At 34.2% G+C, this 60,948-nt stretch overlaps 8 protein-coding genes and 1 pseudogene across 9 annotated transcripts; 3 read left to right on the top strand and 6 right to left on the bottom strand.

Moving 5' to 3' along the window:
- The window catches only part of LOC130719887 (GDSL esterase/lipase ENOD8-like), a 6,595-nt pseudogene extending 3,683 nt beyond the window's left edge, over window positions 1–2,912 (bottom strand).
- A 1,080-nt stretch (window positions 2,913–3,992) lies between these two features.
- LOC130719888 (GDSL esterase/lipase ENOD8-like) lies at window positions 3,993–5,875 on the bottom strand. The gene is made up of 4 exons (XM_057570485.1): window positions 5,617–5,875; window positions 5,155–5,364; window positions 4,873–5,045; window positions 3,993–4,079 (listed from the first exon to the last, which is right to left on the bottom strand). The coding sequence occupies exons 1-4, from the start codon at window positions 5,873–5,875 to the stop codon at window positions 3,993–3,995; spliced, it is 729 nt and encodes a 242-aa protein (XP_057426468.1).
- Window positions 5,876–13,679: 7,804 nt separating this feature from the next.
- LOC130721284 (GDSL esterase/lipase ENOD8-like) lies at window positions 13,680–15,852 on the bottom strand. The gene is made up of 5 exons (XM_057572050.1): window positions 15,541–15,852; window positions 15,032–15,241; window positions 14,766–14,938; window positions 14,039–14,303; window positions 13,680–13,942 (listed from the first exon to the last, which is right to left on the bottom strand). Exons 1-5 carry the CDS (start codon window positions 15,806–15,808, stop codon window positions 13,680–13,682), a joined length of 1,179 nt encoding a protein of 392 aa, XP_057428033.1. The 5' UTR covers window positions 15,809–15,852.
- A 4,195-nt stretch (window positions 15,853–20,047) lies between these two features.
- LOC130720526 (uncharacterized) lies at window positions 20,048–22,497 on the bottom strand. The gene is made up of 4 exons (XM_057571175.1): window positions 22,118–22,497; window positions 21,746–21,884; window positions 20,469–20,554; window positions 20,048–20,378 (listed from the first exon to the last, which is right to left on the bottom strand). The coding sequence occupies exons 1-4, from the start codon at window positions 22,415–22,417 to the stop codon at window positions 20,220–20,222; spliced, it is 684 nt and encodes a 227-aa protein (XP_057427158.1). The 5' UTR covers window positions 22,418–22,497; the 3' UTR covers window positions 20,048–20,219.
- A 1,559-nt stretch (window positions 22,498–24,056) lies between these two features.
- LOC130718844 (uncharacterized) lies at window positions 24,057–34,827 on the bottom strand. 2 transcript variants are annotated; one of them, XM_057569470.1, is made up of 13 exons: window positions 34,641–34,827; window positions 33,645–33,860; window positions 33,420–33,593; window positions 32,343–32,428; window positions 31,145–31,250; window positions 30,604–30,671; window positions 29,322–29,399; window positions 28,165–28,229; window positions 26,813–26,879; window positions 26,529–26,711; window positions 25,513–25,569; window positions 25,304–25,399; window positions 24,057–24,553 (listed from the first exon to the last, which is right to left on the bottom strand). In XM_057569470.1, exons 2-13 carry the CDS (start codon window positions 33,853–33,855, stop codon window positions 24,419–24,421), a joined length of 1,326 nt encoding a protein of 441 aa, XP_057425453.1. In that variant the 5' UTR covers window positions 33,856–33,860; window positions 34,641–34,827; the 3' UTR covers window positions 24,057–24,418. The 2 variants fall into 2 exon arrangements, with proteins under 2 accessions (XP_057425453.1, XP_057425454.1); XM_057569471.1 differs by having other exon boundaries at window positions 24,111–24,553; window positions 33,420–33,572; window positions 34,641–34,826.
- A 2,490-nt stretch (window positions 34,828–37,317) lies between these two features.
- LOC130717683 (elongation factor 1-alpha) lies at window positions 37,318–39,891 on the bottom strand. The gene is made up of 3 exons (XM_057568021.1): window positions 39,739–39,891; window positions 38,660–39,144; window positions 37,318–38,528 (listed from the first exon to the last, which is right to left on the bottom strand). The coding sequence occupies exons 2-3, from the start codon at window positions 39,119–39,121 to the stop codon at window positions 37,647–37,649; spliced, it is 1,344 nt and encodes a 447-aa protein (XP_057424004.1). The 5' UTR covers window positions 39,122–39,144; window positions 39,739–39,891; the 3' UTR covers window positions 37,318–37,646.
- A 4,248-nt stretch (window positions 39,892–44,139) lies between these two features.
- LOC130719889 (uncharacterized) lies at window positions 44,140–44,934 on the top strand. The gene has a single exon (XM_057570486.1). The coding sequence runs from the start codon at window positions 44,140–44,142 to the stop codon at window positions 44,932–44,934; it is 795 nt and encodes a 264-aa protein (XP_057426469.1).
- A 1,937-nt stretch (window positions 44,935–46,871) lies between these two features.
- Window positions 46,872–51,093, top strand: LOC130721405 (protein IQ-DOMAIN 3-like). The gene is made up of 6 exons (XM_057572205.1): window positions 46,872–47,027; window positions 47,492–47,575; window positions 47,676–47,999; window positions 48,749–48,976; window positions 49,145–49,267; window positions 49,922–51,093. Exons 2-6 carry the CDS (start codon window positions 47,507–47,509, stop codon window positions 50,639–50,641), a joined length of 1,464 nt encoding a protein of 487 aa, XP_057428188.1. The 5' UTR covers window positions 46,872–47,027; window positions 47,492–47,506; the 3' UTR covers window positions 50,642–51,093.
- A 2,941-nt stretch (window positions 51,094–54,034) lies between these two features.
- Window positions 54,035–60,360, top strand: LOC130717464 (uncharacterized). The gene is made up of 7 exons (XM_057567694.1): window positions 54,035–55,504; window positions 57,124–57,541; window positions 58,316–58,460; window positions 58,577–58,692; window positions 58,865–58,943; window positions 59,399–59,632; window positions 59,761–60,360. The coding sequence occupies exons 1-7, from the start codon at window positions 54,448–54,450 to the stop codon at window positions 60,082–60,084; spliced, it is 2,373 nt and encodes a 790-aa protein (XP_057423677.1). The 5' UTR covers window positions 54,035–54,447; the 3' UTR covers window positions 60,085–60,360.
- The last annotated feature ends 588 nt before the right edge of the window (window positions 60,361–60,948 follow it).

Genomic DNA, 60,948 nt, shown 5'->3' on the forward strand with positions numbered 1-60,948 from the left:
TTATATTTATATTTTAGAAATATTTTAATATTTGTTATTTATAATTCTATATAATTACTCAATAGTAATTTTCATATAATATTAAAAAATATTGTAAATAAACTCGTGCAACGCACGGGTATAATATCTAGTGACATGTAAGAAAAAGTAAAGTGTGGATGAGTCAATACTCCATTTTAAAATGACTAATTTGCTTTTGATTCATAAATATATTAAAAGAGTATTGAACTACGTTGATATTCTCTACGAAAGTCTTGATTATATCCGGTACAGAATGATGGACATCTAGAATAGTTATGTTGCCGTAAAAAAAACCAATAGTAATATCATTTTGACCAATATCAAATGTGTATAAAGCTCTAGAAAAATATTCTTCTTTGGGCATCAATGTTGCAAACAAGCCACCTAAGGACGAAAATTAAAATAAAATTAAAACATGCAAACTCTTGTTATTAATGAAGCTTAAAATTACCGGCTTTAATAGAGATCAATGAATATAAATTCTTAAGTACTAACCTTGTTCTCTTATGAATTGTGATCTGGATTTGAACTGTTGGAATTGAACGTACTGAAGTCCAAGGAAGAAAGGACTAGATCTACCATTAGGTATAACACTTGCGGGGAGTCTAATTGTTGATGATAATGTTGCAAAGCTCTCACCGTGAGAGTAGTTGGCACCCAAAGAGTTAAGATACGCACTGAGATATGGAACATCAAAATTTTATGCTGTAATTATGAATAGATTTAGTAAATTGCAAGTTTTAACAAAGAAGAAGCTAGAGGATTAGAAATCAAAAGAAAACAGGCATTTCATGTACATAAAAAATTTCACAACATCCTTCTAACATATCATTTAACGACGGTTTCAAATCAGGACTAAAATTAGTGGATGTTAACAACTGCCTCTAATTGATATGTCAGAACAATGTGTCTTCTTGTCATTACTCTAAATTTTTTAATAGACTACAAAATTCATTCATTGCCAGAACCCGGATACAAAATATCGGATAAAGAGGGAGAGTGAAATAAAATTAGAAATAGAACAAAAGAATACTTGCAAATAGGAAGAAAGCAAGCATCAGAGAAAAGAAAAAAACGTACAAAAATATCTTTTCCAAAGCCTATTCATCCGTCCTTTAAAGGAAGCATTGCTCCTTTCATTACTCATCAGATTGAAATTCATCATAGGCACCTTCCAAAGCACTACATTCCATCAAGTACTAAGCTGGCCCGATAATAGAACACAATAGAATCAGATTTGTGCAATGCACACGGGTTTGACAGCCATTCATACATTGAGCTTTTAAATCTCCTTGTCTTTGCCGAAATCCAAATCCAAGCCCTCCATTGGGATAGTTCCGGCAAGTTTACAGCCTCCAAAGGAAATTGCCCACAACTCTTTCTTCTGATTTTTTAAATCATAAAGGAAATAGCTTGAAAAGCAACGTACAAAATGCATGCATGTTACCTATGAAATCAAGGATGATTCGGCCATCAGAGAACCTTCCGGCAGGTCTTCCAAAATATGTATCTCCATGTGGTGGTCCTGGCGGTAGAAAAGCTGCAGCGAAGCCTCCGGTATTCGAGTTTGAGGCACCGAAGTTAAAGATGGCAGGAAAATCACAAGCTTTGGTAGCACTGGAAAATACTACAACAGGGTTTAGAAGTGCTGTAAAAAAAGTACAAAAAGAAAGATCTGACTACTTAGAAACTCCATTAGCATTAGGGACATGCAATGAATGAATATAATATTCTGCTAATTAATCACAAAGGATTGGAATTGTTCCTTTATATATAAAAGCATGACACATAAGCTGGCTTATTTGGACATTAATTAAATTAGACCATGGGAGGTTATGACAGCGTGGGAAGAAGGGAAACAACAAAGATTGGATTGGGCGGTTTTAATTCTGTTTCTGTTTTAGATTTATTTAGAGGGGGGTCTATTATTTTACTAACTTGAGAGAGTTATGATCTCAAGCTGGCTATTTGGTATGTATCCAGGATATTTTTTTGAGGGCCGAAATATATAAAAAAAAAGTTGTCAATGAATGGATATTATATAAACTTCAAATAATACAAAATTCATTTAAATACAACTTTTCGCTCTTTCATAGTATTAAATTTATTTATCATTGTATCAACTATGATTTTTTCAACAATTTCTCTCAATATATAATTAATAAATGTTAGAAGTCCCACATTGGTTAGAGATAGAGCATAGATAGCCTCTATAAGGGTAGTGCAAACCTCAACTCTTGAGCTAGCTTTTGTGGTTGAGTATATGCCTCCCAATTTCTAATATGGTATCAGAGCCTATCTTAGATCCATTTGTTGTTTGTTGTGGAGACTTCCCATATTTGGGGCACCCGTTGTTGTTGTTCCCACGTTCCAGGTTGTTCAGTCCTGGACGTGAGGGGGTGTGTTAGAAGTCCCACATTGGCTAGAGATAGAGCATAGATAACCTTTATAAGGGTAGTGCAAACCTCAACTCTTGAGCTAGCTTTTGTGGTTGAGTATAGGCCTCCCAATTTCTAATAATAAATTTCTGAGAATGTCATCTTTAATCTGTTACGAAGCCGAGTCTTAACAACTTTTATTGTAGAAAAATATCGCTCTGTTTCTGACATAGGGGATCTTGGTATCACTAGCATTGATTCAAATTGTACTCGTCTCTTAGAACAAGATGGCAGTACCTTGGCAGATGGTGTTACCAAATTATGTGAAGGGAGGATCTTACATGATTCTGACTTCTGTATTCCAAGAAAGAGAGGTTATACTAGGAAATTTGCTAGTAGAGGAAGGAAAAAGAAAGAATTTGTTGTTTTGATTGCAGGGGAATCAAGCTCGTCGGAGTTGTTGGAGATTACTCTTGATAATCCATTGATTTTGCCGGAGGCTCGTGGCTCCATTAGCGTCATAACAAGAGCGGGACAAGCTTATTTGATGGGGAAACATTTGGGTATTGCTTGTTTAGAGGTGGAGGTTTTTTAAATGATTCGTGTGGTTCAAAGGCAAAGGTTATTAAATGATTCGTTAAACAAAGCTGATCTTACGGATCCAGTTTATTTGGTCTCAATGTCTTGGGTTCGGCTTTGATTGTGGAATTTGTTATCTCTTGTTGGAAGGCGTTGTTTGTCCTTGGGTTTTTCCTCTAGTTAGGATTGTGATTTTGGTGATTTTGGGAGCATTTTTACCCGTTCTTTTGGTTTTTGTCTTCGGGTGAGTTGGATTTTGTGTTTGGTTTTGTTGTTGTTGGTGGTTTTGGTTGAGTTTCTTTTGGGTTTGCTTGTTATCTGGGTGTTTTTACAATCTCTTGGTAGATTGTGTAATCTTCTTTTATCATCAATATACTACTTTTTGCTTTCAAAAAAAAGGAAAATATCGCTCTGTAGATGTTATTGGAACCGGAAGTGTCAAATATCAACAAGTGATCTCCGATTTCAACTAAAGTTTGGTAAAAATTGGATAAACTAGTCAATTATCCTAGATTTAGATCTCGGGAGAAATCTGAATGATAAGTTTTGGCTAAAATGAGAAATTCTTTTTTTCCATCTCATAAAAATAATCTAAGGGGCATTAAATCTTCTATTTAATTAAGATAGTTGCAAATCAATTGCAAAATAAAATATATTTATTCTATAATGATGCTCCATATCTCCATCTTATTTCTTATGATGACTATTACCCACAAACTAAGAGGCTTTTATGTCAGAAACTTCAACTTGATGAATATCACATAATATTATAACACTCTCCAATAGTTGATTACTTGCTTCTAATTATTATCTCTCGATTCTTGAAGAAAATTTTTAGTTGTTGAAATAAGATTTGAAATATTAAATATATTTTAAGAACGTCGTTGTAAGGGCTGATAAAGAGTATAACTGATTTTTGATATTTCTATCATCACATCACATATAAAATAAAAACAAATTCAAAACTCATCAATTTACGGGAACAAAACTTAGCGGGAGCCCAAGTCTAGGACTTCAAAAAAATGTCAATATAACAGGGAGACATCCAATTGGTCCTGTATTGTGTATCCAAAATGATCTAGCCCCCAAATCATATATGAGCTTGATCACCAGGTTTCATTCATTTAGAACAAGAAGTTAATACGTCAGCTAACAAGAAATTTTAGATTGAGTATATAAATAGCTAACTCCAAAAAATGATTGCGTTAATTGTGTTAATTACTCCTTTAATAACTAAAATTATATATGTGAAAATTGTAAATATATTTTTCAATTAGTTTTTAAATATTTTGAAAATTATGTTCTGTTCACCTCTTAAATACACTTACCTTAAGAGAAATACAAAAAAGAGAAGAATAAATGAGAAATATGGAGAATAATGTGATAGAAAAAGAAAAGAAAGAAAGAAAGTGAAAGTAAGAGCATTTACATCAGGAGTTGCTTATAGAAAAGAAACTATATGAGCAACACACCTTCCCATTTTAGAGCAACTCTACTTTGCCATGTCAGGTTACCAGTTGTTTACTGCAGCAACTTTGGTTGAGAGTTGCTAATGTGAGTCCCTATTTTTTGTGTTTTTAATATAATAATAAAGTAGAGAAATATATAAAAAGTAAGGTAGATTGTGAGGTCCATTTGAGAACTGTTTTAGAGTTGTTGGGTTTAAGTAAAAAATCAGTAAAATTGTTTAAAGGTATGTAAATGATGTGTCGTTACGGAAAATTGTGAATAATAATATAATTTAAATTAACAACTCTAATGAGTTTTATGGATGATGATGCTCTAATGGGTACTAGAAATGTTTAAAGTGTGAATGAGTCTATCCTCTATTTTGAAAGGACTAACTTGCATATTGATTTATAAATATATATATATCAAAAGAGTGTTGAACTACCTTGAGATCCACTAAGAAAGTCTTAATTATGTCCGGTATAAAATGATAAACTTCTTGTATAGTTATGTCGTCGTCCAATAAGCGAGCATTGATATCATTTTGACCAATATCAAATGTGTATAAAGCTCTAGAAAAATATTCTTCTTTGGGCATCAATGTTGCAAACAAGCCACCTAAGGACAAAAATTAGAATAAAAGTAATACATGCAAAACCTTGTAATTAATGAAGCTTAAAATTACCGACTAGCATAAATCAATGAATATAGATTCTTAAGTACTAACCTTGTTCTCTTATGAATTGTGTCCTGGCTATGAACTGTTGGAATTGAAGGTATTGAAGGCCAAGGAAGAAAGGGCTAAATGTACATTGAGGTACAACACTGTCTGGGAGTTTAATTGTTGCTGATGCTGTTGCAAAGCTCGCACCGTGAGAGTAGTTGGCACCCAAAGAGTCAAGATATGCACTAAGATATGGAAGTTCAAAATTTTGTGTTGTAATTATGAATCAAAGTTATATTTAAATGAAAAATCTAGAGGATTCGACATGTAAATTAAATGAAAAAGTTTCATGTTCATACAATATTTCTCAACTTCCTTCCAACATATCATTTAGCGGCGGTAACGGTTAACAACCGCCTCTAAATGATATATCGTAAGATTAATATTACGCCGGCCTATCAGTACTATAAATAATCAAATCATAAAGGAAAATAGTAGAAAAAGAATGGAATGCATGCATGTTACCTATAAAATCAAGGATGATTCGGCCATCCGAAAACCTTCCGGCAGGTCTTCCAAAATAAGTGTCTCCATTTGGTCGTCTTTGTTGTTGAAAGGCAGCAGAGTAGCCTCCAGGATCCGAGTTTGAGGCACCAAAGTTAAAAATGGCAGGAAAGTCGCAAGCTTTGGTAGTACTGGCCAATACTTCAGCAGGGTTGATCAGAAGTGTTGTAAAAAGAAGCACAGAAAGTGAGATGTGATGACTTACAAACTCAATTAGCATTCGGGACATGAAATGAATGAATATAATGTTCTGTTAAGCACAAAGGACTATATTCATAAAAGTAATACCCACAAGGTATGCGTAGAGTATATTTTCTACAACCTTTAATATACTTATAAATCATAACATTTTGACGTATGTCATGTAGAATATTGTTAATTCTTGGATACACAAATGGTGCTAACTGCTAAGGACAATGCTAGCTGGTGTGCATGGACAGCCTGGTCTTGGTGCATATATAAGGCTCCATATATAATTCATTTGAATAATATTGCATGCTAATGGCAGGTATTTTTAAAGACAGAGTACACCGCGAAAAGGGTACTAAACTAGCTATTTACCAATCAAATCATGATGATTATGTTTGAAATGTTATTTCTGTTAGTTTAAAATTTATTTGAGTAGCTTAAAAATTATTTAAAAATGTTTGATAAATGAGTTTATTTTAGCAGTTTAAAACCTTTTTAATAAAGTAAAGCTTATAGCTTAAAACTTAAAATTTATTGAATTTATTCTCATTTTATCTTATCATTTTGATAAAATTCTATCATCACCTTTTTTATATTTATAATCATAAAACACTAAACCCCAATTGTTTTATTTTGAAATAATTACTATTCAATTGTTAATATAAAATTTTAGAAAATACTTTATTAATCTAGAGAAATATAATTTTTTTAGAAAGCAGAAATCTTTATTAAAAAAACGGTGGATAATACAAACAGTACTAATAAAGTGAGCAAAATCCACCCAATACACCATAGGAAAACCTATAAGCAATTCAAGACAAGCTAATTCTACAAGGTGAATTTTCAGGGGGGGAGTATTGATAGGTACTCGCATATTAGGTAGTTAGTTAGAGGGTATTCATAAGGCATGTTGCCTATAAATAAGCTAGGTTAATGAACATTAGGGGTATCTTGTTGTTCAGTTTAGGAATTGGGTTAGAGAGAGAAGCGGTTCTCTCTTAGGCTTTGAAGGGTGTTTGGTATCCCTTTCTCTTGTATCTCTCCCTAGTTTCTAATTAGGGGAATTAGGATTTTCTATCAATAAAAATCAGGTTTCTATACCCGATGGTCCATAGGGAAAAAGCCTTGGAAACAAATTGTTTAAGTGCATCCAAAGATAAAACTCTAGAACTGCAGCATATAAGAACTACCTCCCATGCACATATTGCATATTCTTGGCTTATGAAAGTATTTTGAGAAATTCACTGGCTATGGATTTGTTGTATATATGATTTTTCCTCATTTGGTAATTTTAAGCCTTCACCTATATTAATTCTTAGCACCCCTCCCCGGAAGCTAATGAACGGTGCAAAATACAACTACTAGCTAGCTGCTACTTTGCTATCGACATGTATTAAGTCAACAAAATGTACTAATTTCTTTTTTTACCCTTCTAAAAAAAACAAGAACTCAAACTCGGATCAAGCAATAAAAGACCAATAAGAAAGGGCATATACCGAGGATTGAAAAGTGAAAAGTGGCGAATAAACAGCCACAACCCCGACAAAAAACAGAGCCCAACTTAACACTGGGGCATGCTAATCAGCGTCGAATATCAACCACAAAGCGAAAACAGAAAACCTGCCCAAAAAATTGGACATGAGAGGTCCTCCCGCGCGTTCTGACTCGGCCTGACCAGCGTATCGGACAACGTGCAAAGCGAAGGCTCAGCCACCCAAACCCAAAAAAGCAGATCTGCCAGCGACGACCCCAATATGCACACTACCAGTCCATATCCGCCAGCTATCGTTGACCCGAGCAACAATCCATAAGCGCCGGCTGCACTGAACTTTCAGCCAAAGCTCCACCCAACAACAAAGTTGCAAGAGGGTGAAGGAGAATAATCATCAATAAACACCCTAAAGACGCCAAAGCCAAATCTGAGCAGAGCAGATCTGGAGCACCGAGAGGAAGGGGAGACACAATCAATAGTCAAAACCCAAGGTTGAGACCAAGAAACGATCCCAACGCCAAAACCCTCCAAGAAATGATGACGATGGTCATGCTTATTGACGCCACTCACTTATGACATAGGCCGAAAAGCATCCTTTAGATCATTCTATTCAGCTTTTAGTCAATTTTTGTCCTAGTTTTCTGACAGAGGATACCATAGGGTCTGTTGTGAGGTATGAAGAGCAAGAAGAAACTACTCTGGAGATCCAGATCATTGTTGTGTTTGGTTTATCTCTTCCCTTTACTTCATGATGTTAGCCATAGTTTTGATGAGGACCTTGTACAATCTTCACGTTCATGATGTGTGGCTAAACATCTTTCTTGAGGTTAGATGTAATTGATGTTGTGAATCCCAATTTTAATTTGATAAATTGTTTTCTCATTTGATTACATTATCTCCATGTTTTATTTCAATATTTCGAATTGGCAAGTATTCTTTTTGTTGATTAGCACTACATAACCATTGTGAGTTAATTAACGAATTTGAGTGATATATAGTTGATTACTAGAAAACATATACATACAATTAAGCTTTCTATAGTTCCAATTAGATAAGTTTATTAATCAGTTTCTCCAGATTTCTTGCTTTCTCAGTTCTAACACTTTGATATGACCAACAAGATGATGAGTTTTGCGAAAGATTGTTAATTTGCATGACTAAGTACTAGTCATGCAAATTAAGAGAATTGGAAAAAAAAGTACTAGTTAACAACTTAAGAAGTAGAATTGGAAATCAAGAGAGATTCATTAGCTCAATTGGAATTGGGGAAACCAGGTCAGTTAGCGTTGTAAACTTAAGTTTTCTTTCTCTAAACTCTATCTTAATCGCTTTCTCTCTTTTATTTAGAAATACTTTCCGTCTGAAAACCATCTTTTACAAATTTTATTTTCTCGATAGTATGGACTTATGGAGCGTACTCGTAGGTAATTGCAATATTAAGATTCTTGTCATAGAAAGCGTCTCTACTCTCTTGTGGTGCAATCTCATAGGCCTTCTAGCTACTTCACACTGTGTTGCCATTTCTATGGAACAAAATCTGGTCTATGAAGGCTATATATGCCCAAGTGTAGTAATTTTATTTGGAGATATTCTCACGGTGTATTGCCTTTCAAAGTTAATCTGGTTCAAAGTGGTATGTTCAAGAACTATTTGGTTTGCCTCCCATGTTTCTCTTAGAATTCAGCAAGAACTTCAAATCAATATCAATATATATATTAGAAAAGAAGAACTTCTATCAGGCTGATTTAGTGACGTGTCATTCTCACGTTAATTCTTAGTGACGTGTCATTCTCACGTTAATTCTCATAAAAAAAATTCCACGTATCATTCTCAGGTTAATTCTCATAAAAAAAATACATTTTTTAATTTTAGATTTGATTAGGATTTAGGTTGTTTATTTCTTGATTTTATCTTAATTTATTTTTGATTTATTTTTAGAGTATTAATTAATTTTTATGGTATTTTTATTGAATTTTTTAAATAGAGATAATATCTATTTAAATAGAGATAGGTTTAGATAGATTTAGTTTCTTTTTATCTCTTTGTTAGATTAATAATAAACTAAATCTTAACAGATATTCAACAGAGTCCTTATATATTTTTGGCTTCTATACATTTTCATGACTTTTGGGTTAAATAACATTTGTGATTTTTTTCTCCTTGATTTGTAGGTTGAAGAAAGTATTCGTAATGACGGGGTTAATCCCATGGCAGAGCGGTGTGATTACCTTTGAGACTCACGATATTGCTCAGGTTGGTGCTACGATCTATGATGGAAAAGTTGATGTATGAATTCTTATCATTTATTACTTTTTCCCTTTTTTTTTTTAGATTTATGGTTCTGGAAAGTGATATCATTTTCTCTTCCTATTTTCAAATTTTTTTGATGGCTCAAAGGTCAAGGTTGATGGGGATATCTAGAAGAAGGAGCATGGGATGCTATCATTGAAAGGTTTGGAGTTTACATGACATTTACTATTTAGTTTTTAGATTCATGTCATGCCTTAAAAGTAGTAATCTCCTTCGCACATGTGAGAGAGAATTTGATTTGGGTTTCTGGGTTTTGAGAAGATAATTTCAGATCGAGAGAGAAAGGTTATGCTTATATGTTTCCCTTTTTTCATTCCCCTATCTGTTTGACTGTAGTATCTAAAAAGAAAAACTTATCACTCCTTATATGCTTCTCAAAGAATAACATGATTATCAAGTAGAAAAAGTCTATATTGTTAGCTTCCAATGAAATTAATTTGAAAGTTTGATGCATAAGAAGATGAATATATAGTTGATAGCTTAATTTCGTTGTTTGTCTCATGTTTTCATGTGTCCAATTGTCTAACATTTGTGTAGCAAAGATCTGATCTTTCAGTTCCTATTGGAATTGTTATTATTGATTCTTATGTTGGGGGATGAAGGATACTTATCATTCATCTGAAAGTTTTGAGATCCATTTATGGGCATTTTTTTTCTATGTTTCTGGCCATTTTTATTGATTGATTGTCTTTTCCTTTATATGCATCTTCTATAAACAGTCTACAAAGTGTTTAGTTAGTAATTATGGGTGCTAAGGTAACATATGTCCCTACTATATGATGGGTGTCTGATTCAGATTGTAGGCTTAGACTTAATGTAGAACACCGATGTTGTTATTTGGTAGAACATAGATGAAGTAACAACCATATTGCTATGTTTTTGGATAATTTTATGATATTTTTCTTGCATTCTTACAACGTTTTCTTCAACACATCGAATGCATTATTTCCCTATGAACAATAATTTTAAATTCAAAAAAAAAATTTATGGTATTTTTATTGAATTTTCATATTTTTAATTAATTCAGGATTTTATGAGTTTTTATTGTGATTTGCTAGATTTTTGTACTTTTTATCTATCTTTATTTATTACATTTTTAAATTTTAGATTTGATTAGGATTTAGGTTGTTTATTTCTTGATTTTATCTTGGGTCTTTTATTTTATTTTGAGAGTATTAATTTTTTATGTTGTCTTTATTGAGTTTTCAGATTTTTATTTAATTTATGATTTTATAAGTTTTTATTGTGATTTGCTAGATTTTGATAGTTTTTATTTATCTTTAATTAGTATCTTTTTAAATTTGATTAGCATTGAGGTTGTTTATTTCTTGATTTTTTCTTAATTTGTCTTATTTTTATTTAATGTTAATTCTAGGAAAAATGGAGCTGATCTGGTGCTGAGGGTTCATAGAGCTATCATGGACACACAAAGATTTGATGGTTGCTAGGTGAATTTGGCAGATTTTCTCATTAGCTGCGGACTGCGGTTATTTCTACATTGTTTCCATTTATCACCTAAGAGAAGTGTGTTTACTTAAATTTTCAAACTCATGTAAGGATGTAACAGAAGGAGAAATTAATCAGGGACTGCTAGGTTAGTTAGATGTTATTATAGTAGTTACTTAGTACTAGGACGAGATGAGCTATAAATAGAGGGAAATCAAATTTGTATGGTATTTTTATTGAATTTTCAGATTTTTATTTAATTCAGGATTTTATGAGTTTTTATTGTGATTTGCTAGATTTTGGTAGTTTTTATTTATCTTTAATTAGTACTTTATTAAATTTTTTATTTGATTAAGATTTAGATTTTTTATTTCTTGATTTTATCTTAATTAAAAAAATATTTTCTAAAATTCGACCTGGAAATACTGGGATACACACTCCTTTAATTCATATTTTAATTTCATTCGATAAATATATCATGCACTCATGAATTAAAAATAAACACTTTAAAAAAAAGAATTAAAAATAAACATGTAATATCAACGTTTTTTGACTAGAAATTACGTAAAATCAAAGTAAAACTAGCAAAAATCACTAAAAAAAAAATCAGCCACTATGTAACATTATATTTAATGTAAATTGAAATTTTAAATTCCTCATCTCTTGATTGTAGAACCGTGCTATTTTAGGTGATAAACCATGTAATGTATTATTTTTTGTTTATAAAAAAATTTCATGTGTTATTCCATTAGATAGTTTCTCTTTAGTTGACTCGTGTCATTCCAAATTTCAAAAGATTTTATCTAATTATCTAATATTTACCTAGATTACTCCTTACTAAATTTATTTCCAAAACAAATCTTGAAACCGTTTTCATTATCTCTTCAAATTAAGAAAAGTTTCAAGCCTAATTTACTGCATATTTACCGGAATCCCCTGATTTCTCCTTTTATTCTTTCTCATGATCTACAATATAAAAATAAAATATGTAGTGCTGGGATTATAAAACATTAAAATTTTAAAAGATTTTCCCTAATTAACTAAGATACTGCATCAGTCATCTCCTCTCTTATATGTACCCGCAACTCGACTTAAAATTCAAAAAGCAAACAAATAACTATCATATCTTATTTCTAACAAACTCAATCTCCTAATATCATAAATTAATTAATTCCATTATAATTTTAATAACCAATATAAGAAAGCAATAACCGACTCAAAATATATTAAAATACACACTCAACCAAGAAACATGGATAATTGAACATGAGTGTTACCGGAATATGAGTCCTACATGAGTGTTTTTAGTAATCTGAATTCAAAGTTTGATATATTGAGCATTTGTTTGTTCAATTTAGAAGCCAGTGTGTTGGTTTATGTTATCATTCTTTTTACCCGCGCGTTGGATCAATCTTTTTATTAGTTATTCAATCGTACGAATTTCAATCTATGCAACACGGATTTCAATTTAAGACTTTTTGACCACTTTGTTTAGCATTTTAGACTATTCTTTTTCATATGTTGGTAATTCCTTATATCTATGATTTGTTCTATTGTCTTCATGTTTATGACGAATGTCAAACGAATTTCTGTTGATCTGGATCAGGCTTAAAAGAGAAGTCTTTTTGTTCACTTTGCTTCGCATTTCATACTCTTCTATTTCATCTGTTTAATATATTTTTTTAAACAGCGTATTCATTGACGTATCAAATACGATAGACATATTCCCCGTGCAACGCACGAGTAAAAAAACACTAGAATATATTTGAACCGTTCAGATTAGGTTAAGAAAAATTAAGAGTAATTATATTTATATATGTATATAACTATAATAATTTGATAGTAAGAATAGTATGAGGAATAAAAAATATTAATACATATGTACTATAAATTTATGACCTAAATTTATTAGTGCTAACATATTTGAGTTACAAGATCTCGCGGGAAGGAACATTTTACATGAAAAATGAAATTTTGTACGAGTTAAAAAAATAATTTTTATATAACTTAAGTGTATTTTTAATAATGTAAACAATAATTATATATTTATGTATTGTTACATATCTAAAACACAAAAGCAATACCTTTTATGCAACACGTGTATACATCTTTGCAAACAAAATTCAGTTATACCTCATATATGCAAAACTTTACAGAACACTAGAATTGAGTGTCTGAATTTATGTTATTTAAAGATCTACATCTTTATTATGATTGTTCTTACCTTCTTAGTATTTTAAATTTTTTATAATTTAAAATATTGATCGATTTATTAAATACAATAGACAAATTCCATATGCAACGCGCGGGTAAAAAACACTAGTTCCTAAATACAATAATCTAGCGCTGATGTTCATTTACTTCAACAACTACATATCATCAAAAACATAAGGGATTCTTCAGCCATTTTATAGGAAAAGATAGTGCGAAACTACATTTTATGTACCCAGCAAACAAGATGTACATTACTAACCAAACGAGAAATGTATTATTGTTTAAATTAGAATATTAGGAAATCTCATCAAGGGATACACTTTATTTTCATTACGATCGACTATAAGGACAAGTACCACATTAAAATCTTAGTTTATATGAAATTTTTGCTACATGACATATTTAAAGGAATGGGTGGATCTGAGAAAGCCCCGGTTGATATAAGATCAAATACGATCTTATTAGCTGCTTCTGTATAATGGGTCCCATCCCATATCACTTTAGTAGATGGGCTTTCACATGAGCCCACAAAAATTTCTTCACCATCTACCTTTATGTTTTGCCCACATGCAACTCCATCAGTATAATTATATTTCCCTCCATAGCCACAACAATTGATTAGTGGAATCTCAAATCCTGCATATTAATGAAGCTTTAAATTAGTAACATTCATTTTAGGTATAAGGTTGAGAATCCTAATGTGAGTATTGGGGTCATTTTAATTTGTCTCACCGTATTTCTCATGATTGCGAAAAAGATCTAACTTAGGAGAATATATGTCTACATATGCAATTGCAGCTAGAGGAAGCTCCTGACGGAGTTGAGCTAATGCTTCCTTCAATTTTTTATTGAAATATTCTGCTACTTCATTATATTGTGTTGCACAACCATAGCAATCTCTTTCAGCTTTTGGAAAATTTGTCAATATAGCAGGGAGACATCCAATTGGTCCTGTGTTGTGTATCCAAAATGATCTAGCCCCCAAATCATATATGAGCTTGATCACCATGTTTCATTCATTTAGAACGATAAGTTAATAAATCAGCTAACAACAAATTTTAGGCTGAGCATTTAAATAGTTAATTTCAAAAAATAATAGCATTAATTGTGTTAATTACTCATTAAATATCTAAAATTAAATTTTGGAAAATTATATAAATATGTTTTTTGAAGTCTTTAAATATTTTGAAGAATAATGTTTTGTTCATCCTTTAAATATACTTTTTTTTTGAAAGTATCCTTTAAATATACTTACACTTGGAAAAATACAAAAAGAAAGGAATAATTGAGAAATATGAAGAATAATTTGATATAAAAAGGAGAGAGAAAGAAGGAGAAAGTGATGAGTACTAGAAATGACATGTAAGAAAAATTAAAGTGTGAATGAGTCAATACTCCATTTTAAAAGGAATAATTTGCTTTTGATTCATAAATATATCAAAAGAGAGTGTTGAACTACCTTGATATTCACTATGAAAGTCTTGATTATATCTGGTACAGAATGATGAACTTCTTGTATAGTTATGTCGTCGTCATAAAAACCAACGGTAATATCATTTTGACCAATATCAAATGTGTATAAAGCTCTAGAAAAATATTCTTCTTTGGGCATCAATGTTGCAAACAAGCCGCCTAAGGATAAAAATTTGAATAAAATTAAAACATGATGAAGCTTAAAATTACCGGCTAGTAGAAATCAATGAATATAAATTCTTAAGTACTAACCTTGTTCTCTTATGAATTGTGATCTGGATATGAATTGTTGAAATTGAAGGTACTGAAGTCCAAGGAAGAAAGGACTAGATCTACCATTCGGTACAACACTTTCAGGGAGTCTAATTGTTGATGATAATGTTGCAAAGCTCGCACCGTGAGAGTAGTTGGCACCCAAAGAGTTAAGATACGCACTGAGATATGGAAGTTCAAAATTTTGTGCTGTAATTACGAATCAAAGTTAAATTTAATAAATTGCAAGCTTTAACAAAGAAGAAGCTAGAGGATTAAAAATCAAACGAAAATAGGTGTTCCATGTACATAAGAATTTTCGCAACATCCTTCTAACATATCATTTAACGGCAGTTTGAAACCACGGCTAGCAATAGTGGCTGTTAACAACCGCCTCTAAATGATATATATGTCAGAAGATCAATGTGTGTATGCTTGTCATTACTCTAAATAATTAAATCATAAAGGATATAGCTAGAAAAGCAATGTACAAAATACATGCATGTTACCTATGAAATCAAGGATGATTCGGCCATCAGAGAACCTTCCGGCAGGTCTTCCAAAATATGTATCTCCTTGTGGTGGTCCTGGCTGTAGAAAAGCCGCAGCAAAGCCTCCTGTATCCGAGTTTGAGGCCCCAAAGTTAAAGATGGCAGGAAAATCGCAAGTTTTGGTAGTAGTGGCAAATACTACATCAGGGTTCAGAAGTACTGTTGTAAAAAGAAGCGCAAAAAGAGAGATGTGACGACTTAGAAACTCCATTAACATTAGAAACATGAACTAATGAATGAGTATAATGTTATGCTAAGCACAAAGGAACGTACCTTTATATATAGATGCATGACACACACAGAAGCTGGCCTATTTGGACATTAGATTAGACCATGTAATATGAAAATAAGAAGAGCTAGCTAAGCCATGTTTATAAGTAATACCCACAAGGTATGCGTGTATATAGTATACTTAATCTTCTACAACCTTTAATATAAATAAAGATAACAGTTTTACATGTGTCATGTAGAATATTGTTAATTCTTGGACTCAAATGGAGGTTACGACAATGCTGGTGTGCGCATAATTGATTTGAATAATAATCCATGCTAATGGCAAAATCTAAACTATATATTCTCCAGAAACCACCACCACACATGCATGTGAACCTGCAGAAATATATTTATTCAATTTACTCTATACAATAATTACAGTAATCTATGCAATAATTAACGAAGTAACAATTATACAAAAAAAAAAATTCTCATTTTAATATTTTCCTACGTAACCAAAAAAATGATCTCATTTTAAAATTTTGTAATCCAGTAAATATCATATATCATAAACGAAGACTCTGAAAGATTGCTCAAAAGTGGTAAGCTGATTAATATATGAGTTTGGGGGATGTCCAAGGATCAAACTGGAGGGCTGTAGTTTATTTTTAGAGGCAATCTTATTCGAGTCGGGAACATATATATCATGGTGTGGTTAACTCTATCAGCGGTGGTTTTTTCCATCCACAAAACTCGAACTCAAAACTTTGCTTAAGAGGAATCAAACATGTACTACTTGAATTAAATTATCGATCATTTTTAAATCTGAATTTTTCCCTAAACATATATAACGCGTAATTCCAAAAATAAGTGGTTTTTTAGCAATGTAAATAAAAAATAAAACTACTCCCTACGAGTCTATCCCCTAATAATTTATCCTTACAAACTTGAAGGAGGTAAATCTTGAACAATAAATTCAACAAAAGATGTAGCCCCAAAATTAGCTAAAGAAAATAGCAACAACACCCGGCCCCCTTCATGCATGCAAGATGTGCTTAAAGTGAATCGCTCATGATCAATCTCTAGCAACAAGCTTCCTTATACTCTGAACAATCGAAGAATATTGATGAAACATATACACCTCTTTACCCAGGGGCGGAGTCAGAAGTTTAAGTTTGGGATGACCAAAATCATACATGCAACAAAAAATAAGCTTGTAAGAAAAATTATATGCATCAGATTAGTGACCGTGGGTGACTTCGATTTCTTATCAAAACATCTCAGTTAAGTTTCTTTACAGTTTACATAAAAACTAATATGATAAAACGAAAAAAAGTGCAACTATTAGTCAAATTGAAAAACAATGACAATGAGAAGTTGCTAAATACATAAATCACAAATTGAAACAAATGATAGACAAGGGTTATAACATAATTCACATTATAATTTTAAAACAAATGATAGAAGATGAAGTAATTATGACATATATGCTAGTCTCCCGCTCCACCCATGTCTTTACCCGCAAGAGAGCATGTGAAGCTTTAAGAATCTTAGAATGAAACACCAATTTTTCCTCTAATCCCCGTCACCCAACTACACTACGGCGTCAAAATACAACGACGCAAAAACAAAAGAAGGGGGGGTTCAGCCTTCCAGGCATGGGTTGAGCCACACTCAATAGCCAAAATCTCAGCTAGGAATGGATTGCCATGCTCAAACTAACCGAGACTGCAAAAATCCAGGCACTCTGAGAATCCGTCAGCACTGCAACACACCCCATACGATTATGTGACGGATTCCAGCTCCCATCAGTTATAATATAGACATACGATGATGAAGTGGGCATTGGCAACATCATCTTCAAACCCGCGACCCTCCCCATCACCAAGCATCAAAGAGGCAAGATACTTCCTCCAAGATAAAACATCAAGCAGTACATTGTGAAGAACATGATTCAGCTGCCACTGATTGCTCCCTAACACTCGATCATTCCGCCAATGCCAAGACCACCACAAAACAGAAACAGCCAAAAGATGATGTTGCTGACGCAAAAGCTCGATTCTTATTAGATTTAATCGGTTATAAACACTCATACTCAAACATGTAAATAATTCACAGCGTAATCTAATCTTTAATAATAAAAATGTATGTCAGTAGTTGCACGATATAACTATATCTTTATGTTTTAAACGCTAAGATATAATACATTCAAAACATAATCATATTCATATATCAATTTGAATACTTGCCGTTCAAAAAGGATTGGGTAAGTACCTTGGGGCCCTTTTGATTTCATTTTGAACAAATCTCAGCAGAGGTAGTCTTCTTGGAAAGCTTCCTCTGAATCAAGTTGGAAGGTTACCATTATCCAATCTGTTGTTGCTGCTTTTCCCTCTTACTACATGCAAAAGATGCTCCTCCCAAAGACCCAAAGTACATTTTGTTAAGTTGAAGTCCGACCAGAGAAGTTTTATTTGGGGCACGACGGATGGTAGTAGGAGCTATAGCCATGTACCTGAGACATAATTTGCTCTCCTGAGAACCTAGGTCTTGGCCTCAGACGTATGCATGAGTTTGATCAAGCATTATTTATGAAAATCATTGGGGTTTGATCACAGATATTGATGCTCTTTGGGTGAAGGTGATAAAAAACAAGTAATGGTGTGGGAGAGGTCCTCTTCCTTTGGTCGCGGCTAGAGCGTCTGAATCCTCTATTTGGCATTGCATGAGGAAAATGTGGGCTCTATTTTTGCAAGGAATAAGGTAGTTAATTGGTGATGGTTGATCAGATAGATTTTGGAGGGACCGATGGTTGGGATCAACGTGATTCTTGAGCATTTAGTTGTTCAGCCTCTCCCAAAGCGTTTAGCGGGGTGTGTTATTGTTGAGTTTCAAAACAACAATAGTAGTGGATTGGTGCATCTCTTTAATGACTACCTTCCAGATTGAGTTGTCCAGGAAATGCTTTGTTCTACTCCTCTCACTTCGCGCGCAGACTTGGATAAACCAATTTGGGCGCCCACATCCTATGGCGAGTATTCCACAAGCTCCGCCTATGCACCGTTGATAGGTAACATTGAGCACCTTCCCCCTAACCCTGTCTGGCAGTTATTGTGGTTGTGGAAGGAGGCCCAGCGTGTTCAGCTATTCTAGTGGAAGTTTTTGAACGGGGCTTGATGACAAATGAGAAGCGTTTATATTTCCATTCCTCGGAGTCTGATATTTGTCGCCTTTATGGAGCTGAGGTCGCTTGTTGATGTAGGTACAATACTAAGTTTCTTCTCCATGGAGCTTCCTGATTGGGTGGCTTTCAACTTGCGCTCAGGTTTGCAAATTAACTATGGAGTGTTAAGAGAATAGGGAACAACATTGTGTTAATGTGTGTTTATCCTCACACGCACATATGGTAGAAGTAACATATTGGTGAGTTGGCTGAAACATACATCATGCATCGCAGTTCAAATCATACACTTAAAAATTCTCACATATTAGAATGAGAAATACTTGGATCCATATTGTGCCTCCAAATCATAGTTCAAGTGACAGGAGCTAAGAGACATGTTATTGCACGTACATGTATCAATCTCTCTAAAGGATAACAACCCTCCTCCCAAAAACAATAAAAATTTAGTTGGCTGATAAACACACACACACAAAACTTGGATCCATAGTGTTTGATAGGTATCTATCTCTTCCTGGTGAGAAGGGAACCTTTATGGGGTTTAGTGTATTGTGAACCATAACTCATGTGGTCTATATATATATTGCTCATGTAGGGTTACCATAACCCCATGATTTGATCAAAGTGGGTATCCACTCTTAAGACTATATCAATACGGGTCATTAAACCAATTTAATCGCCACAAACTTTTCCAACGGTCATTTAGACAAACCCTTCTTTTAAGTGGCCAATATAATTGCATAGTAATATTTATCTTTTATGGTACGAATATTTCATACTAAAACTAAAAAAAATCATCTCAGTAATGGTCAGTTGCATTATTTCTTAATCAATATGTTTCCCATTATTATAGAAAGTATCCCTCACATGAAATTAGAAATACCGAGGTCAGTTAAGAAAGAACTGGTATTTCTTCCTTCAATGGTGCAGGAAGGGGGTAGCAAGGTGCCCATGTGAGTCATGCCAGGTTGAGGCCAAAGCATAACCCCTACTGTTCTAATGAAGATACAGATAGACCAGAATAACTTATTGGAATTCATGGTAGACTATATTCTGCAGAAGAAATACTACTAAGTAACGGGCACTTTTAAGTGATTTATAACTGAGAACCGTGTTTACAATTTCAAGCTTCATTGTTGATGTGTTGGGATGCGTATTTTCCCGTACAAGAGACCAAATAGGCACTAGATAATTTTGTATTGGTACCAAATACAAAACTGAAAAGCAACCAACCTGATCTTGTCTACTGGGTTTTCTTGAGACTGGATGTGGAAAAGGGTGATCTTGGTTTTTTATTGGACTTTCTTGTTTTACTATCATCTAGATTGGAACTTCTAATAATGAAAAGGAAAGTCTCAACAAGCATGGCACCCACCAACCCAAGAATTCCTCCAGCAGCATTCTGAAAATATAAAAGAGATGAGAATTGATAGCTAAAACTACTTAGTTGAGGATAAATGGATAATAGTGGAAAAGAGATTATAGACAGTACCATGGCAGGACCGTGATTAAACAAAGCTCTAAACGCTGCATATCCAACAAGATAGCCAGTAAACATGGTAACCAAAACATGCAAACCTGAAAAAGTTAATGGACAAAAAAATCAAATATAGCTACTTCACATATATGCAGGCAGAGAATATCTACCATGAGAGAAACTAAATTTTGCAAATCACACCCCTAGAGAATAGAGGGGAAAACTTAACAGATTTCTGGCATCTAAATTCAATTGCCTTGTTTCATTGTGACAGAGAATATTAAAGGGGACATTGTTTTTTCTTCTAGTTATATCAATATTTCCAATGTTATCATTAAGGTCTTAAAAACATATTAAGTTATCCTAGGAAGCCTACAAATATCAAAAGTAAAATAAATTGAGCAAATTTGAATTCGTGAACTTAAATGATATTCAAATGTTTGAATGTCCTGTTCCTGTATATAACAAGTACTGTAAATCTGTTATTGGACAAAGATAACAAACATAATCCACAAGTACCACCAATATCCTAGTGAAAACAGACAGCAGTATGTTTATGAAAAACAGGGACATAGAGATCTCATTACAAGTGTCAGATTTTTATTTTATTTTTTATTTATTTGCATATAGTTGACACTTGACGAGCATCAAATAAGATTATAGCCAGAATCAGCAGCAATGCAAGAAGTTACATATATTCAATGCACAATCATGAAGGATGAAAGACAATAAAATGCAATATCTCCTTTTAACCTCTAATAATGTGTTTTTTCTTTTCCATCATTACAAATGCCATGCTTTTATGTTGTTAAGTTGAATTGATTACTCTTAGAGGGGGGAAAACTACTTATCATGAATGCGCACAAAACATTGAAGGAAGCACAACAATTGACAACACTCAAATTATGATTTTGCAGTAGTACTAAACTTTTGAAAATTAAACAAAGCTTCCACTTGATTGAAATTTATGGAATACTTGGTTCACCCGTGCTAAAAAATGAGATTAAGAATAAAAAGCAAAAGCAAAACAAGCTCTCAATCCAGCAGAGGATGTTCAAGCTCAATTAGCAAAGTAACTAACCAGAGCTTCAACAGTTTCTCGAAAAGGAACTACTCGAATTCATCAATTTATTTATTCTCATTAAAGAACAAGCTATGGATGAAACTCCTCCTTTCTCAATTCACCAATAACTAAATTAATGAACAAAGAAATATCAACCAGCCACTAACACAAACACAACTTGAATGAAGTGTTAATCCTACATATTAGATTGAAGTGAACAAGAACTTACCAAATCCTAATTGATCCTTGTAAGAAGAGAATGGTTCCACAACATCCTGCTTGGGTGCAATATCCTTCACAAGCTCTTGATATGCTTTCCTTTCTGCTAAATCTTCCAACTTTCTAAGCCTTTCCTTCAATTCTTCACTCTTCAAACCAAAGGGTCAGCATAAAAGTTACTTCATATACCATTTTTTTCCAAATCAAAATCAATCTATATCTCAACAACAATAATATTGAAACCAGAAGAAAAAAAATATATAATAAAATAAAATAAAAACTGAAAATGATTTTCATGTATGAAAAAACATGATCAAGATCAAATTTTGAAGGCAGAGAAATTGGGAAAACGAAAAAGGGTAATGGAAACAAGGGGTTTAACCTTCTCTCTGGGTTTTGGGCTGGAGAAGACGAAGCGGGTACCCGAGAAGAGTCGGGTCAATTCGGGTCTTGTGGATGGATCAGAGGCGATCCAGACAGCACGAAGGGGTGCGTAAGGAACATCGGATTGGCGGAGCAGATCGGAGGATGACTGCCGGAGTTCGAGAGAGAGAGTCGGGTTGTTGGAGGCTCCGGTAAGGAAGGTCCGAATGGAGTCGGTGATGGATATGATCAACCCGACCCGGGTTGAGTTCTCAGTGGTGGTAGGCATTCTTCCTTTCCCTGCAACTGCCACACTCATACCATTCTTCTTCAAATGTCACTGAAAAAGATTAAAACAGTTGCTCACTTGCTTGGTAGTTTATTCATGGGTGTGAGTTGCTAACTAGTCAACTAAACATTTATTTTACATTAACATCTGATTAATCTTCAACACTGGATTTTCAATTTCAAGAAATTTTATTTTATTTTAAGTAAAATTAAAAAGTAATATACATGTTTCATGTTATAAGATTGAGTCTATGTGTAAAATTGTTTAACATTGATCTTGAAGTGTTTTCTCATGGTTCTACTATATTTTTATTTAAAAAATTTATCTAAAAAGAAAAAGAGAAGTGCTAATAGAGAGTTATCTAATTGTTGGTAATATTAGCAAGAATAATGTTGAGTTAACCATCAATTTTCACCTCCACCTTATTTAAATGTGAAGAAAAATGAGATAAGAAGAAAAATGAGTGGAATGAGATGAAAGAGAGTGAGGTGTGAATGTATCATTACACTATTAGCAAATAAAAATTGCTTGTTAAGAGATGAAAGAAATGAAATATTTCTAAACTAGATTTGTTTGGCCAACCTTTCCCCTCTCTATAGATGGATTGTGTCAAAATAACTAACTTATAAATTAGACACATTATAAATACTTATCTTTCGTTAAAGTACATTAAGTTCATTTCGTATTATATAGCATTGCTCGTTGTAAATTGAAATAGGCTAAGATAAGGAGGAAAGTGGAAGTTCATTTTGTATGAATTATTGTCTATTATTTTGTATATTTCATAGAATTCAAGTATGTTTAATCCAGAAACATCTAGAGAACCAAACATAAGACATTACTTACGAAAAATCAAGCGTGTAACACTTAAACAAATCCCATTGGTTTTTTTTTTTTAAACAACAAACTCATTGGTAATTGAGGTAAATGAGAACAACTATGAAAGGTTTCATAATTATAGTCCATTGATAGTGATAGAAAGTTGATATAAAGTATGTATAGTGTACTATTTTAACATTAAAGATGTAACAAGAAATTAGTTAGTTGGAACAAATTTTAATCGAAATTGATAAGATTGGTGTATCACTGAACAATGTGTTGGGTTTTTCACATCCTTTTATAAGCTGCAAATAGGTCTCTCTTTACTCAACATGATATTCACTCACTCACTCCCCCACCTCTATCACTACTTGTGCGATCATCACCACCACCCCCACCTTCTGCCACCCTCATCCAAGTATCCAACTCACTCTTTCTAATAGATTACAATTTTTCAGGCTAGTCTCAAAATCTGATTATCAAACAAAATCTCGCTACTCTTTATTTTGGTAGAAGAGTCTAATTGTTCTAAGCTTTTAAAACGTAACTTCTATTTTGTTACAACTTTACAACTTACATAATACAATCTTCAGGCTTTCATTAGTATAAATCACTCTGACTTCGTAATTTGCAAGTGTAGTGACTTTTCTCAAAACTAAATAAAAGCCATGTAATGCAATGTTGAATCGTTTTCAAGCTAGAACTATAACAACCTCCATGCAATAACCACTATTTTTGTCTTGATAATACAAGGATCTTATTTTACACTAAATCAACATTTTCTTTGAAATGTAATTTCTAGAGAACATCCATCACTACACAATAAGGGAAAGCAGGTAAAATAATACCATAGTCCACAAGTGCTTAGTATCCTTATCATATGGAAGAAAAAACAAACTTGATGTGTCAGAAGATCCAAAAAGAAAATTAGAAAACAACATAAGATATTCTAGAGTTCATGAAAAGCAATAAAAGGAAAGGGGTAAAATGTGTTTCCTAGAGTCTACTAGCACCACAAAAACAATAGCATAAGATGAACAAAATAGATGCTCTGCCCTGTTTTAAGACCTTTAAGTAGATGAGATATTAATATAGCAAAGGAATACACTTATGTAAATTGCATGCAGGTTCTGTGACAAAACAAACCATTGCTACTAGGCCACATATAAACAAGGTATTAGAAAGATACATTTCGTTGGAACCAGATGTTCCTCATACTGGAACTGAGTTATTGTTCTTGTTCTCAGAGGAATTTTGCTTCCTCTCTGCCTGAAGTGACCGGCATAAAGATTCCAGTTTTTCTTTCTGATTTTTTGTTTTCTCCAGCTGTTTCTTCAAGCGCTCGCGCTGTTTAGATCATGAAAAATTAAATTTCACATATTTGGACAACAAACTAACACTTGACATTGGATGATACAAAGAAGGAATTAACAATATAAGGAATGAAAATATCAAGTTTTTACCTTAGATGACTACTATTGAATGAAGTAAAAAAAATATTTGGAATTATATATCATGTTATGGGGCTTTCTTGTTCAAGCTTTATTCTTCTTTTTTACCTCAAACAATTTCGATACATATATTTATAAGTTGAAGCATGCCATGGAAGTTATCATCCTGATAAAATATGGTGTGACAGCCAAACTGCATATTGCTAATAATCCCAAATTCCAATGTTTCACGAATAAACAGAGCACATCGAAGTGGACTATCATTTTGTTCAGGAAAGGCTTTAACGGGAGCTAACTTTTTTTAAACATGTTCGGACAGAAGACTAGTTAGTCTGTTTATAGATGCACTTGAGCCTTAGTAGGAAGCTACATAGATGTTATATTTAACAAGCTGAGCATGATTGACGTCTACGCATCAGTTTGAGGAGGTATGTTAAAAATAATAGCTTGGGATAAATGTGTAAAAAACATGTAAGGGTACTTCAGTATATTTGGTATCCTATAATTGCTCCCAGTAACTGTACGTACATTATAGTGCCGAACACATTATGTTATGGCCAACTAATCTATCTATGTTATCTCTCTCTCTTATAACATGCTAGAATGGTAAACGATGAAGAACATACAAGAAACCCAAGCCATGTACCTCATCAGCCAACTCTATAAGCGTAACATCAGACTTCTCTGATTTACTCTTCAAGAATTGATTCTCCTTCTTGAGTTCCTTCATTGATTTCGCCATCTGGTTTTAACCACAATGAAGGAAAAGGCACAGGAGTTCAGATTTATACTCGTCCAAGTAGATATGACTCAGCAAGGATGAATCTTAAATGAACTATCTAAGAGAAATTTTACCTTCTCAATTTCATGTTTGAATGTTTCAAAAACCTCATTGCTCTTTGACAATGCTTCCTGAAATCCAATGCATGTTAAAAAACATGGCAACATGCCAGGTCATAGTAATGTATAAACATCTTAAGAAATTTTACATCCCATACTATGTTTCAAATAACAAGCAGAAAAGCATGAATGGACATCGGCAAGAGACTATTCTAAAGGAGGCCTTGAACAAGAAGCTAAAGTTAAGGCCTAAGACCCACCAAAAAATAAGTCCAATTGTAGGCACGAGATGTACTCACAAATTAACTTCACAAGCCTAAATACAATCAATTGAATGAGGGTCAAGTGAGTCAACAATAAAAAGGGTTACCCGATGCACAAAGCTCCCATATACGGGGTCCATGAAGGGGTCTGACAATTTAATCTATTGTACGCGGCCTTACTTTGTTTTTACACAAGAGACTGTTTCTGGGACTTGAACATGTGACCTCAGTCTCATGGCAAGAACTTTTTGCCGCTGCGCCAAGGGTCCTCTTAAGATCACAGCAGATGGAGCAGGGAAATAACCAAAATTGAGCCAGTCTGGATATGGGAAAGAAGTGGTGAAGGTGATAGCTAGTTTAACTGGTAAGTTTTTTAGTACAAGAAAGCTAAGTCCCACCTTAAGGGAAAGAAAGTTTTAGGGAACACTAAAGGGTTATTCTTCAACTGTTGACTGAAAGAAAAGATCAAGAACTCGTGAAAGATGTTAATATCTTGAAAGCAAAAGCACAAGTAACTATATATAAATGAATCCAAAAATTTATATTTATTCAATTACAAAAGAAAAAAGACATAGAGGATGTGAAATCAAAGCCACCTAATGTAACCCTTACGAATCCACCTAAAAATTGTTTGCCCCCACATCAAAGTATTAAAAATTATAAATCACAAATATTTAAAAACAAGATGTTTATGCAAACAATAAGCATAGTAAAATATATTTTAAATTCAAATTGTGACAGATGCAAAAAAGAGAACCAAAATAAAACCTGGAATTGTTGAAATTTCTCTCCATCAGTTGTTAGCTGTATACGTAAATTCTTCTCAGTTGCTAATAACTGAGATACTTGTTCTGCATACAACTTCATCTGGGATTGTTCCTGAACCAATTTTTCCTCATGTTGCTTAATTTTTAAATCAGCAATCTGTAGTTCCAATGACTTTTGCTTCAACTGTTGATTCAAATATGAAATCGCTAAGTAAATCAGTACCAAAAATTATAAATATGAGTATATCTCAAATGTCAACCACAAGAAAACAAAATAAAAGCAACCTTCTGGGCATGTTGCTGCTCAGATAATTCGTATTGATCAGCTAGCTGCTTTAGTTTGTTTCTTAACCTGTGTTGAAATCAAGGAAAATTATTTTGCTCGTCATGAAATCATCATAGAATCTTTAAAAAAATAAACATTGTTGCCTTTATATAATACTTTTGAAAAGAGCAACTGTATGGACTAGCAAAAAGATACAGAATATATGATGAATCAAGAATAAAGCTCAATAGGGGGAGGGGTAGAACAAGTGCAAACAAAAGCAACATTATAGTTACAACTAAGTGTTATCTGATAATAAAATATCTAATGCAAAAATGTTTGACTCTTTGACATCATAAGGGTGAGCTAAGCTAAACACACATTATCATTAACTTCTTAGCATATGTTGTAAAACTTATCTACTGTATGCAAGCCTTCAGAGCATTCCTTCACAAAGAGTGTGGATGGAAACATTTCTTTGGTTCCAAAAAATTAGCAGGTTGCTTTTTCTTCTTCCTGGCCTTTATCATATCAAAGATAGACTACAATATGGGTTGGACCAAACTCTACCTCAAAATCTAACTCGTGAGGTGAGAATTACCCAAGCCTATGTAAGCTCTATGCTGACCAAATACCTAGTTAATGTGTGTGAAATCTCAACAAATGCAATGGAAGATTTTACATGGTAAGGACAAGCCAGCAAATAAATTTTATTTTAGACTACCTTATCCAAGTGCAAAGCAATAGATGAAACAACAATGCAGATGTGAAAAAAATGCAACCACAAACAAATTAACTACCCAAATAATAGGATTTCTGGATTAGTGTTCAACAATCAAGCAGTGTAATGGCTAGAACATAAGGCCCAGATAAAATACAGCTTGGCAAAATAAAATATTCAAATCCACACATAAATATTTAAACACTTGTATCATATATAGTCATAAACACATTTTCTGAGAAGTATTATGGAAAACTGACGAAAAAGTTATGGCCTGTTTGGTCTGCCCATTTCCTATTTTTGTTTTCAAAGAAAACAGATAATAAAGCTGAAAAGATGTTTGGTTGATATTAAGAAACTGTTTTCTTTAAAAATATTTTCTAAATACAATCAAAACAGAAAACAAAAAAGACATTGTCATGAGATAAAAAAGCGATGGTGGTGGAGGTTGGTGCTGGTTGGTGGCAGCGGAGGTTAGTTGTGGTGGTGGTCATCGCGGGGTGGTGGCAGAGGTGAAAATGAAAACAGTACGTCAAAATAAACATATTTTCTAAATTCTATAAATTTGAAAATGAAAACTATTTTCAGAATATGAAAATGGAAAATGAAAACAGAAAATGTTTTTCCAAACCAAACATTTGAGTGCCTTACATTTCATTCTCCTTTATCTGAGAAAGACAGTCGTCCTTTCGTTCTTCAAGCTTACTGCTCACATCCTTCACAGAGAGAAATTAGCATTAATTGAAAGATAAAATCAATGCACGAAAAATAAACGAATTGGTGAGAAAAGTTAGAGCATATAATATAATCACCAAAATGTCAATTGGCTCACAAGAAAATAAACTAAAGTTTCACTCCAGGTATAGTAAACTGAAACATAATCTCTGAACCTGAAGAATTATTGTTGTGTCTGTGTCAACTGATTGTTGGGGAAAGGACCATTAACAGATACAGTAACGCAGTGTTATCAAATAGCGGCTACGTCGCTATAGCATAGCGGGTTTTTGGCTAATCGCGACGCCACTATTGCCCACTATAGCGCGCTATTCCCGCTATTCGCCACTAAATAGCGGCTGATATAGCGGATTTTTGGCTCACCGCGATGGTCCGCGATCGCGATTTGACAACACTGCAGTAACGCTGTGGTAGTCTCTTAAGCACACTTTACAAAGATAATAGATAATTGCTGCTATATACAGGGGCTAGCTAGAAAACAGGTCCTTTTAAATCCGAGGTAAAAACATCAATGTTCCAACCTTCATGAAGACATTTAGATTTTGGAATAAGTGTCCAAGGTGTTGCTTTTTTGACAATCTTTTATAGATTTAACATCCCAATTATACCTGTTTGCATCTCCTAAGAACCACTTAGTATGCAAGTTTTTCTGTAGATAAGGTATCCTCAGAAAAAAGAGGAGGATGATGGGGGGGAAAAGGAGAAGGATAAGGTGTCCTCCAAAATAAAAATACAAGGAATAGACATAACCAAAACAAACAAGTTAATCAAATCCACACTACTGTGCAACTCCTCTGCATATATGTCAAAGATTAAATTTTTATAGTGATTCAGTTTCATTTTTACTTTTTATCTGTGCCTTCAGGTAGTATTGACTATTGACTATATCCTTTGTCCATATACTACTCATGTGCCAAAGTTTCAGCCCATTTTGGTTTGTATTAATCCATTACAATTAATCATAAATAAATAAACAAGATAATAGTTTCCATAATCACTTATAACTGCATTTTACACCAGATGTTAAATAGCTCAAGTTTATTCAATATATACTATGTTCAGAATGTTCAAACCTTGATAGCATCTTGAAATTTGGCTGACAAGTCCATCCTTAAGTTTTGCCCCTCAGTTGATACACGTTTGCATTCTTCCTGAAAATAATCAAGTCTGAATCTTAGTCTTTCCATAACAAAGTCATGAGCTAGACCTTAAAGTAAGATGCAGTGTTATCAAATATTCGCCATGGCGGAATCTCATGGCGGGTTTTTGGTTCTCCGCCATTTCTGATATCCCGCAATACTCCTCCATACACCGCCATTATTAATGGTCAAATATGGCGGGTTTTTGGCTCTCGGCCATCCGCCATTAACAACATTGGTAAGATGAAAAGAACCCAACAACACTATTCCATGAAAATTTTGAAACAGGCCCAAAGAAAGAATATAATAAAATGGGGAAAAATTATCACGTGCAGCCCTATTCTAATGAGATGACATTTTTTTCTGGTAAGAAAATGAAACAGTGAGGGAGAAAGAGGGGAAGTGCAGCAAAGGAAGGAATTATATCCTCCAAAACATAAGCCAGGTCAAAATAATTGACCTTGGCGAGGGTATTGAACTTCCAAATAGGTTTTTGGAGAAGGACCTTCAGAATGGTTAGGAAAGTGAGTTAGAAACTGAAAGTTTGTGCAAATTTAATGCCTGGGAGATTTGGAAATACTTTAGGAGTGGAAATTAAACTCAAATACTTCGGCAGGAGGGTACCGCTGAAATCCCCTTAACTGATGTATTTTCCGACTTCTAATTTTCAGGGATTGTAATTTAGCATGATCTTTAATTTATTCACTTGTGCGAGAGGACAGTTACTGTATTAGTGGTGGGCTGGTGGCTGGTTATAAACCCAGCATGAGAAAGGCATTGGGAGACTACCCGCTACCCCCCTTTAGAAACCAGCAACGCTGCACAAAAATGCCTCATCAAGGTTTTAAACTGAAGGATGACACCCAGCCCCATCACCAGCTAATCGTTCTCAAGTAGCAAAGCATGGCAACTAAGTCATCTTTCCATGTGGCTTAATTGAAGCTAAAACCAATGATCAGGTGTTCCACCACAAGGGAATACATTGAGTGGGTGACAATAAGGCATGGGCTCAAATTTGGTTTGTTTCTGTGTTCAAGGCCAATGTCTCCTGCCAATTTTTTTTATCACAGCTCTCACCAAAAGTAAAAATGAAAAAACTTCATATGAAAAAGAATTAGGTCAGCTAGAGGATTTAACTTCTCAAAGATTTGCAGAATCATCAACAGATCTCAACTGCATACACGAAAGACAATATTTTGTGGTATCAGCAACATACCATAAGCATTTTATTTTGACGCTGCAACTCCCTACACAATGACTCGAGCTTATTTCTGACAGCAAGAGCTGCAAAAAGAAGGCAGCAGTCAATAAAAAATATAAGTTACAGCTGCCATTTATTTAAGATTCCAAAAAAGTGTCTCTTAGACATACAATTTTCCCAAACAGTGTTTCTCAAAACAAAACAAGCTCACGCCCAACACTCCAATCAAGCCAACTTAACAAAAGAATTAAAAAAAAAGTTGTTTGCAAGTTTAACTAGTCATTTTAGAGAAAGAACTTGCTGATATCACTTTTTTAGAATTAGAGAAATAACACATATAGGAGGAAAACCAAAAGAGCGTAATACAATCCAATTAGAAGATACTACTCAAGTGCTCAATTACAAATGTAATTGATTAATAAAGTAAAAATCTCTTTAAACTAGTAAACTGGTATAAAGTATGAACAATAAATTTATCAGAAACTTCACAAAACCTTTCCAGGGAATATTTCCAAACATTCATTAGCCAATGTCAGATATATTCACTGCAAAGTACCTGAATCTCTTTCAGCCAACACTTGTTGATACTTCAGTGAAAATTCTAAAAGCTCCTTCTCAGATTTAAGATTACGCTTTGTACTCTTACGCTTTTCACCAGTTTCCTGGAAAATTAAGAAGTTCAACTGTTGAGTCTTTCATAAATGCAGTCTCATATATATGTGACAGAAATAACAATAAAATAAGTCTGTTCTTATTGACCAAAATGAGAAAAATATACTGCATAGTGTCCAGTTATAGAATCTTCAATCCAAATATAAATACTGCAAGAATAATTCATTTACTTATTGAGACAGTGAGGAATGAGGTGAATCAATCATGTTAATATGAATAAAGGAGGTTTGCTACAAAAGTTGCTGGATATTAACCAAGCAGAAAATTGGTGTGTGGCAAGTATGTTAGGCCACTCCGCTCAGCCCATGATTAGGCAAAACTAGCACAGGAGCTTTCGTTTGATGTTCATTCTGAGTACAACACGACCTAAACCTGAATAGCAACTGTCTGGAAATTAGTATATGGTGTTTCGCAGAACAGTTAGCGCCTTATGAATGAATTCTCTACTCAATAGAACCTAATCTAGCCCTAGTTACATTTATATTCCGAGTTCCGACTACCGAGTCATTGATTTGCATTTAACTTCCGTTTATAAGGAGATGCTATCAACAAACCAAATAGCTAAAGACTTATAGAACTGCCCTATCATTCAACAGTCCTAATGGATATTCTTAGTTATTATACATTGACATAAAACTGCCCTGTCATTGCCAGTTTGCCACAAATATAACCTAACAACTCTAGAATCTATCATGCAACCTCAACGCTATTCTTGAAGGAAAAGAAGTACACTACACCTACAAAGTCAGCCTAGCAATCTAAAAAAGTACAAATTATTTAAAACTTCGTTAAAGGATTACTCTGCTATTTATTTCCCATTACTTTATCCAATCCAAGTTAGTCCTACCAAACTTAAAGCCCAAGAAAAAACATAAACTAGTTGCTAGTCAAATAAAATTTGACAGCTGATTTGTTAAGCTATCAAGGACATGTTTACTTAACTGCTTGAAATAAATAGCAGAAATACAAAAGAGAGGCAGAGGGAACTCAGAGAAAGAGAGAAATAACAAAGTATGCAGCAGGGAAGATACATTAATATATACCAAAGCATGTGTGTGAATTAACATAAATAATTTACTAACTGGTTTTTTGTTATTTGAAGAACCAACCGCCCCAGTTGCACATGCATCCTTTGTAGGCAATGCTTTTGTCTCCAAAGGTTGTTTTGCTGCAGCAGCAATTAGCAATATTAACAAAACCATGTCAGATGCTAAGAGAAAGAAGAACTAGAAGACATCTAGTGCAACATGGAGATCTGATAGCATGTGTTTTAATAGGTTAGCACTTAGAAGGTTTATGCAGTCAAATTTATACACTTAATTCCAGCACATAAAACACATTCTTCTATGCTCAAACATACAAGGCAATCCATTGATTATGACAGTTAACAGAATCATTCTAGTAATTCAGAAGCAGTTCAGTATGGGTAAAAATATACCCAGTGCTGCAAGAGAATACAAGACATGTTAGTTTAAAAGGACAAGTTTTTAAAATCATGCAAACTCAATTTGCTTTAAGATGGATAATACTTTTAGCTATAAGAAACTGGTTGCTTTGTTTGTGAGTAGATTTAAATAATATGAATAATTCAAAGACCATTAGATCAATATTTAGAGAAACTTTGGGGCTCATAACAAAAGGAATACCTTAATCCACATAATATTGAGACAGTCTGAAATAAATACTAAGGACAGAGAAGAATTGCTAGATTTTTAAGTCACAGCCAGCAAATACACAAATAATCATCAGTAAGGAGCCTCCAATTTGAAAGTTATGCATGTATCGAACATGATGAGAAACGCCTCACCAGAAACCAGAGGCGTTAAAAAAATGAGGCTCAGAAAAAACTTCATTAGTAGGGGAATAAATAAGAAGAGAAGAAAAAATTGCATGGTCATAAGTCATAACACCAAGGTCTTGTAGGAAAAAATACATAATCTACTTAATGAATATCAGAAGCCACAGTGAAAAATCTATAAATAGCCTCCATAAGTAAATAATCTAGGACAACACCCACTCTCAGAGACACCAAAAAAGAGTCTTTAAACAAGATTAACATGTTACTCATGTTATTTTCCATGGTATTAAAAAAATAAAAAAGCATGTGGTTACTAGTGATGAAGTCTACAAATAGGAGGATTGAGGCTTAGGATAATTACATATATCTGAAGTTTCACATTCTCCTTGTTGCACTTTTTCCTCACAGCATCCGGATAGTGGAGACTCAGAAACAGAAGCAGCTAGAGGAGATGCATTCTGTGCACCTTCTGTCTGTTGCATACTGCTATTACAGGGAACCCCTACTGAGAACTCTGCGGCATCGAAAGTACATGCTTCAGATAACAAACATGAGAATTTCATAGTTGTTTACTAATCTTGCTTACCATTATTGTCTTGAAACTCATTTGTTCCCAAATCATTTGATAATTCATTAGAATGACTTCGGTCTGAGGAACCATCCTCCTTGTAACCACTCGGGAGTTTCTCTTGTTCCAAAGTCGGAGTTGCAGGAGCAACAGGTTCACTAGCGCTCTCAACAAACCCATCAGGCAATGCATCCACTTCAGGAAGCTGATTTGCATCCAGATTCTGCATTTTGCCTACATCTCAAAATCCCATTCTTAGAATCATTTAACTACAATATAAGAGTTCAATTGTTTACAAAAATCTTGGGAAGGCAAGTAAACCACATTCATGACTGCTTTTAAAACTCTACCGAGCACCTACATTGCACACTTGCTTTTACATTCTTCTAATTGCAATCTTAGACGAATCAAAACCAACTAAAAAAAAATTAAACCTCATCAAGGGTTAACAACATGATTCCTACCAAAATCAGGTATATAGAAAGCCATATCAAATCAAATAAATCCTCAACAAAGTAATAACAACAACAACAGCAAGTATAACAATAGTGCAACAAAGTTACAAGTACAACTATGGTCATAGCATTCATTCTGCAATGGGAGTTCCATAAATGCACAACTAAGACATCAGTACAAGATTGAGTAAAAAATAAATTGGAAACAATTATGAGTGGACCTAGAATGGTAACAATTCAACAAATGGTCACACATCCAGTCCTTTCACATATCAAACAACAGCAAAAAACCACCACACCATTGAGAAAACCATGGACTAAACCCTCTAAAACCTCCATGTGCCATATCAATTGACAGCACCCCTCATTCCAGTGCAATAACAGGATGAAAATCACAGAAAAAAATTCAAAGGAGTTATATAAAATCTAAAGGCGTGCACGGTATATAGCTTATTGCGAAAATCAATGATCTGGGTCATTACGAAATGGGAAAAATTTGATAACTTTGAACAAATGGAAAGGAAAAAAGGGAAATTTGTAAGAAAGATGAAAAACCCACCTGGAAGAAGGAAATGGAACAGAGAACAATGGATTCAGGAACAGTAGGGTTGGAGAAACTGATGAAGGAAATGGAGCAGAAGATCCAACAGTGAGTGTGATGGTGGAACTAACCTTTTGCTTCTCTCACACTATGACACTAACCTTCTTTACCTTGTTTCTTCTACTTGTGAATTGTCTAGGGATGACTATTAGCACTCAGCAAGCTTTTATTTTGAATTTTTGACAAAAGCAAGGGTACTATAATTTCTTTTTAATTTAATTGTTTTCGCAATTTCGATTCACAAAGTATTTCTATCAATGATTTAACGCAATGATATCTATATTTACTCGAATCAGAAACTTTGCTTAAGCTATAACAAACACACATTAGTTGATCTACGCGCTTGGTGGTAGGGTCCCTTTATTTTTTAGATCAATTTTTTTAATAAATTTAAATCAGCTATAATTGAGTTTGAGGAAAAAAAAAATGGATAGATAGATTTAGTTACTTTACTTGAATTCAGATATATTTTGTATTTCTTAATTTTCACACTTAGAATGAATTGTTATCCACTAAAAAAAGCAGCTAATCAAACATGTTGTTCTAAAAAATTAGTAAACACATATTTAAGCTCAACGAGAAAGGGGAATGTTGGGGTGGGAATATGTCAGACCGTTTGTAAGGATCTATGACCTAACCTACCAGAGGTCAGGCCATGCCAAATTGGTAAATAGACAAGACTTAGGCGTTTTGAAAAGTCTATTTAGTTAAAAAGGTTAGGCTCATGTCATTCAAAAAGTCTTTTAAGCCTTATAGGCTAGCCTATTTAAGTAAAAATGATTAGTATTTTTCCGGTATAGTGTAAAAATGATCCGTATAAATATATTTTACCGTTGATAATGTCTATATATTAGAAATTTATCATAATATCTTGATATTATATACTTATTGACATTTTTATATATTTAAGCAAATTGACTTATATAATGACTCAAAGTTATTTAGAAATAGATATATAACGTATTTAAATACCTTAATATGAAGTGTGATTTTAAATTGGTTCTCCGACTCTAAGAAACCAACATAACCTCGTTTAGTTTCATCTCTAGTTCTCTACCTAGTAGCTTATAATATTATGAGTCAGATTGTTGAAAAAATTATTTTAGTATAATTTAATCAGTTAGCTTATAAGTTTGATAGCTTCTGTACAGATAAGTTTGTTAGCAAACGTAAAACTCAACGTGTCTTTAAATAGGCTACCAGGTCAAGGCAGACTTTCGAGAAGGCCATGTCAGACTCGAGAAAAAACTTTTGACAGGCCACAGGCCTTAAGATTTTTAAACAGGTTATGTCTATTCACGCAAAGCCTACCTAGACTCAGCTTATTCTCACCCCCAGTGGAGTGGTACGTTGAACACGTTCATTTAGTACAAAACGGGGGAGGTGTCTCATGTCTACAAAAAGCATAATAAAGCTCAAGTCCTCATAATGAAAAACTCATTCTTAAAAGAGCAATAAATGACCAAATAAGTTATCAGCTCACAAAGTGATCAAAATATATTTATAATAAGGTATATCTAATGTTTGAGGTTTATTACCGTTTGGGATTAATTGACCATTCATGCTGAGCAAAATAAGACTTAATATTGACATTAGAAAATTTTAAATCCAACACCTTGTGTACATCTATTTTTAACTCCACCTTCAAAACAGTCCGTTTCTAATTCCTTTCATTTTTTACTTTTCATATAGGTTTTGGTCTAATAAAACCTAGTGTTTACTCATATAAAGTTGTTGCAATGCCCTTTGAACTAGTTTATTTGAGTATTTTTTAGGTGCAAATGTTCAAGAAAACTTTTATAAATTGCTTATAACTTACTTATAAATTGTTTTGAACTCATTTTTATAAGCTAAGTTGACTTAGCTTATAGTAAGAGTTTATATTTAGGCATCGTTTGGAAGAGCTTATTTGATAGCATAAGCTCTTATGTCAGTGTTTGAGAGAACTTATGCAAACAGTTCATGGTCGATCGTTTAGTTTTTTCTGATGGTGAAACACAAGAATAACAAAGTACTAAAAACGTGTACCTTTATTGTACATATGATGTTGTTACTACTTACTAGCAAATCGTTTAGTTATTTTCTGAAGGTAAAGTGGGAAAGAAAAAGAATAACAAACTACTTAAAACATGTATTGGTGGGAGGATGTATCTTATGAGAAAGATGATCTTACATGAGAAAATGAGAATAAATCACGACCGTTAGATCTAATCATGAATGGTCTGGATTAAAACATGACCATTACTACATGGGGACATATCTGAAGAAGGTAATAGAAGAGGGGATAAAAGTGTTTCTTCAAAACAAAGGCTTTGAGGAAGTCTACATGCCTTGGGGTTGAAAATCGAAAAGAAGTGAGCGAGGCAAAAGTTCCTAGAATGTTGTTAAGAGAATATATCAAGGGTTCTCAATTATTTTAAAAACAAACAAAATAAAAAGTCAAATTATTTACAGTTAGATCCAGATTCAACGCGTAAGGTGCGGCATAAATACAGCTATGATTTAGTAAACCTAGCCACGTAACCATCCAAGTTCATAACCGATTACCACATAACCAGCCAAGAGGTGGCTAGAAACAATCAAACATTACCAGCCAGCAATTAGAAAACCACAAATCAGAATAACAACACAAATATAGGGACGCAAATATAATTGTTCATAACCAAAATTCAAAATAGCAGTGTAGGACAAGTCCTAAAATTCACTGCTCCTTACAAAATTTAAACGGGTGTTCTCAAAAGACACGACAGCACAAGTTCATCATAATGAAAATAAAGCAACACAAAAACTTAAATAGTCTTGCCACCGTCGATCCAGAACCCAGTTCTGGGAACAGAAGTTGCGGGATGATGGTGAAGACTTGACACAAAGACCTGCAGACAAGTTAACTAAACGACAACTAGAAATGATACTGCGAACCAGACACCATTTATTGTAGTCCTTCCATGACAAATCCTGCACGATTCACTTCTTCTTGGCAGCAGCCTTGGTGACCTTGGCTCCAGTTGGGTCCTTCTTCTCCACGCTCTTGATGACACCAACAGCAACAGTCTGTCTCATGTCCCTCACAGCAAAACGACCAAGGGGAGGATACTCAGAGAAAGTTTCAACAACCATAGGCTTGGTGGGAAGCATCTTAACCATACCAGCATCACCATTCTTCAAAAACTTGGGCTCCTTCTCAATCTCCTTACCAGATCGCCTGTCAATCTTGGTCAGGATTTCACCGAACTTCACAGCAATGTGGGAAGTATGGCAATCAAGGACTGGGGCATAGCCATTGCCGATCTGGCCAGGGTGGTTCATGATGATGACCTGGGAGGTGAAGTTGGCAGCTTCCTTAGCAGGGTCATCCTTGGAGTTTGAGGCAACAAACCCACGCTTGAGATCCTTCACAGCAACATTCTTAACATTAAATCCCACATTGTCACCGGGAAGAGCCTCCTGAAGGGCTTCATGGTGCATCTCAACAGACTTAACTTCAGTGGTCAGACCAGTTGGGCCAAAAGTCACAACCATACCAGGCTTGATGAGACCAGTCTCAACACGTCCCACAGGCACAGTTCCAATGCCTCCAATCTTGTACACGTCCTGAAGGGGCAACCTGAGTGGCTTGTCTGAGGGCCTCTTGGGCTCGTTGATCTGGTCAAGAGCCTCAAGAAGGGTTGGTCCCTTGTACCAGTCAAGGTTGGTTGACCTCTCAATCATGTTGTCTCCCTCGAACCCAGAGATGGGAACAAAGGGGATTTTGTCAGGGTTGTACCCAACCTTCTTCAAGTAGGAAGAGACTTCCTTCACGATTTCTTCATACCTAGCCTTTGAGTACTTGGGGGTGGTAGCATCCATCTGTACAAGACAATTAAAACCAGCACATAATTAACAAATCAATTGAAGTAAATGTAAGATAAAAAATTCAGACCAAGATTGAATATACAAATGAATCAAATAGAATATACAAAAGAATCAAATTAAGATACCTTGTTACAACAACAGATCATCTGCTTCACACCAAGAGTGAAAGCGAGGAGAGCATGCTCACGGGTCTGTCCATCCTTAGAGATACCAGCTTCAAAACCACCAGTGGTGGAGTCAATGATGAGCACAGCACAGTCAGCCTGTGAAGTTCCAGTAATCATGTTCTTGATGAAATCCCTGTGGCCGGGAGCATCAATAACTGTGCAGTAGTACTTGGTGGTCTCAAACTTCCACAGAGCGATATCAATGGTGATACCTCTTTCACGCTCAGCCTTCAATTTGTCAAGAACCCACGCATACTTGAACGACCTCTTGTTCATCTCAGCGGCCTCCTTCTCAAACCTCTCGATCACACGCTTGTCAATACCTCCAAGCTTGTAGATCAAGTGGCCAGTGGTGGTGGACTTGCCGGAGTCGACATGTCCAATGACCACAATGTTGATATGAACCTTCTCTTTTCCCATAATGAACGGCTTAACACAACAATCTGAAACCGAAAGTAAAACCCATCTCAGTCCACAAAAAACGTAAAATCAAAGATTATACAAGCAACAACAACAATCAATAACAGATCTATACAATCGATAAATCACAAATCAAGATCTATCATGTCAGATGCTTTTACATATCGATTTCAATCAAATCAAGTATAAACCCTAGAAATTAACACATAAACTGTATCAACATGCATACATGCTTCATTTTGACAATTACCAGATCGATTTCAATCAAAAAGTATAAACCCTAAAAATTAACACAAAAATTATATCAACATGCATACATGCTTCATTTTGATAAAGTAAGATCTGAATCAGACAATGAAAACATAGATATACATAGATCGATAAATCAAATTCAAAAAACAGATATCAGATTTCAAAATCAAACGATTTTCACAACATCGGTTAAGATTTTCAATAATCAGCAACAGAAATCAGAATCTGAATCAAATAAAATCAAACCGAATAAGAAAATGAAAACAGAAATCGAGAAATCAAGAACATATAATCGAAATCGGTGAAGAAAACTGCATGAATCGAAACAAGAAGATCGAAATCGGAGAGGAATCGAGAGGCGATACCTGGATGAAGAAGCTGCGCTAAAACCCTAGCCGCGAGAGAGAAGAAGAGTAGTATGAGTGATTGACTCGTAGGGTTGGAGGGTTTATATAACGCAACTGATTTTTTCGTATTGCCGAGATTGCCCTTTCTTTTTACGTTTTATTTCCAGTTTTGTCCTTGATTTACGTGGTGCCCACTTATCTCCTGCGGCGGCACAAGTGATGGATGATGAGATGAGCTTTGGGGAATTAGGGTTTCTAGTGAACAAGGGCAATTGAATAATATCATAATATTTCTTTTTGCTGAATATTTTCTAAACTTGCTGGTTAAGAAATTAGGAAGTATAAAGAAATAAATTATTTGTAAAAAATATGGTATTTGAATTGAATATATAAATATTTTAAAACTATTTTTTATTTTTTTGCTATATTGTGAAATGTAGAAATACTAAGCATTTATTTTTTAATAAGGATTATTTTAAAATTGAATTTTCAATTGGCATGAAAATGAAATTTTTCAATTTAAAATTAAAATAAAAAATAAATATTATATTATAAATTTTTGTTAGTTTAACTATACGTATCGTCTATTAAAGCAAACTTATTCAAAGAGTCGAGCTTTCAGTCTCAGGATCTAAATAACCATTTTTAAATACTGCGACCAACACCTATGAAATATTATATCAGTACTTAAATATTCTTGTATAGATTTTTGAAATTATTTAATATATTATAAGTTTGGGAATCATCATATATCTTTGTCACCATCACCATGTAAGTATGTAACACTCACCTCCGTCACCACTACTACCACTGTGTAACACTCACCTCCACCACCACCGCCACTATTATTTGACCATTCTAACATCGTGTTGTCGTTATCACCCACAACCAAGAACTTGTAACGTTGGCAAATTTGGTGGTTATTGTGAATAAAATCATATAAACTAAAATTGGATATGTAAAACTGAAAATTATTTTTATTTTTGAAATTTTTAAAACTTAAAAACTAAATAGCACTTCAAACGGGGTTAAGTAAATATATTTTTGGTAGTAGAACTGGCTGGGCTCATAGAGACACTTTTATGTCTATCGAATAGGGGGTTAATGATATATTGAGAATTTTCAGTCGAGGAGTATTTTTCTTCATTACCATTGTAGAGGCCAATACAAACCCACTCCAATGACATACTGGAGTGTTAGAGGAGAAATAGACAAAGTAGTAAACACACAACGTGTCATTAGTATCACGTGGATTTTGGGAAGGAGATCATGAGGCGACTTTATGATGTTAAATGAAGATGATTCAAACCAACTTGCATAGATGTCGGTTTTAACTTTCATTTTCCCATATGTTGATAATTATAATTTTCCAATGTTCAGTAAAATTTTAGTTTTTGTGTAATTTTCCTCAAAGTGATCCTGACCGTGACGCTTCTACCTAGGAATGCGTCTGTCGGTATCTCCATACGGTAATTTTTTTTTGTTACACTCCAGGTGGTAATTTTAAAATGCTTTCTTTTCCTTGGTACCATATTTTGTAAAAAAAAAAAGTAAAGATGATTCAAATATACTTATGTAGATGATGATGATGAAACAAAAGATAAGATGATATTTTTTTAGCATTAATATTTTTTTAGCATTAATATTAAATGAAAAAAGAAAAAAAATGCAAACTAAGCTCATTAAATAATTTTAGTTTTTTAAATTAATATGTTTTTTTAAAATTTAAAAGAAAAAAAATCCACCTAAGCTCATTAAATGATGTGGCAGTGCCACATAAGCTTCCCGGAGCTCCGGCGTTTACCCAAACGGCCGGAGGCGCTAAAGCCAATCATTTTGGCAAAAGATAGGGACCAATACCACGTCTTTTGCTCCGGCGAGGGACGAAAACCATATTTATGGAAAAGGTTAGGGACGAAAAACTTAATTTAGCCTTTATAAAACAAGGAGGAGGAATAAGAAGAAGTAGCAGAAGAAGGAGAATTTGAAGAACAAGAACAAGAATGAGAAGAAAGCCGATTAATGGAATTATTTGTTAAAAAACTTTGAGAGATGCACCAAAAATACATTTTTTATAAAACAAAGAATAATAACATATTTAAAAGGAACGAATGATTTATAGAAAGTTCCGTTGAAGATTAATTTCTCGGTAGATATATATGAACTTAAAGTCACATGAAAATGGGTATATACACGATTTTTTTTCATTAATTAATCCTTGAAAACTCTAAAATTATATTAAGTGAGTAAAGGTTGAACTCTTAAAACATTTAGTTCAGAGTGTGATTGTGTGTATGAAAAATAATTTACTGGGAGAAATTTACCCACTAAATGTAATCTCTAAACCTTGAGAGTATAATTCTCATGACAGAAGATTGTGCAGATATTAGGAAAGGAAAGTCACGTGAAAATGCTACAACCATATAGAAATTCAACACACATACTAACTAGTTCTTACAATTTAACTTACTAATCCTATGAAAAAAGAGGACTATTCAAATCATTTGACTGATGAACATTCTCGAAAAGTCATTTGCCAAAGGTTGCACTAATACGCTTATATAAAAGTCTGGAAAATTATAAACCAGTCAGCAAAAAATACTTACAACAGGGCAAGCATTTCCAAACTTTGCATGAAGCAGTTAGATCCGATTCATTTGTTTCACTTTGCTTTTTTTGAAGCCATAGTCAGCCAAATTAACTAATGCGCAGTATTGAAAAAGCAAATAGCACTCTCAAAGTTGTTTATGAAATTTCACATTGCAAATCATGTTTTGCTTAAGTTTTAACTTGTAAATTTAAGGCCATAAACAAGTATGAATTATCTTAGTTATGCACAGCGCAAGTCATAGACGACCAATCAAGTCTTGTTTTCTCACACATGTTATCACAAAATAACAAAAAACAAGTCAATGTCAAAGCACAATACTACTATTTGGCAATAAAATAAGAAGAGTATATGCAGATTTGCTGAACATGCCGGCTCCACAAATTGTCAATTGTACCAAACGGTATGATATGGTGGGACCTTGGTATTGGGTAGGACACTTAAGCCAAACACAAACTTAGCTCAGACATGTGTAAACACCCAAAAGCAGCCTCCATTAAACAAAATAAAAGATGAGAGTGAGAGCGGTTGGATTCAAATCTTGTTTACCCTGTCTCATTATCTGTCTTTTAATACTAACATTTCAAAATCAATTGGATTAGGAAAAAAATCACTGTTAAAGTAAAGAGGAAAAGGGCTTTGAAGGGTTATTTCAAAAGTTAGACAATAAGATGGAATCAAAGACCAAGCTCAAGATGTGTTTTTTTTTACTTTCAATTCAATGCGCTTTATTTTTTCATCTGAAGTTTCTCATAAATCATTTATTTTATTGCCATTTCATAAACATAACTCTAGTTGGTGTGATGAAATTCTTTCAAATTGTCACACATTGATCATTGTTCATTGCTCACCAGAGCATTGTTCGTCTATCACCAATGAATTACTTTTACTTTAACACATTTTCGATCTCAAAGTATAGTCATATTACTTGTAAATCACTAAAGTCAAAATAATCCAAAGAGGACTTAACCAAACCTCCAAGTTGCTCTTTGGATACATCTATTTATCTGTTAAATTCACGTGTCAACAATGTCATATTGATGAAATTTAAATAAAATTAAAAGTTACTATGTAGGTCTATAACTGATCCACTTATAGACATAATAAAGTTTTATTAATGATCGAGACAGAAATTTGAGACATCAAAATCAAAACATGATTTTAAGACAAATTTTTTTATGAATTACAATCCGTAGATACCTAAAGAGTAAAGAGTATAAACACCCACATACATCCAAATTGTCTCTCAACTCTCTTATCATCACATAATTTCCAATATTATATATCAATTATGTATATATTTTTGGACACACAGTGAAAAAAATACATCGAGACCTAGATCATGTGGTCAAACACAAAAGATAGAAAAATTTACTTCTGTTAAGTGTTAACCATAATTTTGATTTTACTGTAGTTTTGCATTATGCATGTAAACATGATTAAATTTATCTTGTATTCCTTTGTCTTTTTGCGTATTTATTATATTTTCCAATCTTGATACAAGAGCGTATACATTTCCATCTAGAACTAGAAGTACTTTTGACATGACATCATTTTTTGCCTTCGGTGCCTGCTCTTCTAGATGTGTATAAACTGTTAAATCTGGCTACCTTGTTTCCCTAACTATTTTATTCCAACTCATCTAGAAGACATCGACATCAATAGCTCCAACTTTAATTTTTTTTTATGAAATCTCTCCCATATATATTGGGAATAGATCAAGACACTCCATATGAAAACTATTCTTCTGTTCACACATCAAATACACACTCATTCCATTTTGTTCTCATCTAACTTCATTGCTAGTGAAAATGGTGGCTAAAGAGTTTTATTACTCAGACCAAGAAGCAGGACATGATCATTCAAATGAAGAAAGCACTCTGCTGCATGATCCATATGATGAATATGAAGAAGAAGAAACTCTATCCCTTTGTGACCTTCCAATTTACAGCAGTGACAATTCATCAATTTCAGCTCAATGGGGTGCTGAACTCTCCAAAGAAGATGGCAAAAACTCAGACTCCAATAACAAAGATGATGATTTTGATGACTTCTTCGAGTTCTTCAGTGAAGAATTCACCACCACTACCCCATCAACTCTTTCAACTGCAGATGAATTAATCTTTTGTGGCAAACTCATTCCCTTCAAGGATCATCATCATCAACAACATGTTCCCCAGAGAACTTTGAAGAACAGCAACTCGGGTAGACGCAGCAATAGCCAGAAGGGTTCAGTAGGTCCTCTGTTTCTTCCAAACTCTGTTTCATCAAAACCAACTTCAAAGGCTGTGATGAGTGATGGTAACAACTCAATGGGGAAGGTGAAGTTGGTGAGGTCCACCACAAAAGCTAGGTGGTTTTTGTTCATGTTTGGGATGTCAAAATTGTCCACCACTGAGATGCAGCTGCGAGACATGAGGAACAGGCAGAGTAGGCGGGCGCCGGCGTCCATGTTTCCGGCTCCGGAGGAAGGGAAAGAGGTGAAGAACAAAGGGAGGAGGAGCTTCAAAGGGATGTGGAAGATGTTAACATCAATTTCATTGGTTTTGGGATGCCACAGTAGTAGGAAGCTTGCAAATGATGTAGTAAAGGCTGCTTTTGTGTGAATTTTTGCATTAGTTTGTCTAACTTACTTGATGGATAAATAACTTTATCGTGTGTGGATCAATGATGTTTAAGATAAGTGCGACGAGAATTACATCTATTTGTTTTTTACTTGAATTTTTATGTATAATAGTATTGGTCCATATATGATGGAGTTAATTATTAACCTTATGGAATGGGACAATGAGTTATACAACACATTTTACAGATATCATGAAGATAGATGACATGTGCTTGGAATTCTGGAAGCTAGCCAGATTTGACCCTGCTAGTTTAAGTAAAATAAGGCAAATATCTTTGATTTAATTGTGAATACTGCTTTTGAAATGAAACGTCTGCAAAAAAGAAATGGTAGCTGAGACAGTTGTTGTCGATTAGCTATTGTTTTGTAATCATCAAAGAGAGAAAATGATAATCATATTAATATCAGAAATGATTCATAGACAAGAATTGTGTAGATTGTGCAGCTGATGAGGCAGCCCTATTTGTAGTAGTTATTATATTATTGATTGATTAGGCGGATATGTCTATTGGTTTTTCTTTATATTGATTTTTAAAAAAAGAAAAACAAATGAACATTAAGGAAATATTTTTAGTCCTTTCATTTATGTTAGGCACTTTATGTTATAAAAGCATCTCAATTCTTATTTTGAGTTCTTAAGCTAATAAATTCTTATATTTTTTTGCCCATTGAATTGAAGAAGGTCGCGCAAGAAACTTTATTTATTAATAAATTGTGGGACTCAACTAAAAGTAAAAATAAAAATTCGTGATTGAAGCAAAATCTGCATAGTTGCTTATATTCAGAGGCAGCCCAAGGCCCATGTGTGGTCCAAACAAGGGGCTTTAGGCCCCAAAATAATTTTTTTTACTAAGTAAAAAATGTTTCTCGTTCATGTGATAAGTCTAGTAGTCTTTTTGTAAAGGTTTTAAATAAAAATCAAGGATTCAGTTCAAAATACCTAGCCCAATAGTCCCCACGAAAAGAAGAACAAAACTTCATCCCACGTTTGACTAGCCTGACAAACGTTTGGCTTCACCAGTTCCCTAATTAATTGAACAAAACTCCATGGAAAACTGAACAAACGGTAACGACAACAACAAAACTCCATCACAATCTCACGTTTGGTTTCCCCAGTTCCCTTATTAATTGTTACTAACTAATACGTAAAAAGTTTTGATAAAAAAATATTTTTTTAGGTAAAAAAACTTCACTTCAAAGTTTGTTTTAGGCTTCATTTAGTGTTGGTCCGACCCATTTCTACATGATACTTTGGGGCCACATGTATAATGCTAAGAACCCAAAACAAAATCTCATCTTAAAGCATCTTCAATGTAGTACCTTAGGGTTAGATCTTATCTTAAGATTCTATACCTTAAATTTTCTTGTATTGGAGCAAGTTGATGTGGAAGGGTATGAGATCATATTTTCAAGTCTATCTTCGATCTAAAACATTATACAAAAGCAAAATCTTAAATTTTAAAATATATTTTGTCGTTGAGATATTGTGGTACCCAACCAAAAAAAAGGAAATAAATAATATAAATATTTGAAGTATCGTGAGATCTAACAAAAATAAAATAAAATTTTACCATTTAAGCAAAATGTGCATATTATAACATTATAAGTACCTTATATCGTATGCATTTGAGGCTAGAAAGAAATAATAAGATATCGACTAAGATATCAAGCAAGCATGCATTAGAAATCCTCTAATATATACCTTAACATATATCTATGTACAATTAGCTATCCATACTTTTCAATTTTGTATAGTAGTAGAATAGATTTTATTTTACAAAAAGAGGGCTACCGAGAATTTTCCAGGAAATTAGAAGGGAAAAAACTGAAAAGGACAGCGAAAGAGGCCGTTATATTGTTACATAGTTACATAGTTTGGGTACGCTGTTGTTATATATTAACGTTAAATTTAGAAGTCACGATCCATATAGGCCCCCCACTCATCCTGACACCAAATCATTGCTGTAATAGTTTCATTGTTGAACCTTTCTCCTTCCCTCCTTTTCTCCTTTCCTTCTCCTTCACAAGGCTTGTCCTTCTTCATTTGCAGAGATCTCTGATTCTCATGCAAAGGTCTCTTTATTAGAACGTGGAATTCTTCAATTTCACCCCTCTTTCTAATGCTTTTTGTGTCTTCTGATCCATGTTTTTCTAGTTTTCTTATTAGCCAATGTGGATTTGATTTGATTTTTCCTTGAATTATGTAATGTGGGTTCTTCCCCATTTTCCATTGCATTATTAGTACTAGAATAGTTTTCTTTTGGAAATTGGTGTTCAAAACTTGTACCTTTGACTGGTTTTAATGGCATTTTGATTTCTCTTTTCTGAGTTTCTCCTCAATATTTGTTCATTTCATTGCATTGCACAAATGAAAGCCAAAATATTTCATTGCATTGCACAATTTTCAATTCCACCACTCCATGCATGAAATTGCTTTTAACACAACATTTGTTCATCCCTTTTTGTTGTTCTATTCATATGTTATTTGGCTTGTTATTTGGAATATTCATTGAAAATCTCTTTCTTTTTTCATCAAGATAAAGGAGCTGCACATGGGGAGGAAAGGAAGTTGGTTTTCTTCTGTGAAGAAAGTTTTCATTTCTGATTCCAGAAAAGATCAGGTTTGAATAATCATAATCATAATCATAATAGAAGAACAATCATGTTTTCTTTTGCATCACTGCTCAAGCAATGTTTGTTTTTTTGTTCATGAACAAACAGAAACATCATCATAAATCAAAGTTAGCATGTTTTGGGCACCACCACCAATCTGAGGACCCTGAACGGGCTTCTGAAGGAGCAGTAGTTGCTGTTGTTTGTCCCTCTCTTCCACCTAGAAAAGATGTGAAACCAAAACCTGATGAGGCAGAGAATGAACAGAGCAAGCAAGCTTTCTCCTTGGTTTTGGCCACTGCGGTTGCCGCGGGGGCTGCAGTTGCTGCTGCTGCAGAGGTTGCTCGTCTCAATAACGCGTCTCGTTACCCTGGAAAAACCAATGAAGAAATAGCAGCTATCAAGATTCAGACTGCATTTCGTGGATATCGGGTATGTACTTGTCATCATATTCATTTGCAGGCAATGCTAGTTACATAAGCCTAATTAATCACACATAAAATGTTCTCCAATACACTTTATAGTTTCATGGTTATCTGCAAAAAAAGAATTGATACTTTCATATTATATTGGACTTGATTCAAGCAGTAGCTGTAGTACAGGCAGTATTTGCAAAATCATTTGTTTAGATCAGCATTCTTAGAATTGATTTTTGGTAAAACTGGCTATGATTAAAGTGAGGTGATTTATGATTGATAGCATGTTTGTATTGGCTTATCTTTCGTCAAAATCAATTCTGAAATCCAGAAACTACTCACAAAATCTTCTTTACATAATTGGTTCTGATTTTAGAATCAACAGTAAGAGGATTTCCAAACATGCTTAGAGTATATTCATGAGAAAAATAATGAGTAATATTGTAAATCCATTTGTGAAATCCCACTCAGGGCAGAAGCTAGGATTTCTAGCTTCATCTCAGAATTGACTTTGGACCTAGAACATGTCTGAAATGATACATTCAAACACCAAAATTTGATTATGATAGTGGGGAACCAATTCTAAGCCTTGCAAACGGAACCAGACATGTTTTAGTTACTTTCATGTACAATCATGGTTTCAAGTTGTAGTACACAATTACAATTGTGGCTGCAACATTAAGTTTTTTGTATCGCGACCTTAATTGTGGCTGCATCAACCATATTCTTGTGTATGACAGTGATTGTTTTGGGGCTTTCTTTCAGGCAAGAAGATCATTGCGTGCATTGAGAGGTTTGTCCAGGTTGAAAACATTAGTGCAAGGGCAATCAGTTCAACGGCAAGCAGCTACTACCTTGCAATGCATGCAAACTCTTTCAAGAGTTCAGACTCAGGTTAATGCACGGAAGATCAGAATGTCCGAGGAGAACCAATCTTTTCAGCGGCAACTTCAGCAGAAACGTGATAAGGAACTTGACAAGTCTCAACCTGCTGTAAGTAAATGATGAGTATTTGACATGCTTCAATGAGATTTGCATATACAAATTATGACAATTGTTAGTTATTTCTGGTTTTGGTTTCTGTAAGTAATTAATATGAATGTGTCTTCTTAAAGCAAAGACTTAAAATAAATAATGTATGATCAATACTACTTTTTGCAGCGGCCTGTAGAAAAATGGGATGATAGCTCAAAATCAAAGGAGCAAATCAAAGAAAAATTGTTGAACAGGCAAGTGGCTGCTATGAGAAGAGAAAAGGCTTTGGCCTATGCATCAACACATCAGGTAGGAAACTACCTCTTTTATAGATTTTTGTATTTTGGAGTTTAATGGAACAGAGAAAAACAAATTCTGGATTCAGCCTATGCATAAATAAGTTCATTTTGATTGTCCTACTCCTACACCAGTCAATTGGTCATACTTTTATGTACTTGGTGACAACACATACATGCTATACAATCAGATGAGCTTGTTAATGTCAGGCTAACATGCTACTGTTCCAACCTTGAATTGGGTGGTATTTGAAAGTGTAAAACAAAACATATTAGCTTATACACTAATAAAGGCATTAATGTAGTGTTTTGCTCTAAATCAAAACAGGAAAACATAGTGAAAATGCAAGCATAGACTTGTATTCTATTAGTCTATGCATCTATTTGTTTTGTGCATGTTGGTAGGACCAATGTTTCTGGTAAACATTAAGATTTCCTGTGGATTCTCATAACTAATTATCCCAAAAGCTTAAATGATCACCTATCATGTGGTTAGATTCAACTTAGAATAATGAGGACAACAAGAATTAAACTCTAGACTATTTAGTCACAGGGACTCAGATACTATGTCATAAATCAACTATTTCAAAAGCTTAAGCTATTAGGTGAAGATAAATGAATGGTTTTGTATTTCTAACCTAAGATAACCCATGACATTGTCCAACAGCAAACATGGAGGAACTCTTCAAAATCCACAAATGCCACATTCATGGATCCAAACAATCCCCACTGGGGCTGGAATTGGCTTGAGAGATGGATGGCTGCAAGGCCATGGGAGGGCCAAACCACCATGAACCAAAACAATCATGCATCTGGAAAGAGTGCTGCAAGCCACACCATGTCAGTTGGGGAAATCACCAAATTGTACTCTCTCAGAGATCAGAATCAAGAACCTAAGAACTCACCTTCACCTGCTCAAAAAGCAACTCGGCCTCGCGGTCACAATTCCCCTTTAGCTTCAAAGCCCCCATCTAATGGGAAAACAAAGGCATCATCAAGCCCCAAGGTTAATTCATGGGGTGGCAATGGTGACTCAGGAAACATATTCAACAAGAACTCGGAGAGCGTCGACCGGAGGCATAGCATTGCAGGATCTCCAGAGAGAGATGATGAGAGCCTTGCAAGCTCACCAGCACCTCCAACTCACACTACTACAGCAACATCCACAAAGGTTGTTGCAAAGGCCAGGTCCTCCAAAGTGCAACTGCAAAGTCCATCTGGGGTGCTAAGAAACAATGGAACAACAACAACACCTGAAAAGGGAGGTTCTGTTTCTGCAAAGAAGAGGCTTTCTTTCCCAGATTCTCCATCCAATGCAAGAAGGCTTTCTGTTTCAACTAAGGGGGTTTCCAATAAGAATGTTGCTGCCAACACCATCCCTGAATAGAAAGTGAAAGTGGAAAATGGAGAGAGCAGGTAGAGGTGGTGCACAAGTTCCATGTAGAATAGAATTCATGAAAATATATGCCTTTCTATCAACTAACTCATTCTTCAGAAGCCCTGAGGTTGGTGCCATGGGGAGGAAGGTAGAATAAAAAACTTTGGCTAATCAGTGATCTCATTTTATTCATACAGTTGGCCATGGGGCTGATAATAGTTTTACGAAAATATATGTCTTTTTCATTTTTTTGATGTAATCTTGTACTTGATTATGGTATTTATATTTGTAATTATCATTGTAAATTGTTTTCTAGACCATGTTTAGGCCATGATGGTGTTTGATAGATTCCGTTCACTATGTTCAGCACCAATTAGGAAACCGATCCTAACTGATCAAATTAAGAATGTAAGACACATTCCAAGTACTCAGCAAATTTACACTACAAACTGTTTTGTTAATTTTAAGGTTTGTGAGACACACACACCAAAATAGAAGACAGTAATTAGTAATCCTGCACCTCTTCTAACAAAACGTGTGCCCCAAACCCATATTCAAGTTGGAATAGAACCGATAATGAGTTTAAAAAATACACTCCATCCTTATAAATTATAATTCACTTGATAGAAATATTTACAAATTATTGTTGGAGTCGATAACATTCATAATATTACTCTCTTTTCTAGTGAGAGTTTTACCATTTATGAGTTTGGAAGTCGATACCTTGTTGTAAGAAAATTAAAGGTTGACATATTTATTATATTTTTATAAGACCTAATTGCATTTTTATCCTTCTAGTTTGAGTTATGTGTGATTTTAGTCCTTTAATGAATTTTGGAGTAGATTTTAGTCTTTTGAATTTTTAATTTTTACAATCAATTCTACTAATCACTATTATTCTACTTAAAACTCTCAAATTCAGAAAATGAGTTAATTTAGTCAATGTTGTTGTTTTAACTAATAAAAAGGAGAATGTTCAAATGAGGGTGTGAAAGTGAGAGTTGGTAATATTTCTCTTTTATTATTAACCCTAGCCAAGCCACTTTTGATTTTTGTCATATCACCAAACAACATTTTGATTTAGAGGCATGTTAATTGGATTGGGGATGACAAGTCACTATTGTACATATCCCTCGTGAGAAAAACATGGTTATTGGTGCTTTGACTTGAAAGGCATCTCAAGATGCAACTCAATTACAGTTTTGGAAGTTTTTGCCTTCCTTTGTAAATCTGCTTTTGTGCCAAGACTTACTATTGTAGTTTTTATTTATTTATTTTCTTCAATTAGTTTTCAATTGTTACCAGAAAAACATACAAAATGTTCCAAATCCATTGCCTCAAAGGTTTTTCTTTTATAAACCTATTGGCTCAAAGAAATTTTAGAAATTGTATTACTTTTCTCAAAAGTAAATTTATTTAGTATTCCAATCTGAGTATGTTGTGCGCGCTAATTTATGGTGTAGTGAATACCCGCGTACAAAAAAGAGTAGACCGAACAAGAAATTGCATGCGTTTATATTTCTTCTATTCCATAGGACATGAATAAGGTGTTGATACAGAAGGCTATACACCTTATGGCCGTAGTAACTCAACTCAAATCAAATCATCCTAGACACATCACTTGAAGTTCATAAGCTAATAAATTAAAGCACTAAAATTACATTTTTTTTTTTAAATTTTATCGCACATCTATCATAATAGATTTTTTGGATAAGTAACTAAAGTATCTTTTCCATATTAATCTGCTTTAAGTTTTTTTAATGAAATTATTACTTTCAAAAAAATAATAATTTATCAAAAAACTGAAATAAAAACAATTATTTAAGTAAAAATGATTTTTCTTAAAAAAAACTGAAAGAAACGCACATTAATTGTGGGTGACAATGCCCACTTTGATTGTGGACTCAGTTAGATTATTGATGGTTAATGAGGCCACATAACATTCATAGATAAAAAAGGCTGATTGGCAAACCATCCTTACCCACGAAAAAAAAAAAAACAGAGAAGTCCGTAGATAACTTTTTGATCCTATTCACAGGCACAACTTCCATATTTTAAATCCAGACAAATTAAAAAAAATCTGTATTTTAAATTCAGAAATTTAAAGGATTTCACCCATATACAACCTTAGAAAGCTCCCAAGGGATAGAATGCCCGGTTAGCTGCATCCAGAAAACTTGTAGGCCATTTAAAACTTAAGTGTATGATGACTATTGGCAAATAAATGGCCACTTGGCATCAACATATCCATTATAAAACCTCCCCAACTCAATGTCTCATATATATAATCAAAATTGGGACAAAACGACCAAGCAACTTGTGCTGTTTGGTATGCATGTTCATTCATTTGATAGTTTCCTCCGTCCTCAATATCAAAAAATACAAATTTGTGTTGTTTTTTATTGATACTAGGTATCACCCCAACAATCATAACTTATCCACTCGCAGCTTAAATGATAAACAATTAGTTACAAAATGTATTTTATTTTTATAGATAAAAATTAAACTCCTAATCTAATGAGATTATGATTAAGAGATGAAATGAAAAATTATCATGACACACCTCATGGCTGGAAGCTTGTAATTGTTGGATAAGCGTTACCTTTTGAATTTAAATGTTATATAAATAAATGTTAGACCTGATTATACTGCTTGATTTTTAATAATGGTATCGTGAATAACAAGAAGGGCAAAGACCCTGCACCTACCTGCAGTGTCCTACATGGCCTCGCGTCAGCTACTATATCCATTATCCATTATCCAATATCCAAAACAAGAAAAATATACTTCTTTGAAATCATCAAATTTATTACAGGATAAATATTTAGGTGCCTTTTATATTATTTACTATTTTTCCCTCACTACCCAAATTTATGTGATTAATCCCATCAAGATTCAAAAGCATAGTTATCGTCTAGAGATTCAACATTGAATTAAATTTTTAAAAATCATACAACTATCTACTAATTAATTATGCATAGTAATCGTCTAGTCATTGCCTTATCCCATATGAGTTCATTATTTTTATGCCTCATAATTAAAAACATATAGATGTAAAAAAAAAACAAATAATTTCTTAGTAAAATATATTAAAAAGATTCCATTTCTTACATCAATTATATCTAAAGTTTTCTTGTACAAAAGCAGAAAACATTTCAGAAATAAAAATCAGGAAATAGTGAAATACACATAAGAATATTTTATTGCAAAGCCATGCATAAAAACAAAAAACACAAGTTAAACATAATTTACACAATTCAACAGAATTTTATTTCTGAATATGATAGACTCGTATGATAAATGCATTTCTAAAAAGTTTTTATTTTTTCTGATAATTAAAAACATGAAAAAATAAAAAATAAATATAAATATAAATTGCTAATTAATTTTTTTCTTTTTCTCTCTTTCTCCGTTTTGGTGTTGCTCTTCATCTTCCTCTGCCATCCATATCGGTCTCTTCACACAAACTCTGTCCAAAACCACCGCTTAACGCTCCTTATCTCTTCCAAATCTTATCCAAATCCTCCATTGATTCTTCTTCACTCTTTTCCTCCGCACCCCACAAGCCAAAAACCAATCTTTTTCACTCACAAACATGAAGCTAATCTTGATTCAAAATGCTCAATATCAATTCTCATCGCTTCTGTTTACTCAAAGATGGATTCTTTTCCATTTCTAAGCTCCACTGGTTCATCTCTTTCAATCCCATTTTCATTGCAATCTGATATTGAAACCAATCTTTTTTTTTTTTCGTTTTTTCTAGTGTTTTTTTCTGTGTGAAAAAGACTGAGACTTTTCAAAAGGGTTGGTCGGAAATGATGTCTGCTAACGACCCAGTTGAGAGTTTCTTCAATTCCATTCAAGGGATGAAGGATTCGCTGTCGCCTTTGGAAGTGGGTTTTCGTAAGGCGGCGAAGGATCTTGAGCATTGTTTGTTGGCAGGGGTGAAGAACAAGGGGAATGGTGTTTGTTTGATTGCTCAGGTGAGAGATGGTGGTGAGTTTCAGATCTGTGATGTCAAGAAGCAGAAGAAAGGGTTGTCTATGAAGGTTTCTTTCAAGGCTTTCTTTGGTATGTTTTCACAGAATAGAGCAGCTGAAGTGTGTGAGGATGATGTGTCTTCTTGTAGTAATTGCTTGCAGTTTGCTGTTACATGGTCTATGTTGGTTAATGGGTTTCTTCAGTCTTTGCCACATCCTTTCAAATCTGGGAGGAAGAGGTTTCAGAAAGTGGGGGATGAAGATAAGTTGTGTTCATGCATGAAGCCTAGTGTTTCATCATGTGAGTTGAAGCATAATGAGTCCAAGGGTCAGTTTGTTAGGACAGTTAGGGAGAAGGTTGTGAGAAAGAAGGATGGAAAGCATGTTTCACCTGAATTCCTTATTGGCTTTGTCTTTGATAATTTGTCTCATGCTCTTCAGAGTCTTGATAATGGGGTGCAAGTAAATGACCTTGGCTGTGAGAAGCCTTGTTCAACTCATTCTGGTCATGTGAATGCATTCACAAGTTTCTTGGAAGGGCATAGAGTAGATGTTAGTAGGTTCTTGGGGAATTTAAATTTTGCAAAGGTGGGTGGTGTGCCATCAAGTGCAACTAAAGAAGAAAGCGCTCTACCAAATGAGGGGGGAGATAATAGTGGTAATGGTGAAAATAAGGAAGACAATAAGGGAGGAATTTCTCCACAGAAGGTTGCCTCTAACATATTCAGTATTCCTTTGTCAAATGTGGAACGTCTAAAGACTACAATTTCCACGGTCTCATTCACAGAATTGGTTGAGATGCTACCGCAGCTGGGGAAAACTTCTAAAGACCATCCTGATAAGAAGAAACTATTCTCTGTTCAAGATTTCTTTAGATACACAGAGGCTGAAGGTATGGCATCTTACATAGGATGGGGAAAATTAAACTTTGCTTGCATAGAACTCTTCTTAGTAACTTGGTTTATTGATTAGTAAAACATAGAATCAGTGTACTTTTATCATTTAAAATTGTGATTTGTTGATGCATTTATTAGTATACACCAGTACATAGGATATAATATGTTGGTACACTTTAAAGGGCTAAAGGATCTGACCTATGAATTTGCCTGCCTGTATGGGAGGAATCTGTCTAAGCAAGTAGTGGTACACTTTAAAGGGCTAAAGGATCTGACCTATGAATTTGGGGATGCATGGGAGGATACTGGCAATTAGCTCATAGTTTGTAATCCAGGAGGTATGGGTATAATATACAATGAGTAAACAGTGATGTAGGTTAGTTTCTCTGCCCAATGCAAGGCTTTAATTTCCTGAGGGTAAAGTTTTGTTTTGTGGGAATGATTAGAAATAAATGGCTTCGTTCTTGGAATCTCGTTGCTGGAAATTGCTGGAAGATTGAAAATTGATCTCTCAAGATTAGTTAGGCTATTTAGGGGTGAGAAGAATGAAAAAATATGAATGCCCTGGGTTGACAGTACAAAAAGCAAATTACCATTAATATTTATTTCTGATAATGACAAAAAGAAGAGAAAAAGCCTGATTGCCTCCGGAATACTCATTAAAAGACTTTTACTTTTATCTCAATTTTAATACAAACACACTCAAAACCTTTCTTTAAATATATCTTGATTTTGTATCATTGAAAAACACTCCTAAAAGGTTGCTCAGGTGTTAAGAGAGCAAAAGGTTAAATAGAAGTGTGAAAGCGTTAAGAGAGCACTAGGTGTTATTCTATTATAAAACCTACATGTAAACATATTTGTGTTAGAGCTCATATTCCTGATTATATGTTTCGTGATTATCTCAATGTTGCCTTGTGAGTTGGATAACCTATCTTGCAATTTATGTATTCTTAATGCATGTAGTGCAATTTGAAAATTGTTCTGTATTTTCAGCTTTTACAGCTATTTGTTTGATCTGGTTAAATTTGAATGGCACTTTTGAACGCTCGACCCCCTGCATGGAAGCCATAATTGAACAGTGTGCTCTTGGCATGATAAAAAAAGGGACATGTCCCCTTAAACACTTCTGAAATATTTTAGCCTCCGATGTTGAGACGTAGAAATCATGATGTTTCCAATTAATCTCGAGAAGCTATATGGAGCTAAGTTCCATGGTTTAATATTACATCAGTGAACAAACAATTCAACTAAGAAAATAAGAAGAAAGGAAACAAAAGAATTTTTTCCTGGATTAGTATTTAGACATTGTGCACCTAACCCATGCATGATCAACATTGCAATTAGTAATCATTTGTTACTATTTAATCAGAAGATATTTCTCATGCGATAAACAACTTTTTTTGCAATGTATGTGGTCTTATACTTTCTGACACGGAATATATATTATACTTGATAGTTGATACTTGATACTATTGTAAGATATCATTAACTGATCTGTTTGACATATTTTCTTCCAATATTTTGTTAAGATTTTCTGTTTATGTGTTGCATATGTTCTTTGTTTTCTGGAATGATTAGTTCATGCGTCCTTTTCACTTTTATTATCATACAGGAAAGAGGTTCTTTGAGGAGCTGGATAGAGATGGGGATGGCCAAGTAACTCTGGAAGATTTAGAAATGGCAATGCGACAGAGAAAGCTGCCACGAAGATATGCTAAAGAATTTATGAGCCGTACTAAAAGTCACTTATTTTCTAGGTCATTTGGCTGGAGACAATTTTTATCATTAATGGAACAGAAGGAGCCAACTATTCTTCGTGCATATACTTCACTGTGTCTAAGCAAGTCAGGGACTCTGAAGAAGAGTGAAATATTGGAATCACTTAAGAACGCAGGATTGCCTTCAAATGAAGACAATGCTGTTGCTATGATGCGATTTCTGAATGCAGACACAGAAGAGTCTATTTCATATGGGCATTTCCGCAATTTCATGCTTCTGCTTCCCTCAGATCGTCTTCAAGAGGATCCTAGGTAAGATAGCCATGATCATTTGATTGATTTTTCCCATATATTAGATACAAGTCTAATAAGTGCTAGTACTGTCTTGTCAAGATGTTGTGCTTATCAGGTATCTGGTTGTCTTAATATCTTTCAGTGAATTAGCTGTTCAACTTTGCTTATAGTAGACAATGACATCACAATTTGTTTAATGATACAAAAGTAAATTTTAACACAGCGAAAAGAGAGCAAATAAGCTGGGGGATGATAAGACATCCTTCAAAATAGAAAATAAAAAAGAAGGGACATTAAGCAGACATAAGTAAAACAAACCATAGAGAAGTCATAAACCAATTCCTCCAGCAAAGAGCACCCTTTAAAATGTGTGTGCATTTAATTTCGACCATATGCACCCAAGAATTTCATAACTGCACATTACCAGAGTTTTGGCCTTCTTGCTTTTACCAAACCTTCATACAATTTCTCTCAAATGCAATCTTCTCAAACACCCAAAAGATTTTTCTACGGGGAAGTTGTTAGCTACCTTAAACTGAAGGGTGATTACATATTTTGGCTGTTGTATTTGATTTGTTAGAAATATATTCAGTGTGTTAAATTACCATGTTTTGATGCGATCCCTGCTTTTTTGCTATCCATTTTTAAGGCAAATGTTCAGGACAAATTGAATTATGGAACAAGATTAGATCATGCTGCAGTGATGTAGTTAGTACTTCACTTTCCTCGTTGTCTCAACTTCCAGCAGCATGCAATGATTTAGGTTCACCCTCTATATCGATATACTTTCAGGAGTATTTGGTTTGAAGCTGCGACTGTAGTTGCCGTTCCACCACCTGTTGAATTTCCTGCTGGAAGTGTTCTAAGATCTGCATTGGCAGGTGGTCTTGCTTGTGCCCTATCTTGTGCATTACTTCATCCAGTTGATTCAATCAAGGTAACTTCTTGACCTTAATGATTTCAGTAGATAGTGTGATTCCATACTCCTCTTATAGCTGTCTGATGTTTTGGCTCCTTCAAATGGCCTCATCATTTTCTTATTTGCTGTGTTAGACTCGAGTACAAGCATCAACCATGTCCTTTCCTGAAATAATTTCTAAGCTGCCACAGATTGGGGTACGAGGTTTATACAGGGGGTCAATCCCTGCAATTCTTGGACAGTTTTCAAGGTTATTTCTTTAATCTCTATTTCTTCCCTCCCACCTTCCTTTCTTTTGAAACTTTTGAAACTATTATGCAGAAAAGAAAGGGTATAGCCTCATAACTCATAAGTACTTTCCCTAAACAACATAGAGCAGTGTTATATTCCTTTCAATCTCAAGCTAGCTTTTGAAAATACAGCCATGGCTTGCGAACTGGGATATTTGAAGCGAGTAAATTGGTGATGATAAATGTTGCCCCGACACTACCAGAACTTCAGGTAATTACTAAATCTTATTTGCTGTTAATTATTATTTTGGGCTACTCCTTCTGATTACTTTCCTTTATCTCTCATGTTCCTTGTATTTTGCAAGGAATGCAGTGAACATAAAGTAATGGTCTTATCTCCTTAGTCCTTAGTTGTTAGCTAACTATGCTTGTGTCCTTTGTTTTGTCCCATAATATCAGTTTTTCAGCCTTTTTGTAGTATATAGTTTGGTTTTAGTTAAATCCATCGCAGTATTGAGAAATGTGATTGACAATGTGGCTTAACTACTTCAGCAATTTATATTTTTTCAATACTTAAAAGGGTTGTCCACTTTGATTGACCTTTGAAAATGTATTTTTACATGGTGTTTGATCATAGGTTTGTTATGTTGTGCAGTAGGATTTGATTAGTAGCCTAGTAGGTACTTTACTAAAATCTACAAGCTTCACATATTAGCATTCATGTAGGTACAATCCGTGGCATCATTCTGTAGCACGTTTTTGGGAACAGCTGTGCGGATTCCCTGTGAGGTGTTAAAGCAGAGGTTACAGGCTGGTATTTTTAACAATGTCGGCGAGGCTTTGGTCGGTACTTGGGAGCAGGATGGTGTTAAGGGTTTCTTTCGTGGAACTGGAGCTACCCTTTGTCGCGAGGTTCCGTTTTATGTTGCTGGCATGGGGCTTTATGCTGAATCTAAGAAGGTATTTGATTTCCATGATCCTGTGTGTTTATCTCTTGGTATTGAGTTTGTCTATCAAATTTACAGTTTTGTATGCATTATAGAGTTGTTTAAGGTTCAATTGTACTGAATGCCATGTTAATGCCATAGGGTGTGCAAAAACTGCTGGGACGGGAACTGGAGGCCTGGGAAACAATTGCGGTTGGAGCTTTATCCGGCGGCCTGGCGGCTGTTGTGACGACACCATTTGATGTCATGAAAACTAGAATGATGACTGCGCAGGGTCGGTCGGTGCCGATGACCATGATAGCTATCTCTATACTCCGGCGTGAGGGACCCCTTGGTTTGTTTAAAGGGGCTGTGCCAAGGTTCTTTTGGATTGCTCCTCTTGGTGCGATGAACTTTGCAGGTTATGAGTTAGCAAGGAAGGCCATGAATAAAAATGAGGAGGCTAAGACTGTCAGTTCAGAGTAATGTTGTTTCATACAGCAAGCAAACTAAATCCTAGTCTTAACTGAATTTTTGAGTTTCTAGCAGCAATCAATGAGTAAGGCCATTGATAAATGCGGCTCTGAAATACACATTTTGTTTCATTTGTTCATTTTCTACTTTCTGAGTCTGCCATTTGTAGCAGCAGAGTACAAAAAATATGTTCTACTTGCACACTAAAAAGGTTCAATTTGTTCATCTGATGTACAGATTTTAATCTTTTGCATCATTCAGCTCTAATCTTTCTCTTTTCTTGGTTCATTTAATTGTCATCCCATCTTGAATCCCATTTTGCACCTGAATGAGTTTGATATGAGGTTAAATGTTGCAAGTTTACTTATTGTTCTGATTCCCTACAGGAAATCATATTACAGGAGATTGAATTATACAAAATGAGGTTTGCAGACATGTAAACCAAAAGTAGTTATCAGTTATAAATGTTACTTACTGATTCTATATTCTTGTTGGTCAAGAAGTTAAGTTTCCACCACAACATAGTTGGACTCTTAAAGCATTTAGTCAAGGGTTTGATTTCCGGTGTGTATGGAGAAAGATATATTTTGCTTACTCACTTAATGTGATCTCAAAGTCCCAAGAGGATTGGTCTCAACTCTCATTGCTGTTGGCTGTGAGGATACCTCAGTAAAATTAAAAAAAAAGAAGAAGTAAAGTTTTCTCAAGAGTTAGGATTCAGAGGCGCAGGAAATTTGCATTTAAAACTTCTTATGACACAACAATGCACTTCTACTAGGTTCAATAGTTTTTATTACAAATTATGGATAAAATGTTTTAATATTAAATGAATTATGATTGCTATAACATTTTATTATACTGAATTAGCGTAACTAA

Source organism: Lotus japonicus, chromosome 5, assembly GCF_012489685.1.
Source record: "Lotus japonicus ecotype B-129 chromosome 5, LjGifu_v1.2".
Lineage (NCBI taxonomy): Eukaryota > Viridiplantae > Streptophyta > Magnoliopsida > Fabales > Fabaceae > Lotus > Lotus japonicus.

What these genes read in the sequence shown, in the direction of transcription:
- LOC130719888 (XM_057570485.1), bottom strand. Translation starts at nt 5,875, where the DNA reads ATGCTAATTGAGTTTGTAAGTCATCACATCTCACTTTCTGTGCTTCTT. An exon ending in AATCATCCTTGATTTTATAG is followed by an intron (nt 5,365 to 5,616) that starts GTAACATGCATG and finishes TCATAATTACAA; the next exon opens with CACAAAATTTTGAACTTCCA. An exon ending in ACAATTCATAAGAGAACAAG is followed by an intron (nt 5,046 to 5,154) that starts GTTAGTACTTAA and finishes TTTTGTCCTTAG; the next exon opens with GTGGCTTGTTTGCAACATTG.
- LOC130721284 (XM_057572050.1), bottom strand. Translation starts at nt 15,808, where the DNA reads ATGTTTCTAATGTTAATGGAGTTTCTAAGTCGTCACATCTCTCTTTTT. An exon ending in AATCATCCTTGATTTCATAG is followed by an intron (nt 15,242 to 15,540) that starts GTAACATGCATG and finishes TCGTAATTACAG; the next exon opens with CACAAAATTTTGAACTTCCA. An exon ending in TCGCAATCATGAGAAATACG is followed by an intron (nt 13,943 to 14,038) that starts GTGAGACAAATT and finishes ATTAATATGCAG; the next exon opens with GATTTGAGATTCCACTAATC.
- LOC130720526 (XM_057571175.1), bottom strand. Translation starts at nt 22,417, where the DNA reads ATGAGTGTGGCAGTTGCAGGGAAAGGAAGAATGCCTACCACCACTGAG. An exon ending in CAAGGATCAATTAGGATTTG is followed by an intron (nt 20,555 to 21,745) that starts GTAAGTTCTTGT and finishes TAACTTTTTCAG; the next exon opens with GTTTGCATGTTTTGGTTACC. An exon ending in TTAATCACGGTCCTGCCATG is followed by an intron (nt 20,379 to 20,468) that starts GTACTGTCTATA and finishes TTATATTTTCAG; the next exon opens with AATGCTGCTGGAGGAATTCT.
- LOC130718844 (XM_057569470.1), bottom strand. Translation starts at nt 33,855, where the DNA reads ATGCAGAATCTGGATGCAAATCAGCTTCCTGAAGTGGATGCATTGCCT. An exon ending in GTTGGCTGAAAGAGATTCAG is followed by an intron (nt 30,672 to 31,144) that starts GTACTTTGCAGT and finishes TTCTTTTTGCAG; the next exon opens with CTCTTGCTGTCAGAAATAAG. An exon ending in AGAAATTTCAACAATTCCAG is followed by an intron (nt 25,570 to 26,528) that starts GTTTTATTTTGG and finishes ATTGGATTTCAG; the next exon opens with GAAGCATTGTCAAAGAGCAA.
- LOC130717683 (XM_057568021.1), bottom strand. Translation starts at nt 39,121, where the DNA reads ATGGGAAAAGAGAAGGTTCATATCAACATTGTGGTCATTGGACATGTC. An exon ending in TGATCTGTTGTTGTAACAAG is followed by an intron (nt 38,529 to 38,659) that starts GTATCTTAATTT and finishes TGTCTTGTACAG; the next exon opens with ATGGATGCTACCACCCCCAA.
- LOC130719889 (XM_057570486.1), top strand. Translation starts at nt 44,140, where the DNA reads ATGGTGGCTAAAGAGTTTTATTACTCAGACCAAGAAGCAGGACATGAT.
- LOC130721405 (XM_057572205.1), top strand. Translation starts at nt 47,507, where the DNA reads ATGGGGAGGAAAGGAAGTTGGTTTTCTTCTGTGAAGAAAGTTTTCATT. An exon ending in TTGACAAGTCTCAACCTGCT is followed by an intron (nt 48,977 to 49,144) that starts GTAAGTAAATGA and finishes TACTTTTTGCAG; the next exon opens with CGGCCTGTAGAAAAATGGGA. An exon ending in CCTATGCATCAACACATCAG is followed by an intron (nt 49,268 to 49,921) that starts GTAGGAAACTAC and finishes ATTGTCCAACAG; the next exon opens with CAAACATGGAGGAACTCTTC.
- LOC130717464 (XM_057567694.1), top strand. Translation starts at nt 54,448, where the DNA reads ATGATGTCTGCTAACGACCCAGTTGAGAGTTTCTTCAATTCCATTCAA. An exon ending in CGTCTTCAAGAGGATCCTAG is followed by an intron (nt 57,542 to 58,315) that starts GTAAGATAGCCA and finishes ATATACTTTCAG; the next exon opens with GAGTATTTGGTTTGAAGCTG. An exon ending in ATCCAGTTGATTCAATCAAG is followed by an intron (nt 58,461 to 58,576) that starts GTAACTTCTTGA and finishes TTGCTGTGTTAG; the next exon opens with ACTCGAGTACAAGCATCAAC.